The sequence below is a fragment of the Orcinus orca genome, chromosome 5 (assembly GCF_937001465.1).
Source record: "Orcinus orca chromosome 5, mOrcOrc1.1, whole genome shotgun sequence".
NCBI lineage: Eukaryota > Metazoa > Chordata > Mammalia > Artiodactyla > Delphinidae > Orcinus > Orcinus orca.
In genome coordinates, this window is record NC_064563.1 from 34,276,892 (window position 1) to 34,347,641 (window position 70,750).

At 51.5% G+C, this 70,750-nt stretch overlaps 1 protein-coding gene across 3 annotated transcripts; it reads left to right on the top strand.

The window, feature by feature from the left end:
• The first annotated feature begins 25,357 nt into the window (after positions 1 to 25,357).
• On the top strand, positions 25,358 to 42,944 carry AMOTL2 (angiomotin like 2). Of its 3 annotated transcripts, none has more exons than XM_004278929.3 (10): positions 25,358 to 25,610; positions 28,163 to 28,957; positions 31,690 to 31,987; positions 33,027 to 33,171; positions 33,517 to 33,609; positions 37,292 to 37,587; positions 38,375 to 38,682; positions 39,462 to 39,679; positions 40,246 to 40,425; positions 41,178 to 42,944. In XM_004278929.3, exons 2-10 carry the CDS (start codon positions 28,224 to 28,226, stop codon positions 41,234 to 41,236), a joined length of 2,331 nt encoding a protein of 776 aa, XP_004278977.1. In that variant the 5' UTR covers positions 25,358 to 25,610; positions 28,163 to 28,223; the 3' UTR covers positions 41,237 to 42,944. The 3 variants fall into 3 exon arrangements, with proteins under 3 accessions (XP_004278977.1, XP_033259956.1, XP_049565925.1); XM_033404065.2 differs by having other exon boundaries at positions 40,249 to 40,425; XM_049709968.1 differs by lacking the exon at positions 25,358 to 25,610 and having other exon boundaries at positions 38,381 to 38,682; positions 40,249 to 40,425.
• The last annotated feature ends 27,806 nt before the right edge of the window (positions 42,945 to 70,750 follow it).

Consider the following 70,750-nt stretch of genomic DNA (forward strand, 5'->3'; position numbering starts at 1 on the left):
CTTCCAGCCTCCTCAAGTCCACCAACCCTTTCAAATCTCTAGAACTTTGCTGTTGCTGCTTTCTTGGCCTGGAATATATACACTTCCCTTGGAGGCTCCAGCTCATCCTTGAAGCCTCAGTTCAAATGGGGTCCTCAGAGAGGCCTTCCCAGGCTGTCTTATCCAAGAGGCTTCCTCCAAGCCCTGCAGCTTTCCACTCTATTTCCTGTGTACCACTCATCACTAACTGTAATCACCCTTGTTTGTTTATTTGTTTTTTATTGCCTGTTTCCCATGAGGGCTGGAGCTGTCTGCCTTGTTCTCTGTGACAACACCACTGCCTAGAACATGCCAAATGCTCTTAAATATCTGCTACAACAATGCCTTGTGGTCAGGAGAGGAGGACAGAGAGTAGGAAAGATTTCATGCCCAGAGGGAGGAGTTAATTTCACTGGGGACCAAATGGGTTTTATGAGCAATGAAGGAATTCTTTGGACCTTGTCAAGGATGATAATAATTGTAATGAAAATAATATATACTGGGACTTCCCTGGCGGTCCAGTGGTTGAGACTCCACGCTTCCACTGCAGGGGGCACGGATTTGATCCCTGGTTGGGGAACTAGGATCCCGCATGCCACTCAGCGCGGCAGAATGATAACAAAAATAATAATATACCTTTTATTAAGCACTTAACATGGGCCAGGCGCTAAGCACCTTATACACATTACCTCATCTAATCCCACAACAACTTCATTATTATCTCCATTTTCAGGTAAGAAAACTAAGCGTAAAAGGCACTGTCCATTGCCTACCTAATATCCATTCTCCTAATATCCTAATATCTTCTCTGACACTAGAACTCCAGCTTTTTGTAGGGTGAGAATGTGTCCAGCCCTAGTGATGAATCACACAAATTCTATTCCCTGCAGAATCAGACTCCCTTGCAGCTAAGGGTGGCCATGTAAGCCTATTCTCAGCAATGTAAAATAAGCAGGAGTCTAGTGGGGGAGGAAGTATTCTGAGAAAATTTCTACTTTTCCCACATCCTTCTTCCTGCCTTAAAGTGAAGTGTGGTCTGGAGCCCTGGCAGCCAGCTTATGACCACGAGGAAATAGCTCAAGGGTGAAAGCTTTCAGATTAAGCATGGCAGATCAGAAAGAGGGAAGCCCTCTGGTTTTCCATCACATTGTTTACCATCTGAACCAAGGCAAGCAACCTCCTACCTCCAGTCTTTTTGTTACTTGAGTGAAATAAACCCCTATTTGTTTAAACCATCATTAGCCAAATTCACTGTTACTTGCAATTGAGCACATTCCTAACTAATAGGCTAGAGCTCAGAACTTTGGAGAGGATCAAACTTAGAGAGGAAGCATTCCGTCAAGAGTTTGACTGTGGAAGTTAACAGATTAATGGCTGGAGCTTAAGCTCAGATTTTGTCTTGGTGATTCAAACTAAACAGATCCTGAATACATTGTTTCTGAGGCCACTTAAAAGAGAGAAGGATAAAAATAAAAAGTCACATTCACGGCAGTATGCATATATAGTGAAATTTCCAAAAATGACAGAAGGAATTCTACAAGGAAGGTTAGGAGTAAAAGATGCAAGGTTTTGTCATATTACAAGGTATAAAAGAACTGACATCTCTTAGTTCTATTATGCTCCAGGAACTGTGTCAGAAGTTTTACAGTATTAGCCCATATGGACCTCCCAACTGCTTTGCAAGGCAGGAATTATCATCTCCACATGACAGAGGAGGAAACTGAAGCCCCGGGAGGAAGTAAAGTTAAAACATCTAAGAGCTGTAGATACAAACAACCCAAGTCAGAAATTTGACATGCATTTTAAAGAATATAAATTCACAAGCTGATCCTAAAATCCATATGGAAATACAAACAACCTAGAATACCTAAAACCACCTGAAAAAGAGATTAAAAGTTGGAGGACTATTGGCAGATGTATGCCTAATTTTTTTTTTTTTTTTTTTTTTTTTTTTTTGCGGTACGCAGACCTCACCCATTTCAGAGCACAGGCTCCGGGCGCACAGGCCCAGCGGCCATGGCTCACGGGCCCAGCCGCTCCACAGCATGTGGTATCTTCCCAGACCGGGGCACGAACCCATGTCCCCTGCATCGGCAGGCGGACTCTCAACCACTGTGCCACCAGGGAAGCCCTATGCTTAATTTTTAAAGAAGCTGCCAAACTGTTTCCCAAAGTGGTTGTATATTTAACTTTCTTATCCACAGTGAAAACACCTGATTTCAGAAATTATTACAAAGCTGTAGTAACAAAAACAACATAGTATTTGTGCAAAGATAAACAAATAAACCAATGGTACAGAATAAAGAATCCAGAATCCAGAAATAAACCTATGCATAAATGAACAACCTATTTTTGACAAAGGACAAAATAACGCAGTGGAGAAAGGACAGCCTTTTCAACAAATAATGCTGGAACAATTGGATTTATACATAGGCAAAATGAAGACTCAGAAGAGGAGAAGAAGGGGGAGCTGGGGAAGGAAAGTCACTCCTTGCACCATTAATAAAAATTAACTCAAAATGGATCATAGACCTTAATAAAGAGCTAAAACTACACAACTCTTAGAGGAAAGCTAGGAGTAAATATACGAGTAAATCTTCTTGACTTTGTGTTGGTCATTGGTTTCTTAGATATAACACCAAAGCACAACCCATAAAAAAATAAGTGGATAAATTGGACTTTATCAAAATTAAAAACTTCTGCTCTTCAAAAGACACTGTTAAGAGCAGGAAAAGACAAGCCACAGACTGGAAGAAAACACTGGCCAAGCATATGTCTGATAAAGCACTTGTATCCAGAATAGGGAATTCCCTGGTGGTCCAGTTTTTAGGACTCTGCGCTTTCACTGCCGAGAATCCGGGTTCAATCCCTGGTCGGGAAACTAAGATCCCATAAGCCAAAAAAATAAATGAATACATAAATAAAAACGAATACAGAATATATAAAGAATCCTCAAACTCAATAATAAACAAAGAACCCAACTTAAAAGGGGGAGAAGGCAATATATTTGAACAGACACTTCACAAGAAGAAATACAGTTGGCAAATAAACACATGAAAAGATGCTCAACTTCAATAGCCATGAAGGAAATTCAAATGAAAACCACAATGAGATATCACTACATGCCTATTAAATGGCTACAATTAGAAAGACCTGCCATACCAACCTTGGTGAGTCTGTAGAGGAAATTACACTCTCATACACTGTGGGTGAGAAAGTTAAATAGTACAACCACTTTGGAAACCAGTGTGGCAGCTTCTTTAAAAATTAGGCATATACCTGCCAGATTAACCCGCCACTCCTCTCCTAGGTGACTACCCAAGAGGAAAGGGAATATATGTTTATACAAACACTTGGACACAAATGTTCATAACAGCTTTATTTATTTATTTTTATTTTTTTGCGGGATGCAGGCCTCTCACTGCTGTGGCCTCTCCTGCTGCAGAGCACAGGCTCCAGATGCATAGGCTCAGCGGCCATGGTTCACAGGCCCAGCCGCTCCGCGGCATGTGGGATCTTCCCAGACCGGGGCACGAACCCTCGTCCCCTGCATCGGCAGGTGGACTCTCAACCACTGTGCCACCAGGGAAGCCCATAACAGCTTTATTTATAATACCCAAGAGCTGGGGGGAAAACAAAAGTCCATCAAAAGATGAAAAGATAAACAAATCATGGTATATCCCATACAATGGAATACAACCTAAAATAAAAGAAAATGAACCTTTGAGACACACAACAGCTGGATGAATCTCAAAGGAATGATGCTGAGTGAAAGAAACCAGACAAGAAAGGGTCTCAGATCAGTGGTTGCCAGGGAGGAGCGGGTGCTGTAAAGTGCACAAGGAAACCTTGGGGGCGATAGATATGTTCACTCCCTTGATGGTGGTGATGATTTCGTGGTTCATATATTCAGTCAAAATTTAACACATTGTTCAGTGTAGTTTATCATATGCCAATGAGATCTCAATGAAACTGTTCTTTTTTTTTTAAATTTATTTATTTATTTATTTATATTTTTGGCTGTGTTGGGCCTTCGTTGCTGGGCGCGGGCTTTCTCTAGTTGTGGCGAGCGGGGGCCACTCTTCATTGCGGTGCGCGGGCCTCTCACTGTCGTGGCCTCTCTTGTTGCGGAGCACAGGCTCCAGACACGCAGGCTCAGTAGTTGTGGCTCACGGGCCCAGTTGATCCGTGGCATGTGGGATCTTCCCAGACCAGGGCTCGAACCCGTGTCCCCTGCATTGGCAGGCAGATTCTCAACCACTGTGCCACCAGGGAAGCCCCAAAACTGTTCTTTAGAAGCAGTCAAGAGTGAGCACAGGGTCAGCAGAGAAGCCCTCACCGGATCTCTAGGACTCCCGCGAGCTCACCCCACCCCCACTGCTGCCCCCAGATGGCCAAAGTCTGTTGGCAGGAGCTATGTGTGCGAAAACGATGGCTAGAATAGCTGGAATTCTTCATATAAATTCCAGGAAATCCAGGGCCTTCTGGGCACCATATGAAAACATAAGAGGGAAAAAATGGCTCATTTTCTGAGAAAAACGAAGCATATTTTATGGGGTCATGGAGCCTCTGAAATACCTCCACCAACCATTTCTCCTGATGCTTGTTGGTGCTGGGGTTGGATGTGGGGAAGAGAAAACCCCAGCTCTGCCTGTCCTTTCCAGCCAGGGTCTCACGCAGAGGTGGTCCTGGCACCCGTCGAGGCTGACAGGAGGGGACCGAGGAGAGGGGACTCCTACGGGCATCCGGGGAGGTAGGGCAGGCTGGTGCAGGCCTCCAGGCCAGCAGATGTCCCAAACTCAGAGGCATGGGAAATTAGGCTGTTGGGAACAGTCAAAGCATGGGGACCCCAGTGTGACCCTGGGGGAGACTGTGTCACCTGTGGCTTTCCCGGGTGCCCAGACCAAGGTGGGGGCTGATCCCAGCAAGGGCAAGCTCTTCTCTGCGGGTGGAGATGCACACATATGCCCACGCAGCTGCCCCGGCTGTGGGCAAGGAGCAGACTCCACCACCCCTGTCCTCCAGACCAGATCAAGCTATAATAGCCAAGCTTTCACTTTGTAACAAGTTCTCTTCCATTCAACAGATATTAATTGAGTGTCTACAACGTGCCAGGTGCTCTGGTCTCTGGTAATCCCAGCCCTCATGGAGCTTACATTCCAGTGGGGAAAACAGACCAAAGACAAATAAATAAACACACAATGTGTCAGATGGCTGTAAGTGCAGTGAAGAAAAATAAAGCAGAGACAGGAGAGGAGGCAAGGATAGAAGAAGGGGTGGTGGGTGGAGCTGGGAGGGAAGAGGTGGAGTCACCTGGCATGACCTGCCCTTTTCTCACCTGTGATGGGTTTTCCCCCTGATCTTAGAGCAGACCACAAGGAATCAGGATGAACTTTGTTGTTCCCTCGGCAGCTGTATCCAAGGCCCGCTTGTATTCTCAGCAGCTTCTCCTGGACAGGAGGAGGGCATCATGGCAGCTCCCCTCTCCCCACTGCCCCATCACAGCCATTCCTGGGGCTGCCCGTCCCTGGGCCCAGTGATGAGCTAATTACCCCCAAAACTGAGTACTTTCCTCATCTCTCTGCCAAGACTCCTCCCGCTAATCCCACCTCCTAAACTCAGAAAAGTCATGGCCCGCGGTCTCTCATTATTTTCTGAGTCGTTACCATGTACCTTCCATTTATTCAGGCCTGTTTCTCTGCCCATGATCATGACACACCAATTCCTATTTCTGTGCCTTTTCTCCCATGCTGCTCCTCACCTGGAATGCCCTCCTCCTATTCACACATTTTTCATACTCAAAGGTAAAGCTGTAACCCACATATTTCTAGAACCCCTCCCTGCCCACATCAGCCCTATGAAGCCCCTCTTCTTGAGCTCTAAGAGCACACAGCATCTGAGCCTCATAAACGAGGCAATAAGATCTCTGCGTTCCACTGTTACCCCTGCTGTTAGTCTGGTCCCATCCTGGGTGCTCCTCTCTGAGATTCAAGATCGAGCTGAGCACACAAAAGGTACACCACGGATATAGCTGATTTCTCCCTAAAAACAAGGCTTTGTTTTCTCCAAATTTTCCCCTCTCCATCTGAGAAATGGAAATGGTTTGGAAAATTTCAACATGGGAGTGTTCAGACTTATTTGAGTTATGCAAGTGGGAAAAAATGTGCTTTTCCCAAAATTAACAAATTCCCCCAGCCTTTCCTCTGAAAGCAATTCACAAACCTCTGAGCCCAGTGTGTAAGCGCGCCAGTTTCTTTTCTTCATCTCTCTAAAGAATGAATTGCCCTCCTGTTTGTATGTTGTGTGCACACATGTATTTGTGAGTAAATGAGGAGGATGGAATCAGAGTAGAAATTAACTGATCTTGAAAATGTAGCAAATGACAAGTGGAGACTGGCAAGCCCTTTGATGCACAGGTCCCTGGCTTTCCAGTGTGCTCAAGAGACAAGTTCTTAACACCAGTATGCTCCCACCCATCTCTATGCTCCCTCTGCATGTATCCAAATTCATTCATTCATCCATTCAACAAACACTAATTGAAAATCAAATGTGGTTGGCAGTTTCTAAAATGGCTCCCAATGATCCCATTTCCTGGTAACTATATTCTTGTGTAATCCCCTCCCCTTGAGTGTGCACTGGACCTAGCGACTTGCTTCTAATGAACAGAATGCAGCAAAAGTGATGGGACATCACATCCAACATTAGTTTACAAAAGACAGTAACTTCCACCTTGCTTGCACTGTCTGTGGTTCTCCTTGTTTACTTGTTCTGGTGAGGTCAGCTGCCCCATTGTGAGATGTCCTATGAGGGTGGACTCTGGCCAACAGCGAGAAATGGAGGCCCTCAGTCTAACAGCCTGCAAGACACTGAATCCTGCCAGCAACCCTGTGAGCTGGAAGCAGATCCTCCCCACTCAGTTCTTCAGATGAGATTGCAGCCACGGACGACGTGTTGATGGCAGCCTAGTGAGAGATGCTGAGCCAGAGGATCCAGTAAAGTTGCATCCAGGTTCCTGGCCACAGTAGTTATAAGACAGTAAACGTTGTCGTTTTAAGCCACTAAATTTGCGGGTAATTTGTTACGAAGCAATGCATGATTCATACACCAACAATGTGTCAAGCATTGTTCTTGGTCCTGGGACATAGCAGAGGACAAAACATACACACAACCCTGCCCTCATGTAGCTGACAGCCTAGTGAGGGGAGGCAGATGATAAACAAAGCCTGGTGAAGGGGAATGGGAAATTGCCAGGGTTTCGGGTAAGCAGTAACTGGGGTTGACAGTTGTTGTAGGGTATTTGGAAAGGCCTCCCTGAGAAGGTAGCATCTGAGCAGAGACCAGCAGTGAAAGCGTGGGCCATGGGCTATCTAAGGGGAAAGTGTTCCTTACAGAAGGAATGGTCTAGAATACATTTTTGTTTTGCTTGGCAAAATAACATTTAGAGAAGGAAAGGCTTTTGGCTTCTCTTTTTAGCCTGTAGGAAAAATAACCAAACCCAGGCAGCCCACCAGAAATGCATTCCAACTTTCCTCCTGCTCCAGAGAGAGCTCTGGGTCCAGACAGAGGTAAGCTGTGTTTCTGTTTTGTTTGCTTCCTGTGTCTTCAATATAGGCAGTTACTCACCTTGGCAGGTGGGGCTTCTGTGATTTTAAGAGAGGGAAGGACGCCTCCTAATGCCTCTCCATCCCGCCCTCTGCCCTGGACTGGCTTTCGTACTTGACACAGAGTATAGGATGTAGGAATTGGGTGGCTGGGACCCCAGGCCAGAGGGATACCATCTGGAGAAGACTTGAAGGGTCCCATTCACTTTGAAATCCCTGGGGCGAGCTACCAATTCACATTGGGCCAGACCCCCTGAGGGTCTAAGACATCCATCCAGAGCCACTCCAGCTGCTGAGAGCTGGCTGGAGACAGGGGCACTGACGACCACTCACTTCCATCCATCCGCACAGCCCTTAGGCTTATCTGAGGAATTCAAGGGAAGAGCAGTTTACAAAATGTTTTTTACTTGCCCTGTGAAGGAAGTAAGCCAGATAAAGTTATCCTATTGTGTGTGAAAGTGGACGTCTAGGTGCACTCAGTGATTCTCCTTCCCACCCCACCTGCCCAGAGTGAGGCTGGACACCAGAGCTGCTCAGTGGAGATGGTGATTTGTGAGAGGAGGTGCCAAGAGCAGCTCTCCTGCCAAAATCTGACCCGAGCCAGATCTGATCCCTTGGCCCAAGTCAGAATCAAATGCCTGCCTCTGACTTCTGTCAGACACTGGCTTTGCTTGATGCCTCTCACATCCTAGAAAGAAGGGGTGGACTTTCTCTCCAGCCTGTGGTATCCAGGACAGCCTGGCTCTACAAGGGCCCCACCTTGGCAGCCAAGAGTGCTCTGCTTCTCCAGACAGGAGGCAAGGACAAAATAAAGACATTTCCAACCAATAAAAATGGGAAGATTTTGTCACCAGCAAACCCACATTAAGGGAACACTTAGAAAGCAAAAGGAAGATGACCCCGAGTAAAAGCATGGAGATGAAGGAAGGAATAGAGAGCAATGAAAAGTGCAAATATATGGTAAAACTAAATGAATATTGATAATATATAAGAAAATAATAATAATGCCTTGTGAGGTTTAAAATATATATGGAATTAAAATACATGACAACAAGAGCACAAAAGATGGGAGGGGAGTAATGGAGTTAATTAAAGTGTTCTAATATCTTTGCATTGTCCTGAAAATGGTAAAAATATTAATTTATATTAAACTTTAATAAGTCAAAGGTACATATTATAATCTCCAGAGTGACCACTAAAAAATAATACAAGAATATGTAACTAATAAGTTAAATGGATGGAATAATAAAAAGTGTTTAGAAAGTAAAAAAGGAGGAAAAAGAAAACAAAAAACAAGTGAAACAAATAAAACACTAATAGTGAGATGATGGATTTAAACTCAAAGATATTAGTAACTTTATTAAATATATTCAATAAATGGGCTAAATGCTCCAATTAAGATCAAAGATTATCAGATTATTTCAAAGGAAGGCTGACTTAGGGAGCATGCACCCCTTTGCCTTGCTCCCCTTAGCCTTAACCCTCTTAATTATTGGGAGACTGACTTGATTGCTGGAGCCTCAGTGGCCATCTTACAACCACGAGGCTGAGTCTAGAAGCTGTGGGCAGAGGATGGATGAGCAGAAAGAAAAAAGGAGGCTGGGACACTAAAGATGCTGTGGAGCTACCATACCAGCCCTAGACAACACACCTCCAGCTTCATGCTTTATGAAAGAAAAACAAATCCCTAACTTTTTAAAGTTTAAACCACTCTGTGTGTGGTGTCCAATGCTTGTGGCTAAGCACAGTTCCTGATACACAAGGTTGAGGATATTACATCTGCAAAACCCTTTGAGTGTCAGATACTAACCTTAAACCAATTAAAACCACTGGGTTGTGTACCATGCAAAACCTCTAATGAGCACAATGTAACTTAGACCATTTGGAAGAATCAGACTGCAGGGGAGTTTAATGGATTGGGGCCAGCCACAGGAATGCCCCATAAGTGCCTATCTCTCATACCCAGAGGGATGTTGCTATGGGGTATAAGCAACTTAAATGAGTTAGGAGGGGAAAGTGATTTCTTGTAGGCAGCCAACAATCATAAAACAACATGGATCTTCCCATGGCAAAAACAAATGTCCATGAGTTCATTGCATCCATTTACCAAATAATTATAGAGCATCTTCTATGTGCCAAACATTGTTCTAGCCAGCAGGGATGCAGCAACGAACAAAACAGACAAAACTCCATGGCTTCTTGCAGTTTACATTCTAGTGTGGGAGAGAAGCAATAAGCAAATACATAAGTGAGATCAATTGCATATAGAATGGTAATAAGTTGATGGAGAGAAACAGTGGAGGAAAGAGAACAGGGAATGGGGTAGGTTGCAATTTTTTTTTAATTAATTTATTTTATTATTTACTTATTTTTGGCTGCGTTGGGTCTTCGTTGCTGCACGTGGGCTTTTTCTAGTTGTGGCAAGCAGGGGCTACTCTTCGTTGTGGTACACGTGCTTCTCATTGCGGTGGCTTCTCTTGTTGCAGAGATGGGGTCTAAGTGCGCAGGCTTCAGTAGTTGTGGCACATGGGCTCAGTAGTTGTGGCTCGCGGGCTCAGCAGTTGTGGCTCGCAGGCTCTAGAGCACCGGCTCAGTAGTTGTAACTACTGAGTAGTTGTAACGCACGGGCTTAGTTGTTCTGCAGCACGTGGGATCTTCCCAGATCCAGGGCTCGAACCCATGTCCCCTGCATTGGCAGGCGGATTCTTAACCACTGTGCCACCAGGGAAGTCCAGGTTGCAACTTAAATAATGATTATTCAGTATGATTAGGGAAGGTCATACTGAGAGGTGATGTTTGATAAAAGATCTGAATGGAGAAAGTAGGAGACAAAAGACATGGGCAAAATGTTTCAACCCACTCATGACAAAGCCAGAGGAAAGATTCCAGAAACATACAACTTGTCTTCCTGGATGGCTTTGGCTGAGGGCGCTGCTTGCTTCGGAACTGCCCTTAAGTCTTAGGGAGGGGCAATCGAGCATGTGGGAGGTCCCACTGCAAAGTAGTGTAAGGTGAGGATTTACAGAACTGCTCTGTGGTGAGGGTAATTATTACATGCATTCTGGATGCCATTAGAAAGATCATTCCATTTAATGCTCAGAACAGCCCTATGTATGAGATGGGTTCTGTTGTGATGCTCGTTTTACACAAGACGAGAAGGAGGTTCATCTTTTGGCTAAAGGTGGCAAAGCTAGTAAATGGGGAGGGAAGCTTCCCTCGTTGATGCCCTCAGCACCTCAGAAACCCACCCATCCAATTTCCAGGGCCGACCTCAGGCCGACATCGGGGGAAGGGCAGGGGCTACAGAGAATGCAGAAGAAGTAAAGAGAAGGGAACACTAGGAAGTCTTGGCCCCCCTTGGAAGCCTGAGCTGAGCGTTTCCCTCCTCCTCTGACTGGAGCATTGAGATGGGTTCTGTGGTTCCAGGGGCCCGGTGGCAGCGCAGGTGCAGGGGACAAAGGGCCAGGTCTTAGCATTAAGGGCTTTGCAGCTGCAGAGACCAGGGGCTCTGCCTTCACCTAGGCCCCATCCCACCCCTCGACCCCATTGCCCCATCCAGCTGCTCCCCTGGACCTTCCTTGCTAGGCCCTTGCTCCTCATGGAAATGAGGCTGAGGGGCAGACACTTTTATAGGCCCCGACCCAAAGGGAGGGGTCTGGAATGTGCAGGGGACATTAGCTCTCCTGGGGAACCCCAGCTGGAGCCTGCTCAGTCCCTCTAATCTGCTCGTTGTAAACAGGACATCTCAGCCACCAGGAGCCGGACGCCAGTGTGTGCCAGGACATGAAGACGTCTGAGCAGCGGGATGCTCCTCAGCGCTCCACTCCCCTGAATGGAGATAGAGTTCCCAAGTGAGTACGCATGAGAGGAGACCCAAAGTTCTCTCTCTTTTCTCTCCCTCCCGTTTATCAAGTGGTTGGTCCTCACCACAGCCCAGTGAGGGAAACTCCATTTCATAGACGAGGGGGCTGAGACAGAAATGAGATGGTCACACGCTCAAGATTCTGCTGATGCAAAGCCCTGGTTCTTTTCTCGATTGAACCCGGGCCCTCGGCAGTGAAAGCATGGAGTCCTAACCACTGGACCGCCAGGGAATTCCCAGCCCTGGCTCTTAGCCACTGTCATATGGTCTTTCTCTCCCCTCCCCTCTCCCCAATTTTCCCTTTCTGATCTTTTAGTCTGCCCTCTGTCTTCTTCCTTTCTTCTTTTCCTCTTTCCCTTTCTTCTTTGTATGCATTGATCCAATAAATATTTATAATTTAACTATTTTGTGCCAGGCACCGTGCTTGGCACTGAGAATAAAGCAGTGAAGAAAGACAATCCTTCCTCATCAGGTTTACTTGTCACTGGGGGAAGACTGACAATGAGGAAACAATCTAACGCACAAAATATTAGGTGGTAATGGAATCGCTGTTCCATTGTAAAGAGAACAAGAAGCAAGGTGTGCTGGAAAGCATGGCAGGTAGGGGTGTTTTCAGTTGGGTGGTCAGGGACAGCCTCTCTGAGGAGGTGATATTTGAGATCAGACATGAAGGAAGAGAAGGGACCAGCCATGGGCAGAGGCGGAGCAGAAGTGTTCCAGGTGGTGGGAGCTGCAGGCTCAAAGACCCCAGCGTGAGGGATAAAAGGCCAGTGCGGCTGGAGCACTGTGAGCTCCAGGGAGACGGGGCAGCAGAGCCGAGAGGGGCCACGCAGAAAAGACTCTGATGTCATTCCGAATGCCTGACCAAGTTTTTCAGGAAAGGAGCTACTGTGATCTAAGTCGTGTTTCTAAAAGATCACCCCAGCTGTGGTGGGGAGAATAGTTTGAAGGGGGCAGTCGTGGAAGCAGGGAAATGAGTGAGGACACGATTGCAGAGCCAGGAGAGAGGGGGCAGTGGTGTGGACTAGGGTAAAATTAGTAGCGCTGGAGAGAAATGGGCATTTACTAGGCACCTCCTAAGTGCCAGGTGCCAAGACATGAGTAAGACCCGTGTCCCTGCCTTTGTAAGGTGTCCAGTGAGAAGATGGTCATGGGAACAAGCTCACTGGCTGCTCTTCTGAGTGTGGAGAGAGAGGTCTGTACATGTACAGGGGACCAGGTAGGAGGGGCCAACTCCACCTCAATGGGGATAGGAGGCTATGGAGAGAGCTCAGGGGGCTCTTCCAAACCTGCACCTACTGCAGATGCAGATGACAATGCCTGCAGCTGAGCTCAAGGCTGCGCCAGAGGACCACACTCATGACACCAGTGGTGCCTGTAGAAGGAAAGCAATGGCACAAAGTGTTCAGACATGTCAGCGTAAAAGCTGGCAGTGAAACTGTTTAGAAACTTAAAGAATGGAATCCCTCCCAGTAGGCAGTTGACTTTTTCAAGAAGTCGGTAGACTTCCTCCCAGTAATCACCAAGCTGAGTCCTTAAGGATACATTGGGTCTCCCAGGCAAAGAAAGGAGATACTCAGGGTATCCCCAGGAGATGCATGTTCAAAGGAGAGACCAAGAGGAGAGGGTCTGAGGACTTGGGTCGCCGACTTGCTACCCATGCGAGTGAGCCACCTTGGGAGTCGATTCTCCAGCCTCAGTCAATATCTCAGAGGACTTCAGCCCCACCAGTGTCTTGGCTGCAACCTCACGAGAGACCCTGTGCAGCCAAACCACTCTCCCGCAGATAAGATTTCATTAAACTCTCACAAAAAAAAAAAACAACTTGAGGTGAATATTATCCCCAGACGGTGTCCAGCACATAGTAGACTTGTGTATTACTGTGGACTAGGCAGCAATAATAAATAAACCCCAAGTTGCGGCAATTTAAAAAACAAGAAATTTATTCTTTTCTCACAAAAATCCCAGGGCAGGTTGTGTGTAATCTGAAAATCCAATGAATATAACATTGGTTACTGTATTAGTCAGGGTTCTCCAGAAAAACAGAACCTATAAGATGTGTGTGTGGAGGGAGAGAGTGAGAGAGAGAGAGAGAGAGCGAGAGAGATTGACTGATTGTAAGGAATTGGCTCACACAATTGTGGAGGTTGACAAGTCCAAAATCTGTAGGGGAGGCAGGTTGGAAATTCCAGTAAGATTTGATGTTGCCCCTTGAGTCTGAAGGCAGTCTGGAAGCAGAATTCCTTCCTTTTCTGGGGTTCTCAATCTTTTCTCTTAAGGTCTTCAGCTGATTGGATGAGGCCCACCCACATTATGGAGGGCAGTCTGCTTTACTCCAAGTCTACTGATTTCAATGTTAATCACATCTTCAAAACACCCTCACAGCAACATCTAGACTGGTGTCTGACCAGACAGCTGGGCACAACAGCCTAGGCAAGTGAACACATAAAATTAACCACCACAGCTACCTTTCTCTTAAAAAAAAGCTACTTAGATTAAGTTGCCTTTTATATCAGTGAATTCAATTCAATATGAATTCTTTTTCTATGCATAGAAAACAAACATTTCGGGCTTCCCTGGTGGCGCAGTGGTTGAGAGTCCGCCTGCCGATGCAGGGGACATGGGTTCGTGCCCCAGTCCGGGAAAACCCCACATGCCGCGGAGCAGCTGGGCCTGTGAGCCATGGCCGCTGAGCCTGCGCGTCCCGAGCCTGTGCTCCACAACGGGAGAGGCCACAACAGTAAGAGGCCCGCGTACCGCATAAAAAAAAAAAAAAAATTTCTGGGGGGAAAATGTGTTGCCATTTGCTTTGCTGAGGAGGCAACATTGATAAAATACACCAAGCATTTTATTGTGCATTATTTATTTATTCTGCTTGTGTGTTACTGGTCCATTGCCTCCTTATAGACACCTCATACCCCATACTCATGCCCCACTCACCTCCAGACACACACTCACCCTATGCATCAGATGTCTGCATCATTGGCATGGGACACAGGCCAAACAGTCCTCTGTGTAACCTACATTGGCATGCTGCAAACTGGTGCACATTCCCGGGGTGTCTATGGACTTGCCAAGGACTATGAGGGCACCAGTGTTTTAACAGAACCGGTTTCCTGATCTTCAGTTTACTTGTACAACCTCTTAAAACTGGTCTACCTGGGAGTCCTGTGATAGAGGTGTCCTGCTGGACTCCTTCCCATCCCCACTCTCAGCCTCACCCTCTCCACAGGGCGAAGCAGTCTCGCTCACGTGCATTGCCCCACCCAGGGCCAGAATCCCAAACAAGAGGACATTTAACACACACCCCATCCATATCATTGAGAAATAGATTTCCAACAAAATGTTACTTTGTTTAATAATTATTTTTCAAAATGTGTAATATGTTTTGTTTTGATCAATTGTACACTAATAATAATTGCAATAATAACTCAATTCAGGATAGAAATGTTTAATTCCTAGAGCCTTACAATCACAGACAATTTTTAAATGTTTCAAATTATTTTTGGAAGTTTTTTAATTGAAGTATAGTTGGTTTCCAATGTTTCAGGTGTACAGCAAAGTGATTCAGTTATTCATATATACATATTCTTTATCAGATTCTTTTCCATTATAGGCTATTACAAGATATTGAATATAGTTCACTGTGTTATACAGTAGGTTCTTGTTGTTTATTTTATATATAGTAGTGTGTGTCTGTTAATCCCAAATTCCTACTTTACCCCTTCAATAAAAATATAATTTTTTAAAAAGTTTAATTTATATTTTTATTGAAGAGAGGAACAAGGAGGGATCATTAAAAGACTTTCTAGCATAAAAATATACTAGAAGAGAAAAATTTCTGTGGAAAAGAGAATAGAAATACGATTTCAAGAAGAAAAGAACTAACTAGAATTTCTGATTTTTTAAAAAAAGATCTTTCATGTAATTTTATTTCCCTAAAGCATATTGGTGAGTATCAAATTGTGATAATATTTAGAGCCCATATGATACATTTAAAAGAACAATTGAGCAGTCTTATTTTTAAATATCATTTTTACTGAAAATCACATCAGTTGGAACTATTTAAACTTCTGCTATAAATTTAAATGTTAACTTAAAAGCATGCTAGAGAGCAAAAAATGTTCAAAAGTGCTAGGTGTATGTGAGAAAATATTTCAAGGCCACTGGCCTAGAGTATCCCTACACATACCAGATGGAGCCCACCCAGCCTCTCCTAGGCCCACAATCATGTAGCCTGGCACCAGGTCATCTGTCAAGTTTACTAGCAGTGGCCATGGGTATCTCTACAGTGGTTGTCACCTCATCTTCATGCTTGGAAGAGCAAGTTTCCCCTGGAAACAATAGCCCACTTTGTCCCAGGCAGTGCCAGGGAGACTTCTTATCTTACTATGAATTAATTCTCATAACAAATTTATGGTTAAATACCATTTTTATTCTTATTTTACACATGAGGAAACCAAGGCTTAGAGAAGTTAAGTCACTTGCCCAAGGTTACGCAGAGAGTTTGTGGTCCATCTCCAGCTCAAATGGAAAGGCAAGCCACAGGCAAAACATTTGAACAGACACTTCATAAAAGAAGACGTATGAGTGCCAAATAAGCATATGAAAAGATGCTCATCATCACTATTCATCAGAGAGTTGCAAACTAAAATCATGATGAGACACCATCATGGACCCACTAGAATGGGTAAAATTTTAAAGGCTGATAATACCAAGTGTAGACAGATGTGGAGCAACTGGATGTCTCATACATTCGTGGTGGGTATGTAAAATGGTTCAGCACTTTGGAAAACAGTGTGGTGGTATCTTATCAAGATACACACACTTTCCACATACCCAGCAATTTCATTCCTGGCTGGTCACCCAAGGGAAATAAAAATGTGTGTCCACACAAAGACTTGTATGTGAATATTCATAGCAGCTTTATTTATAATAACCCAAAACTGGAAACTACCCAAATGTCCACCAACTGATGAAAGGACAAACAAACTGTGGTACATCCCTACTCTGGAATATTGCTCATTGATAAAAAAAGGAACAGAATATTAATACAGGCAACAAGTTGAAAGAATCTAAAAAGAATAATGTTAAGTGAAAGAAATTAAGCTACATGCCAAAGACTGCTGCTGTATGATTAATGATTCTATTTATATAAAATTCTATGGGAATTCCCTGGCGGTCCAGTGGTTAAGACTCCGTGCTTTCACTGACTAAGGTGCGGCTTCAATCCCTGGTCAGGGAACTAAGATCCCGCAAGCCACGCAAGGCAGCTAAAAAAAATTTTTTTAATTAAAAATAAAATAAAATTCTAGAAAAGGCAAAACTGTAGTGACAGAAAGCAGACCCGCAGTTATTGGGGCTTGGGGATCAAGGGAGGAAACTGCCTGCAAAGCAGTGCAAGGAAACTCTTTAAAAAGATAGAAAAAATCTAAATCTTTATTGTGATTGTGGTTATACCACCATACACAATTATCAAACTCTATCAAACTGTACGTTAAAAAGGTTGAATTTTGTTATATATTATATATATTCTTATATATGTTATATTACATTTTATCTTACTAAGATATAAGATCTTGTCCAGAAATAATGATAACTGATCTGCCTGACCCACGACCCTGCCTCTCCCTCTTTCTACCATCTCCTCCCCACGGCTGATGTCCTTTTATTTCTGCTGACCTCAGAGGAAGCACTCTCCCTGTACCTCTCCAAGATCACTTCTTTGTCCTAGGGCCAGATTCTGTGTCTCTTCCAGCACCAGCCATTTGGATTTGGGCTGCTTTGGGGAGGAGTTTGCCAAAAGGGTCTGAAAAAGCAGGCCAGAAAGCCAAGACCCACTGGGCTTTCAGGAGAGTTTAGCCAAGGACTGGCCTAAATATGGGCTACATTCTTCACTGTCTCCAACTCTGCGGCCACCTTAGTTTCCACCAGGATGATACACTGGACACTCCCAATTGTCTACTGCCTGATACCTTTTCAGACAGTGTAATTTCTTTCAGCCTGTCCTCACCCATGTGGGTGCCTTAAACAAAGATATGGTTTCTTTCCTGCAGATGTTTTTCAGACTCCACACAGGTTGATGCCATCGTGGATCTCTAAGGAAGGAATACTGTTTATGGAGTCTCCCTGGCACACCTGACTGCTCGTGGAGCACCCCACAGGGCCAGTACCCACACAACACACCCTGAGAGCCTCTTGCATGAACTAAGCCAGATGTTGTGATGTTTCCCAAGTGACTCTCCATCCCCTACCCATTCGAACAACAGAACATTTCCAACAGGGCTGAAAAGCCAGAGACTCGGCCCTCAGGAGGCAGCAAAGCTGGGCCTGGGAGAGGCGGTGTTCTCCCCACCACCCTCTCCTGTGAATGCACCAAGAGGAGAGGGGTCAGACGGGAAGCAAGGACAGCTCCAGGCCAGCCTTCGCCCAGAGACCCAAGTTCGGAAGACGAAGCGGTGTCTGAAGGAGAATCATCCACTTCCTGGAGCTGCAGCTCCGAAACCCCGAGCCTCAAGTCTTCCTGTCCGATGTCCTAGCTGCAGCCGTACAGGGCCTGAGCGGCAGAACCCCGGAGCGTGCGTCACGCAGACAGCTCGCGTCACGGAAGCACCCCCAGCCCGGCTTATCCTGGGCGGAGGTACGGGGACCCAGCCCACCACAGCAGGGAAAGCAAGCCCCGAAGTTGTAGAACTAGCTCAACAACCCTGAGCTTGCCAGCTTCCTGCCCCAAGTGCCCACACCAGTCCCGACATGGCGTGGAATGAGCCACCTCGGTGAGAAAAACCAGGAGGAGACCCAGTCCAGCCGAACTGGGAGGAAGCAGAGACCAGCACCTTCACCCTGGCTCCGCCCCAGGCCCCGCCTCCCAGACAGGACAGACTTGAAAGGGAAAAGCCTAACCCCTCAGCGAAAGAAGGCTGGGGAGGAGAGAGCAGGAGAGGAATGTCAACAAAATTCTGGAAAAGGGAAAGCAGATAGATGAGGTTTTAGCTTTCCCCGCACTGCTGAGTGTTCCGGGAGGGAAAGAAGCAAGGTCAGTGGAGCCTCAGACAGTCTTAGCAAACGGAGCCTCCAGCGTCTAGAGACTGAAGGCTGTGGTCGGAGCCCTGGGGTCTGGCGCAGCTCACTTCCCCAACCCCCTTCTGCTCCCTTTTCTTGTTCGGCTCTCCAAACACAGGGAGCCAGGCTTCCAGCCTCCAGCAGGAAATTCAGAGGATCCGTCACTGGGAAACTGGATCAAGGGAATCGACCTACATATTATGATATTTTGGGGTCCTCCACATCAGGGCCAAAACCGTATCCCATCCTTTATCTGTGAGACCCACCAAGAAACTGGCTCTGCATCCACATGGGGCTTCCCTCAGCTGTTAACCACCTCCCTCTTAAATAGGACCAGACAGCCAAGAATCAAAGTCATTTGAGGGAAGCCTTAACTACGAAAAACACAGACCAAAGCAAACAAACAGAAAAAAATGAACTCCAAGGAAACAGAGATAATGTGGAGATGGCAGTAAGAAAAACAATTTTCATTATAATCACCACTTCCAGAGGGATAAGAGAAGATCGTTAATTCATGTAACAAGAGGATGATGTTATAAAAGAGAACACTGGGTAAGGAACATCTCTAGAAAATTAGAAATGACAGCAAAATATGGAAGGGTTGAAATATAAAGGGGTGGAAATTTCCCAGAAAAATGAAGATAACAGGAAAAAACATTTAAAACTTAGAGAAGAATTTTGGGAGTTCTAACATCCAAACAACTGGTGTTCCAAAAAAGAGAACAGTTAAACTGGAGGAAAGTAACAACAAAATCATAAGAGAAAATTTCCCAGTGCTTAGGGACCTGAAGTGCCAGAATGATGGACCCATCAAGGGCCCAGAGCAAAGAAATATCCCTGGGAAATTTCAGGACAACGGACATGCTGAGAAAATGCTAAAAGCTTCCAGAGAGAAAATGGTTTCTATCCAGAGATCACTACTCAGAATCACATCATTTTCCTCGATGGCAACACTGGAAGCAAGAAGAAAATGAAACAACACTGTCAAAATACAGAGGGAAAATTATTTCTAACCTAGGATTTTATACCCAGCCAACCATCAATAGTGTATGAGGGTAGAGTAGAGACACTTTGAGACATAAAATGGTTAAAAACATTTGCCTCCCACAGTTCTATTCTTAGGAAGATGAAGACAAGGGATCCAGAAAACAAGGAACCAAACAGAAGTGAGGGGAGGACCCACGGTGAAGATGAAGGGAGATCTCAGGATGAAAGCTGTTTGGTGGGACTAGAGAGCAGCCCACCCAACTCTCCAGGAGGGATGACGCCAAGGCCAAAATGGACCTGATTGAACGCCAGTGGGTCTACCCTCACTGAGTAGAATTTTAGGGTTCTGTCTATCCCTTTGGGCACAAATCAATGCTAAATATATAGCATGCCAAGAAAATGAAAAAATGAGGCAAATATTTAACTCCAAGAAAAACAAAAGTTGTACAAGAAAGGAAGTGTACTCATGGCACAGTAGGTGATTCAGCTTTTAGCAATATTTACACAGTCACAATAACATAAACACTGAATAGTAATTTAACCAAACTGTCATGTTTCCATGTGGAGGATGGAGAAGTGTGTATGTGTTTAAGTGTCTGTGTGTGTATGCGGTGAGTAAGAAGTAGTAGGAAGTAGATAGGCAGTACCTAAAACAGAGACACCATGGAATAAAAGAAGATTTTTTAGAAATTTAGGTGTAAATAACAGAACATCTAAAAGACTTGAAAGTGGTTGTCTCTTTGGAATGAAATTTGGTGGGGAGAAGAGTACCACAGGGTGCTGCTTTTTACATTGTACTACTATTTGACTTTTTTAAATGTTTTTCTTTTCTATGGAGGTATACTTGACTTATAATAAACAATGCTGATTAAAAGTACACAATTTGATAAATTTGGGCATATGCACACCATACTCCCCCAAAGTTTCCTTGTGTCCCTTTGTAGTCCCTCCCACCCAGGATCATTCCTGGACAGGGACGTATGGGTGACTGGAGGTCAGGAACCACCTGTGAATGGCTCAACACCTCCCCCTTCGGTCTGTGTTTCTAGTGCGGGTTCTCCAGATGCCAGGCTGGGGAAGACCTCACAGGCCATCTTGGCCTTTAGCGCCCAACCTGAGGACCACCTCCTAGTGGAAGCCTGCCTGACTCCCTCCCTGTGCCTCCAGAACTTTATGTTCTGCAGTGTACTGGCCTTTTCTCTCCCGTGCCCAGTGATCCATGACCTCCACAAAGATGGAGACCCCCTTCAATTCAGAGGGCCTGGCTTAGAGCAGATGCTCAGGAAATATTTGTTGAATGAATACATGAAATAGAAGACAGAAGAGATGAACGGAAGGGTGAATGGGTGAGTAAATGAAAGGTATTTTCCCAATGATGTCAATGATGTAAGACTGTTTGTATTAAAGATGGTATCTCCTTAAAGAAAAAGGGAAAGCCCAGGAGAGGTTGAAATGCGAGGAAAGCTCTGAAACACAACTGGAGCCATTAGTCCATTCTTGGAGGGACCTGGGAAATACGTGTCCCTGGAATGAAACCTTGTCCCGAACATCCCTGCTGGCCGGCTCTGGGACCCCAGGTCCACCTTGGGAGCCCTGGGTAGAGCTGTCCCCAGCAGCCAGGGATGAGTCTCACTAGGGGGCACTCTTCCATTACACGGGCCCTGCCCAAGCAGACACAGAAACCTGCCCCAGGCTCTTTTCTTCAAGGAACCCTGCAGACCCTGGGGCCTCCTCACATTCCCTGCGGCCTCTGGCCAAGAGCAGAGGTTCTTTCCAGCAGCAGTGAGCATACACCAAATCGGTACCCACTCAGTACAAAGTAGCTCTGCAGAAAAGACCGGTGTCTGGGGTTACGTTGATATTTCAAAACGATCTTCCCTCCTTTACTGCCTCAAATATGCCAGTTCTGAGATCTCCATCCCCATCACCTTCCCCAGCCTGAGGGCTGCTCAGATAAGAATAAATTGAAAAGTGGACTCCTGCAGTTTCCCCGTTTATTCACAATATACACCGGACACACCTGTCTGCAGGGCTGGGCCAGTGGAAATTCTGGGCAGTTATAGACCCCAGAGCAGGGAGGGGAAATGGGAGCAGTGTTCAGAGATCCTGCCCCAGGGGGACTTCACTGCCCACAGGAATCATCTCAGCCTTGGGCCTGCAGAAGCATCAGAAGCCAAGGGGCACGGATGGAGGCCAGGGGTTTGAGGGGTGTGTGCAGTTTGGAAAGTTAGGACTCCTTCATTTTTTAGGAAAACATCCTCTTACCTCAACCATTGTGGGGCCTAATTTCCAAAATGCTCCAACTCTGGAGGAATTAATCCCCCGAAAGACATAGACCCTGTGAAACAGCCAGTGCCTGATGGAGATTCGGGCCTGATGCCTGGAATAGAAGGAGAGGTGGTGGTGGAAGGAGAGACTTAGGGGGAAACCTGGGGTGGGGGAGGGCCGAGAAGGGGGCAGAAAGTGGGCCACGGGGACTTGCAAAAGGACAAAGAGAAGAAGGCCCCCAGCTTGACTCTTGGAAGTGGAGATGGGAACTTCCATCCCAACGTCCAGGCTCTTTCTGTGAATTTGCTCCCTGCTCCAGATTCTGGTGGGCAGCCTGTGTCCCATAACCTGTCAAAGGAAGTGTCCAGGGGAAGCTGGAAGGGAGGATTTCACAACTAGCAGAGTCTTCCTTTGATGCTGCCCCCTGGGCCCTGGAGCCCCTCCTTCGCCTATCAACCATTTGGGAAGTAAGGGGACCATTCCCTTCCCAGCTCCATGGGGGACCTGGGCTGCTAGAGTCTAGCTTAGAACTCGCCTTTATTTTTCCTGTTGGGTGCAGTGGGGAACAGTGGCAGGGTCAGACTGAGGCCACGTCACAGGCACAGACCCAGACCGGAGCCCAGGCCCAGGCTAAGCAGGGATGAGGGTGTGGGTGCCTGGATCCCTTGCTAAGCCACGTACAGGCCTATGAGGCAGCCACACCCCTGGGAGCTGCACCCTCCTGAGCAAAGGCATCAAGCCTGGCTTACTCTGAGAACTGGGTCACCACTGCATCTTTCCTGGGCAGGATTCCAGGTCCAGCCAGCCTCTCACCTGGGAAGAATCATTACCTGCAGGGAGAGGGGGCTAAGGGAGAGGGAGGCAGTGTGGACAGAGACGGACAAAGCTGGGAAGTAGAAAGCACTGGCTTACTAGGCGAGCCTCTCTTCCCCTGCTGTGTGTGTGTGTGTGTGTGTGTGTGTGTGTGTGTGTGTGTGTGTGTGTGTGTGTTAGCCGGCTGGCCAGCCCAGTGCCCACCTGTGCACACCTGCCTCTGGCACATCTGAGCTGTGATGACCCTCTTACCCAACCACCCTGCAGAGCCAGGCGGGTTCCACTGAGGCCCCTGGCCCTGCCCTGCCCTGCCTGCCTGGGAGGCCCTGCCCTCCATCCTTGCAGAGAGAAGGGAAAAAGAAGAAAAACGTGTGTAAATTTCCCATCCAGGTTTCAGGATCTCTCTCCCGCTTCTGTCTCGGGAACACAGAGGTACACAATCAGGGGGTCCCTTTTAGGGCTGCAGCAGGCCTGCCCAATCCAAGATGTACCTCCTGACTCCAGCCATCTTGAGCCGGCCCCTTTCTGCAACCATCTCAAGGATGTTTGCCCAGCATTTTGTCCAGTGTCACCACAAATGCCCCTGAAACACAGAGCTGTACCATGCGACCTTTTCCCTGATTTTGCAACCGGAGTGCACATGCCCACACCCACTCTCACACTTCCACCAAGTGTTCCCAAGAAGAATGCTGTCCACAGGGTAAGAGGCCACCTGGGTACCTCTCCTCTGTTTCTTTTTATTTCTAAAATTCCTACCTATTGTATCTAGTCGGGACAGCGGCATCTTGGCCATAGCTCCTCTTGGTGAGGTGGTCCTTGGATGACCAAATATCCCCTAACTTGACACAAATGACTTATTTTCTCATTTGTCTTAGCCAATCACTTCAGGAATACCTTGAAGATACTGCAGGTTCAATTCCAGACCACCACAATAAAGTGAATATTGCAATAAAGCAAGTCACACAAATTTTTTGGTTTCCCAGGGCATATAAAAATTATGTTTCCAGTATACTGCAGTCTATTAAGCGTGCAATAGCATTATGTCTAAAATAACAATGTACGCACCTTAATTAAAAAATACTCTATTGCTCATCATCTGAGCCTTCAGCAAGTCATAATCTTTGTGAAATAGTAACATCAAAAATCACACATTTCCATAACAAATATAATAAAAATGAAAAAAAATTGAAATATTGCTAGAATTACCAAAACGTGACACAGAGACAGAAAGTGCTCAAATGCGGCTGGAAAAATGGTGTTGATTGATAGACTTGCTCAATGAAAGGTTACCACAAACCTTCAATCTGTGAAAAATGCAGTATCTGTGAAGTGCAGTAAAGCATAGCACACTGAAACGAGGTACTCCTGTGTTTGAAACACAATATTTGGCTTCCAAGTAAATCACACACACATACACACATTTTGGGGGAGGGTTTTATTAAAAATTAACCATGTCCCTGGCTAGTAAACAGCTCTTTGAACTTACCAAGTTTTCTTGTCCCAGTCCCTTCCAGTGAATCTCGCAATTGCAAACTCCACCGTGAGGGGAGGTGGAGAGGACCCAGTCAGGGCTGGAAGTCAGCCCTCATTCTCAGGATGGACAGGGGCCTGGGCCTCACACATGGAGGTGTTGAGAGGCCCAGTGTGGTGAGGGCCCAGGAGGATCTGTCAGAGCAGGCTTTCAGAAAGGGGGGTTTCCACCAGCACAGATGGACCAGCCTAGTGCAAAGGCTGGGGAGGAAGGGTCCCAGGGGCAGAGGCCAGAATTCCATCCAGAGGGGGAACAGCAGAAGCAGCAGAAGTGGACACAAGGGAGGGCTCCTGGCTGGCAGGGTTGTGGATGGAAATGAAGAAACCAGAACAGAGAGAGGGCAGATGAAGAGAGGAGGGCTCCCAGGGCCTTCCCTGTCCACCTAGGGAACCTGGATTCTGGTGGCTGCCGAAAAGTTCTGGGAATGAGAAACTGCAGCCCGCTGGCTACCTGGCTTCATCACTCTCTGTGTGACCCCTCATTTATAAAACACGCGTGATAACAGAAATCCCTGGGAGGATAACTGGAAGGGCTGGATGGGACGACCAGGCCCAGGAAGCACGGTGCGCGCTTTCCGTAAAGGGCTGCTCCTTACTAACTTCTTTGGGAAGAACTGGACAAAGCCCCTGGCGGCGGGTGATTCAGCTAGTTAAGTGGATCAAATTAACCAGGTTTTTCAACCCAGATTCACCCTTCCTGTAGAGACAGATCCGAAAAGAGCTGGCGAAGGTGTTTGTAAACAAGAAAAGTGCAATTCGAAGGTTGCCGCCGGCGACAACCAGCGAGGCTTAGGGCTGGAAGCAAGAGTCATCTCTTCCCTGGGGGCAAGGTTCAGCCGCGCAGATAGGGACATCTTTGCAGTCCTCCCTCCCCGTACACACACACACACACACACACACACACACACACACACACACACGCGCCCCCTCACCCCCAACCACGTCCCGAAGCAACACCCAGAGTCCCTCGGGGGCATGCGATGTATAGCCCTCTGTGTCGTCCGGCCAATGGAGCTGGAGGAGAGAGGAAGGCAGGGACGTGGTTGCAGGAGGTCAGGGGCCAAGTTGGACTCAGTCCCCAGAAGCTCCGAAGGCAGAGCAGGGGGTGCAGGCCGGGAAGGGTCGCCGCGAGTCCAGGAGGCCGCGGCCTCCGGGTCCTCAGCGCCGCCTCCCCGGAGGAAGGCGGGGGCGGGGAGGAGGGGGTGGGAGGAGGCGGAGGGCGGAGGAGGGCGGCGCGCTGCGAGGTTATTTGTGGTTCGCTTTGATCCCGAGGGGGAACCTGAAACTCTCACATTCCTGGCATAGCAGCCGCCTCCGGCGCTGGCCGACCCTGGGGCTGCGTGCTGGGGCCCAAGCGGCCAGAGCGTCGGCGCTACGGCCGAGAGCACACCTCAGCCGCCGCGCTGAGCCGAGCCGGGCCGGGCCGGGTCGTCGGGTCTGACAGCGCCGAGCACCCGCGGGCCGCTGCGGTAAGGAAGGCCTCTCGGCGCTTTGGGGAGCGCGCGGGGCCGCAGAGACTCGCCCCAGCCGAAGCCCGAGCCCCGCCGCAGCCTGGGCTTTTCCGGGAGCGGGAGCGGGAGCGGAGCGGACCCAGCGTCCTCCAAGGCACAGCGCGCCTTTCCCGGCAGCCACGAAGCAGGGCAAGGACCGCTCCGCCCGGGGGTGTCTCTCGAAGGCGCGCGGGTCTGCTGGGGCTGGAGGAGGGGGGCAGCCTCTGGGGAGAACGTCGTGGGTGTTTGGGGTCGCGGGTCGGGAAGAGGGGATGCCAGGGGATGCGGATCTGGGCGGAAGGCGCCGCTTGGAGCTCAGTTTGCAGCGCCCTGGGGGCTGATTTGGTTAGGTAGGGGTTACAGGTGTCTTTGCCCCCCAACTAGCCCAAGAATTCCTCTTTGTCTTCCTTGGAAAATCCTCTCTTGAGCCACGGTCTGGCTCTCACTTAGAAAGAATGCAGCTTGCCGTCCAGCCCGCTGACGTCAGCGCTGGAGCATTTGGAAAACAAAGAGGGCTCGGGAGGGAGGGAGGGAGGCGGCTCCACGACGCTTAAAGACCTCTCCGGACCACTGGCTACCGTCGTCCACCCAGCTCCCGGCGCAGCGGCGGCCACCGGGTGCTCGTAGTCAGCCAGGAGTCCGGGTAGGGCGGGATGAGGTGCGGTCTGACTAGAGACCCTCGCTTTGGTTCCTTAGGCGCGCGTGAGCCCAGGCAAAGGCCGGAGTTGCGTGCTTGCTTAGAAGAGGGTGTTTCAGAGACCTGGGCGCGCTAGTACAGCAGGGGTGCACGGCCCGGGTCGCTGGCGCAGATTTTAGTAACGGCTCAGCTGAAAGGATGTGCATCCAAGGGTCTTGACCGGGACAAACGCGGGATGAGAGGCGCGGGAGGTGTTCCCTGCACCCAGGCACACTGTAGGTGGGGAGAGGGCCTGGAATCTGTCCGGAAAGCTGCATTCTCCGGTCCTCCTCGGCTGCAGTCAGCCCAGACAGTGATTAACTTAGGAATGCCCCGTGGATGAAACGCTAGGGAGAATTGATTCCGGTTTGTTTTGCCTCGGGTAGCTCTAGAGTCTTGCATCTCCCGTCCTTGTGTGTTTGGGGCGGGGGGAATGAGGGGGTGCCAGAAGGATGAATACAGAGTACCCTCCAGACGCATCTCCCTCTCCCCGGTTTTAGGCAGCTGGGAGGAGGGAGTGGAATGGCTGCTCTGCCAGTTGGCCAAGCCCTAACTTGAGCAGGGCACTGGGGCTAGTTTTGGGGCAGAGGAGGGGCTGCGTTCCTCCTACTGTCCTCCTCCCGTGCACACAGGACCTCCGGAGGTGTGGGTTTTGTTTGGTCTTCCCTGAATCCCAGTTTGGAGGTCTGTGGTAGAGGAGGCTGTGGAAAGGAAGCTGGGTGAGGTGGGCAGCCTGCCAGGCCATGAGCCACTGGGAGCCCAGGCTCAGAAGGGAACACCTTCCGCAGGAGATATTATCTCCCTGCAGTTTAGGCTCAGAGCCCCCAGCCCCAGGTTCCTGCAGCCAAGAGCCTCCCCGCTCGCTCCCTTCCTTCTTCAGTCGGCTCAAGTGGTGTTACCGATGTCAAGATGCTGATGGCCCATCATCCCCTGCGTGCCTAGAGGGCCATCAGGGCACATCAAAGGAGCAAGTGTGTGTGTAGCTGGGGGTGGTAATCATAAAATCGAAGACATCGTGCCACCCTTTCTTTTTACCTGGAGCACGTGTGCACTTACTGTCAGCGCACAGACTATGTGACTGGCCCACAAACCTTGATGGGTGGCACCTTTTTGCCTCATCTCACAAAACCATTGTCCTATTATAGTCTCTCTTTCATCCCTTATTCACCAATCCAGATGCATTTTTTCCTTCTTCCTGTTCACCTTGCAGAGTGACTGCCAAGGTCATCCCATGACAGGGAAGGCTCAGCAGAGTAAAGGGTGGTGAGTTAGCTATGCCAAGGCCGGCGCTCAGGCATGCTTCATCCTAGACGGTCCTGGGGGCTGTTTGCCTAGGGCTTCTACCAGGCTGGAATCATTCTTTATCACCTGCCAATAAACTGGGGCCCTGTCCACCCCTGGACTGGAATGCTCAGTGGTTAGAGCTGAATTAGGCCTGCGCTAGAGTCGCTCATCAGGCTCTTTGATGGGAAGCTGACTGCAGGAGGCCAAGGTTCCTGGTGTCTAGGTTACTGGTGTTTTTCTCTAGGCACAGTAAGTCTCCATGAATATGATTATAATGGCAGTCCTTTGCCAGGGATTTACAGTACACCAGGAGCTCAACAGCCATTGCCTGTTTTAATTCTCAACTCCGTGAGGCTAGCATTATTCCTTCATATTTCCGATGGAGAAACTGAGGCTCAGAAGTTAAGTGACTTGCCTTAATCAGTAGATGGCAGCATTGGCAGTTGAACCCAGGCTTGTGTGCCCCTCCATAGCCTTGCTCTTTACCATCATGCCTTTGACCAGACAGTAATGGAAAGTCCCCCCCTTTCCCATGTGCTCCCACTGAGTGGTCTTCTTTCTCTCCTCCCAGGTGCTCTGGGGCCAGGTGCCGCTGGCCTTTGTCCAGGCGGTTGTGTGCAAGCCCAGGAAGCATGAGGACACTGGAAGACTCCTCGGGTACGGTCCTGCACCGCCTCATCCAGGAGCAGCTGCGCTATGGCAACCTGACCGAGACCCGCACGCTGCTGGCCATCCAGCAGCAGGCCCTACGGGGTGGGGCTGGGGCTGGGGGCACAGGGAGCCCCCAGGCCCCCCTGGAGATCGTGGCCCCCGAGGACAGTCAGGTGCTGCAGCAGGCCACAAGGCAGGAGCCCCAGGGCCAGGAGCACCAGGGCACCGAGACCCACCTGGCAGAGAACAGCCTCTACCGGCTGTGCCCACAGCCTGGCAAGGGCGAGGAGCTGCCCACCTATGAGGAGGCCAAAGCCCACTCGCAGTACTATGCGGCCCAGCAGGCGGGGCCCCAGCCACATATGGGGGACCGGGATCCCCGCGGGGCCCAGGGTGGCATTCGGAGGCAGGATGAGGCCCTGCGTGAGCTGAGGCACGGGCACGTGCGCTCCCTGAGCGAGCGGCTCCTGCAGCTGTCCCTGGAGAGGAACGGGGCCCGTACCCCCAGCCACATGAGCGCCTCCCACAGCTTCCCCCAGCTGGCCCGCAACCAGCAGGGACCCCTGCCCAGGGGCGCCCCTGCAGAGGGCCCGGAGCCCCGCGGACCTCCACCTCAGTACCCACACATCGTGCTAGCTCATGAGACCACCTCCGCTGTCACCGACCCGCGGTACCGCACCCGTGGCAGCCCGCACTTCCAGCATGCGGAAGTAAGGTAACTGCCCACCTCGGTCTTCAAGCTCTTGGCTTCCAGCGTAGTTCTCCCAGGGTGAAGAGCCTCCAGAATCCTGGCGAGCTCCAGAGGAAGGCCGATGATACCCTCTCCCTCCCAAGATGGGAGCTAATGCTGGAAGGAAAGAGGGATTTAGCCAGGGTCACATGAGAACTTAGCGGCATCCCTTGCTTTAATTTGGAGGTGGACACCATTGTCTAATTGTCTGTAGCAGTTGAGTAACTAGGGTTTTCAGAGGCTATGAATTACAGCAGGGGGTTAAAGGTTGGGTTTCAGAAAGAACTTGCAAAGACAAGCGTTGGGAATCATTGCCAAACTGTTTCCAAGTTCAGTGGGAAGAAGGTGGAACCTCCTTCTCTGGAGGTTTCTAAGAACAAGTGGACATGTTTGCTTTCTGTGATTACTGGGAGGCATTCCTAACTGTAGGCAGGAAGAAAGGACCAGATGGCCTCCTTAGGGACATCTCCCCGCTCCTACACCAGGGCGGGAGCTGCCCTGTCCCTACCATTCATTTCCTTTCATGTTTTTCTGTGTGGTCCATGTGGGTGGAGCCTGGAGTGGGAGAGGATTCTTGGTCCAGGTGAGCCCCTTTCTGTGGAGGCTCCGGAGAGGCTGCTGGGGGGAGGGCTTAGTGTTTGATTCTCAGTGTGAAGGGAAGCCTTTAGAGGATGCGATTTGGCTTACCTTTTTAAAACGATTCCTCTGCTGCATGTAGAGAATGGATTCTAGAGGCTAGAATGGAAGCAGGGATGCCCGGGAGGGGCAGGAAGCCCAGATAGTTTGCAGAAATAGGGTTCCTAGAAATGAGGCTATCGCTTGGCTCCGCACCTTCTCCTGAGAAGCTGACACATGCCCTTTTCACACGCCCTGCATCTCCCCCGCACAGGGGTCCAGGAAGCCCCACCAGAGGAGCCTGAAGGTTTGCAGACTCCCTCTTCCTCTGATGGCCCAAGGTGCAAGTCTGGTTCTCTTCGTGCCTGCTGAGTCCTCATTTAGTCACCCACTTTCCCACTGTGTGCCCTTTCCCGGGAAAGATGGCTTTCTTAGCTCTCGAGAAATGAGTGACGTGATAGCTTGGAATGAAGGGACCAGAAGATGGAGCCTGTGGGTTTTCGCCACCCTCCACCTCCCAGGCCCCCCTACCTTATCTCCTTTCTCAGGGCTCTGTCCTGGGAGAGTTTCGGAAGCTGAGTCGTGGTTTCTTCTCTTGGACCAGCCTTATTGAGCCCTGTCAGGAAAAGATAATATCGTGGAAAGGAAGTAGACTGTTTGCAGGAGAACAAAAAAAGAGGGAGGGGGAGGGGCGAACAAGGGGAAGGGAGAGCAAGTGTGAAGGAAAGGAGGCTGTATTCTTTCTTGGAGACAAGTCATCCCCAAAGAATGCCATTTGTGTCTGCCTGGCCCAGGGCAGGGGGAGCAAGTTCAAGAAGCAACCCCAAGATGCCACATTTAGCAGCACAGGGAGAGTTTGCACATTCCAATGGGGACTCTCGGCTCTCACTGGAAGCTCTACCTTGGGCAGTAAGAGAAATACATCTGCCCGCCTCTCCTTTGGCTGATCCGCTGAGGCTTGCTTTCTGGGAACTGGGGGCAGGGACTGTTCTTGTAGCCTAGGGTCATAAGAGGGGCAGGGGAGCCCGGAGTCTGGAGGGGGAAGGATGAAGGGGAGGGATGAGGGGAAGGGCAGGCATAGGTCTGAGGTGATGGACTCATGTGGGGCTTCCGGGACTTGGGAAAGTTCCTGGTGAAACTGAGGCCATCAGCTCTTTTACAGTTAGAGCCACAAGGCCCCAGAAAGGCTCTGTGACCCCACAGGCCTCTTGCTCTCTGCTCCTTCCCTTGACATGGGGCCCTGAGGCTGACGTTATACCAGTAGGACATTGTCCCTAAACTCAGGCTATTGTCATAGTCCTGAGGCAACCACTACGCCCCAGAAAATCCAGTGTTTGGGTCACATTTACTCTTTGAGCAGAGAGTAAGCTGCGGTCTCCACTAGGAGAGACGGAGGATGGGCCGTCATTGTGGGAACGCCCACTGCAGGCCCAGCACTCTGCCAGGCACATGTAGCCCTCACAAACCCCCTTGAGGCTGAGAACCTTACTTTCATGATTGAGCGGAGTCCTGCCGCACCATGGGCTTAAACACTGGAGCCGGAGTTTGAATGCCTATTTTGTCAGACTCTGGAGCCCAGACTCTACCCCTGACATCTGTCTCGCCGCTCTAACCTTAGCCGCAGTCTTCTAAAAATGTTTCTTCAAGGGGTGACGGGACCCAAAATAGGAGGGAGAAGAAGTGCGTGTGAGCGCAGGGCCTGACACCAGGGGCCGGAACAGACACCAAGTGGCCCAGGGGCCTGGAAGTTTGTGTGTTCAGTCATGATGGATGTGACCTCCACACTCAGAAAGAGCCTTCTATTGATGAGAAGGGTCAGGAGTGCACTTTTCAAGATCTCTTCTTTAAGCTCAGGTTGCTAGGACTGCTCAGGCTGATCCCCAGGGCCTCGGCCACAGTGAGGCTGGGCATGAAATAAGCATGCTCATGTTAATCCCCTCCAGCCCTGCTCCCCTGGCCCTTGAAGGTCTTGGGGACGCCATGTGGAAAGGTCTTCCCCACCAGTCGCTGCCTCACGCTGTGGGGAGGCTGTCTGCCCAAGAGGGCTGGCGCGACTCGGGGTGGTTTCTCGGTCTCTGAGCACCTACTCTTCTGTTCCCCAGGATCCTGCAGGCCCAGGTGCCCCCTGTGTTCCTCCAGCAGCGGCAGCAGTACCAGTACCTGCAGCAGCCCCAGGAGCACCCCCCGCCCCCATCCCCGGCTCCCCTCAGCCAGGGCCCGCTAGGCTCCCTCAGCCTACCAGGGTTGGAGGCCCCAGCAAGTACCCAGGCCTCCTCGGGCAGTGCCCACCTGGCCCAAATGGAGACTGTGCTGAGGGAGAATGCCAGGCTGCAGAGGGACAACGAGAGGCTGAAGAGGGAGCTGGAGAGCTCGGCGGAGAAGACCGGCCGCATCGAGAAGGTAGGCCCTGCTGGGGCCTCGGAGAGGCAGGGGGAAGAAGGGACCCCGACGGGGCTGGCCTGGCTGGGCTTCTCAGCCATCCCTCAGTCCCCGCCCCCATCCCTCGTGCACCCTCCCTGGCTGACTCCAGACAGCTGGGGAGCAGCCGGCACAGCAGGCCTGGAGCATGAGCTGTTGCTGCCCAATGGTGATTAGAAAGAGCCCATTCACGGCTCCCTCACACTCGCACCCTTCCCCTGCACACACCCCCTCCCGTGGACACCTCCCACAGAGAGCCCTTTGTATCCCCCACACAACAGCAAGTCTGTTCCAGGCCAGCCCTGGCCACAGAGGAAGCCCCTCCTCTTGGAAAAAACGAGCGACTTATTGGAATCACAGGCCAGCGAGGAGCACGTGCGGAACCTGCCAGCCGCCAAGTGGGAGGGGCAGCCAGGGCCAGGCTGGCCCTCTGGGGTGGATGGCAGTGGCTGGAGAGGCAAATCCTCCAAGCAGAGGCGGCTCAGGCTGGGGTCTGGTGCTCCCTTCTTAGTGAAGGGTTACCAGCTGTGCGCTCAGCCTTAGCAGGTGGCCTCAGGCCTCCCGAGGCCATCCTGTGGTGTCCAAGATAAGTCCACCCTCCGGACCGTGGTTGGAGTCTGAGTGCCCACTCCTGGGCCCTTTGTGCTCAGATTTCTCAGTAGAAGCCAGACAAAAGGAAGATGCTTCTTTCTGGACAGTGGGCCCCAGAAAGCTGCGCTTAGTCACGCTGCAGGCAGCCACTTCCAGAGATCCTGGCCTTGGGTTTGCTCAGGACCTTGGGACAGTTGAAGGGACCCTCGCTTGCCTGTTCCAGCAGTCTGGTCCACCTCTAGAGGCTACAGGCTGCAGCCCATCCCACCAGAACTAGGTGGATTTTTTTGCTGTGGCTTTTGATCCTCTCCTCTCTCACCCTTTCTGATGGAGAATAGCAGATCAGCCGGGGTCTGTGGAGGGGACCTTGATGCCACTCCCTCCCTGGGAGCTATCCCCTTCCTTCAGCTCTGCTGTCTGCCTCTTGCAGCTGGAGAGCGAAATCCAGCGGCTCTCTGAGGCCCACGAGAGCCTGACGAGGGCCTCTTCCAAGCGGGAGGCCCTGGAGAAGACTATGCGGAACAAGATGGACAGTGAGATGAGGCGGCTGCAGGACTTCAACCGGGATCTGAGAGGTGAGGACGGCTTACCCAGGTGGAGGGGTGGGGAGTGCCTGCGGACAGCTTGATCCCACTGTTCTAGGGAATAATTCAGAATCTGTCCTCTGCAATAATAGTATAAATCGACTCAAAGGAGACTAGGCTGAGACTCCTTGGGGAGTCTTGTCTCTGTTCTAGACCTTAGGGCTCCTCATGGACCTCCCACCCATGTGGCCCAGGATGACCTGGAGCTTCCCTATGAGCCCACCCCCAACTTGGAGAATGCAGCCCGACAGATAGGACCGAGGGGACACCCCAGCAGGCGGCTTCACCTGTATTCAAACATTTTTCCTTAAAACCTCTTTTCTTTATTTGAAACAGAGAGATTGGAATCTGCAAACCGGCGCCTGGCAAGCAAGACACAGGAAGCGCAGGCAGGCAGTCAGGACATGGTGGCCAAGTTGCTGGCTCAAAGTGAGTAGGGGTCCCACTCAGGAGCCTGGCCAGAGGTGTGGCCAGGACAGCCCCTCAGCACAGGGAGGATCGGCCTCCTCTATCAAAGCAATGCTTGGAGCTTGGGTTTACTGAATGTCTACTACGCACCCAGCAGTGGACTAGACCTGGGGGAGGGGTAGTTTCTGAAGATGAAAAAGATCTGGTTCTCTGTGTATTGGGGAAATCAGTGGATCCAGAGGGATAGCTGGGGAGCTGTGGTTTGCTGAGCTGTGGTGCTGACCATCGGTTCGGTGTCCTTCAGAAGCATGGGGGAGGCCAGAGAGCCTTGGAGACAGGTGGGATGAGAGAGAAGGAAGAGTCTGAGTCTCCCAGGGGGTGCCCAGGGGGAATGCGGGAAGCTGGGGAGCATGGTGAGGCTGGGCCATAACAGGTGGAGGCACCAGCCAAAAATGGGGCGTAACCAACAGGGCAGCCCAAAGAAGGGGCTCAGGAGGATCCCCTAAAGAGGGTGGTCAGAGGCTTCTTGAAGAACAGATGAGTTCATTGTTGACTCATCCATTCAGTCACTCATTTGTTCACCAGCACAGCTGTGCTGAGCCCCTGGCCGGCGTGGAGCACAGCAGGAACAGGTCAGGAAGGTGCCAGGGCAGGGAGGTCAAGAGAGGCAGTGAGCTTGAGGAAGGAGCAGGGTCTTCCCACCCCGGATTTCAGGCAACAAGGGTGGCCTGGCCCCGGAGGCAAGATGAGGAGAGGTCCCCAGCAGCCTGAGAGAAGGGCTCTATGGGGTAGCAGGGTGGGGAGCAGGCCACAGGTGAAGAAGCAGCAGGATAGCTCAAGTGGAGGTTCAAGCAGGGAGTTTGGGGGAAGAGGGAGGACAAAGGGAGCCCCGAGCTCAGCAGTAGGAAGAAGCTGCAGCAGTCAGAAGAGACAGAGAGGCAGTTATTTATTAAAATCCTCCTGTATGCTCTTACTACGTACTGTAGTGGTGTTAGGGTGTTTGCAAAGGAGTGGAGTGGGGGCGGCTGGTGGCCGGGCGAGGGTGGCTTCGAGGAAGGAGGAACCCATTCAGAAAGCCTGCTGTGCTGAAGCTGGATACTTAGGGGGTGTCCAGAAGTGGAGGGGCAGCTTGAGGGCTGAGCTGTGCTGGCAGCACCTCCTTCCTCAAGGAGGGCTCGGCCCTGGACAGGGCCGACAGGAGCCCAGCACTGAAGGGCTGGGGGGTGGGGGTGGGCAGGGGGCAGGCGGGGCTGTACTGGCGGGAGGCGATGACTTAGGGTCTCTGGGAGGTGGGGAGGGGACGGCCCCGGGGGTCCCGTTTGGAGTCTGGGGAGGGCGGGTTTCTGGAAGGGGGTAGAATGGGGCGCCCTGTAGTAGAGGGCCGACTTTGGGGGCCGGGCTCTGCCAAAGAAAGGAAGTCACCGGCGGGTTTCTGGGAGCGGGCAGGGGAGGGGCGAAGGGGGAGGCCGGCCTGGAGGCGTTTCCGCTCCCCGGGGAGCGAGCGCCAGGCTGTTCTTGGCTCCGGGCTGGAGCCATTAATCTGGCAGCGGCGGGTGACCTGGATGCCAGGCATTCCTGAGCCCGGGCTGTTCCGCTGCGCCCCGCCCCGCCGCCGCCGCCGCCGCCGCCGCCGCTCCCTCCCGCGCCCCGCCCGCCCGCACTGCGGGAGGAGGGAGGACACTGGGACAAAGGGACTGGGACGTGCCGGTGGGGCCTCGCTTTCCCAGGGGGAAAGGCCTTCTGCTCCCTCCACTGCTCGCTCGCCCTTGGCCCCTCGCCCTGTCTCCCTGATTCGCGGCCACCCCGCCTGGGAGCGCCCCCGCCCCCTGCCCGCCAGATAGGCCCAGGGTTTTATCCTGGTGGCTGGGGATGGCCAAGGGCTCAGGCTTCCCAGCCCCTGCCGGGGCCTTAGAGGTGTGGGAGGTGGCAGGAAGCTTCTGGAAGCCAAAGGCTGGGTCCTGGGGATCCTCCCCAAGGGCTGACGGAAGCCATGCAGCCCTTCCTTGCTCCCAATAGCCATGGGGAAACCAGAATTCTCAGGGAAGATGCCTCTGGTTGATCTCATCTTTTTTCTGGAGTCAGTCAACACTAGTAGGGAAGTGTGGCCCCTATCGCCAGTGCCATCTGCTTTTCCTACTAGGCAAGCTATACAGACCTCCAGCTCAGGTCAGACCCTGTCCTCCCTGGGGATCTGGCCTTGAGTCCTGAGGCCTGGTTCTCCCAGCCCTGTCCCCCTTGGGCAGTTTCTTCCCACTGAGCCTCAGATTCTGAGGCTGTAAGATGGGGGAATCATAGACTGGGATGAGATGCAGGCCTCCTGCAAACTCTGTAAGCTGTTGGGCTCTGTGAAGCCTCCCAGGATGGGGTCACTACCTCCAGGTCCAAAGTCCCAGTCAGCACTCCCGCCTGCCCCCTCCACTCCATCAGGGGTCAGGCCAGCTTGGGATGAAAGGCTCAATTTCAGTGTTACTGAGCTCTGCCATCTTCTCCCTCCACCCCAAAGAATGAGGCCAGCCTGGACCCAGCCTTCTGAAATCCAGCGTGAACCAGAGCTGACCTGGGTCAGTCGCCTGTGTCCTCCCTCTCTGCCCCAGGGCCCTGAGTAAATGAATCCTCCCTTCTGCCTGCCAGGTCCCAAGCCTTCACTCGTCTGTTCCAGAGCTTGTACTTCCTATGTGATAGGTATAAAGATTAAAGATGGCTCAAAGATTAGAATTAATTAAAATTAAATAAAATGAAGAATTCGGCTCTTCCCTCACACTAGCCACGCTTCCAGTGCTCACTAGCCCCGCATGCCTAGTGGCTACCGCACTGGCTGGCACGGTGTAGGACCAGCCCGTTACGACAGGAAACTCCACCGTGCTATGATAGTGCTGCCCTAGAGAGTGCCTTTGAGTCCACCAGGCAGGCCCCAGAGCCTCTGCCCTCCAGCAAGGCGGGCAGCCCACACACTCTGCGGGTAGGGGCGCCTGGGTCCACAGAGTGAGCCCTGGAGCCCACTTCGGCAGCCCTCTAGGTGTGAGGGCCTCACACCACAGCCAAGCAGCCTGATCCGTCAGAGGCAGGCTGACTTGGGTCCCCATCCTGGCAGCACCATTCACCTCCTATGTTTCCTCCCCTTTAAGTTGAGGGGTCACAAATCCTGCCTCAAGGGACTGTTACTGGAGGCTTTGGTGGAATAAGATGTATAAGTGCCTGGCTCCTGGGGCAGCACACGGTGGTCCCTTCCCCTCTCCTTGATTCTTCCACTTGAATGATGACCACACGACAGTCCACCTGAGCCTCCGTTTTCTCATCTGCAAATGGGCGTCACAGTTCCTACCGGTCCAGTCTCTAGTGTCACCGTGAGGCTCGAGGGGAACTGTGAATGTGTTTTGGAAATGGTGACACCTGGCACAAGTGGGCAGTGTTTGGGGCTCTCTCCTGGCAAGACCGTGTCCCAGCAGAGGAGCAGTGTAGCCCAGTGACTACTGCAAGGGCCCCGGCCTGGCGCGCTCATTTACTCATGACTTAACCTGAGCCTCAGTTTCCTGGCCCATGCAATGGGGTTACTAAGGGTACCTAACTCGTAGGTTGTGGGGAGATTAAGATGCAGTCATGCTGCTGCAGTGGTCAGCCCAGAGCCCAGTACGTGGGGGGTGCTCCGTGGGGCCAGCGAGGTGGCTGCCGTCACTGACCAGGCCCCCCCTCTCTGTCCCTGCAGGCTACGAGCAGCAGCAGGAGCAGGAGAAGCTGGAGCGGGAGGTGGCACTGCTGCGCGGAGCCATCGAGGACCAGCGGCGGCGGGCCGAGCTGCTGGAGCAGGCTCTGAGCAATGCCCAGGGCCGGGCGGCACGAGCCGAGGAGGAGCTGCGGAAGAAGCAGGCCTACGTGGAGAAGGTGGAGCGGCTGCAGCAGGCCCTGGGGCAGCTGCAGGCTGCCTGCGAGAAGCGTGAGCAGCTGGAGCTACGGCTGCGGACGCGCCTGGAGCAGGAACTCAAGGCCCTGCGTGCGCAGCAGGTGAGCTGGGAAGACCCGCGGAGGTGGCAGAACTGGAGCAGCATCAGAGGAGGCCAGCTCTGAAGCCCCCGGGAGCCCCTGCTGAGATCCAGGCAGAGCCCCCTTGGAAAGCCAGGGTGATCTGTGCCGGCCTTGCTGAAGGCCCCTCCCAGCCACCAGTCTTAGCAGAGGCTTTGCCACGGGGCCATGTGCCGACCTTGGGGACTCAAGACTTGGGCCTCTGTCCTCAGCAGCAGCACAGGTTGGCACACTTGGTCTCTAGAGAAAGTCACTCAGGAGCATTGATGGAGGAGACTAGCCACCTCTTGTGTGTCTCCTCAGGATCCTGGGAGAAGATAGTCGCCCAGATGCTGAGTCTTTATCCTCACTTCGGACTATGTGAATAGCTCTTGTGTTTACAGACCAGATAGGGTTCTGTCTCCACTCCCAACCTTACCCTTCCCACAGAGATAGGGTGACCAGACCTCCTGGATTGCCCAGTTCTGTCCTAGTTTACACCAGTTGTCCCAGTGTCATTGAGTTGCACCCCTTTCCCGGATTGGAAGGTAATTTATGTGGTCGCTATTGCAAAGGCAGACCTGATCTTCTCACACCCTTGGCCACAGGATTTGGGGCGGGGGTGCGGGGACCCACTCCTCCCCTTTGTCTCTGGGTGGAAGCGGGCTGCAAAGAGTACGGGGAGGCTGACCAAGCCCAAGGCTCGGTGAGAGTCCTCCTGTGGAGGCGAAGACCTGTGGCCGATGCACCCCAGCTGCCGCCCCTGACCACGGTGCTCCTCTCTCTGCAGAGGCAGGCAGGCAGCCCCGGTGGTGGCAGTAGCAGCGGTGGGTCCCCGGAGCTCAGTGCCCTGCGGCTGTCGGAGCAGCTACGAGAGAAGGAGGAGCAGGTCCTGGCACTGGAGGCCGACATGACCAAGTGGGAGCAGAAGTATTTGGAGGAACGTGCCATGAGGCAGTTTGCCATGGATGCGGCCGCCACGGCTGCCGCCCAGCGTGACACCACTCTCATCCGGCACTCCCCCCAGCCCTCGCCCAGCAGCAGCTTCAACGAGGGCCTGCTCACCGGCGGCCACAGGCATCAGGAGATGGAAAGCAGGTTGGGCATTACAGGCCGGGCACCTGGGTGGGGGTAGGGGGGTGGCGATGTCAAGTCCCTGCCCATCCTTAATCCGTGATAAACACCCCTTGCCCCACCTGGCCTAACAATCCCTCCTACTTCTGAGCTGACCCCCGTGCTTTTGGCATAGCTGGCATCATACACGTATTCTTTCCCAGAGGTACCAACCAAGTCCTTGGTCTGCCCAGGAGACCCCACTGTTGGATGCCATCCAAGGCTCTGGGACTCTATCCCCTCCCCCTCCCCCATGTAAATCAGAGAGTAAGACTTTCCTACTGAGTCCACACCATGTACCACCCCCAGAAGGAATGTGGCCGAGGCCCCTGGCCTGGGGGTAGCTAGTATTTTCTCTCCAAAAACAATCTCAGAGGCCCCACAAGATTTCCATTTAACCTATACCTGGCTCAAAAGCACAAGCACGTTGACTGAGCCCATTTGGTCAACAGCCCTGGGGGTGGTCCTCCAGGACGGGGGTTGTACCATTGCTGTCATTGGATGAACCCAGGACCTGCCCCTTGATGACCTGCCTTTGCTGGTGTGAGAAGGGCCCAGCACTTCTCGCATGGGCAATTTTCAGAGCATCCAGTTCCAGAGCTGTGATGGCATTTCTGAAGGCCCCCTCCTGCCCCTGCTGCAAGGCCAGGAGAGCCCAGCCTGGTTGTAGGAAAGGCTTTCCCTCCAACGTCTACAAGGCGGGAAGGATGGGGGCTGTTGGATCTGTAGGTCTGAAGATGCAAGCATGACCTCTCACCCCTCAGGTTAAAGGTGCTCCACGCCCAGATCCTGGAGAAGGATGCGGTGATCAAGGTCCTTCAGCAGCGCTCCAGGAAGGATCCTGGCAAGGCCACCCAGGGCTCCCTGAGGCCCGCCAAGTCGGTGCCATCTGTCTTCGTGGCTGCAGCAGCAGGGGCCCAGGGCTGGCAAGGGCTCTCCTCCAGCGAGCGGCAGGTGGATGCCCCTGCCCGGCTGGCTGCAGGTGAGAGGAGGCGGGTAAGCGGCAGAGGCAGAGGCTAGGGTGTCCTCAGGCCTTTCCTCTCAGAACTGAGGCTCAGAGGAGCCAGGGCATCCCAGCCCCTTACCCAGGGAAGCTGGCTTATACTCTGGCTCCAGTGATCCTGCAGCCCACAGCTGTCCCCCTGGTGTGAAGAGGCAGGCTGTAGCCCCCATCTCTGGAAATTCCACCACCCTGGCCCCAGCCACTTACCATCTAAGTAAAAATAGAGCTCCCTGTACAGATGTACCTTCTGGGCCAGCCCTTCCACTCCCCCTTCTAAGCAGATGCCACAGAAATCTGAGAGTCCCTACTGGTTTTAAGATTTAATCTACACCCCTTTAAGAAAGGCTCTTCTACTCGAAGTTTTTGGAACCCAATCCAACCTGATAGTTATTCCCATTTGGAAACAGGAGCGTTTAGTGGTAATCGAAGTTCTTGCAAATCAAGAGCAATTCGCATCCCTAATAGGTACAGTTAAGTAGGGGTGTTCTTCCTGGGGGTTCTACCTTATGGACAAGGCAATAACTGTGAACCTCCTGCCTTTCCAGCAGACAGGGCCCCGGCGGAGGAGCCAGTGGCCGAGGCTCCCCTAGCTGCCCATGCCAAACATGGGAGCAGGGATGGGAGCACCCAGACTGACAGCCCCCCAGACAGCGCCGCCGCCTGCCTGGGCCTGGAGCCCGACGGCCTTCTGGGGTGCAGCAGTGGCCAGAGGACAGCCTTGCTGGGTAAGTCCCCTTCCCCCCCCACCCCCCGACTTCTCTGCGGGGCTGAGGGCATGTTGGGGTGTGAATTGGGGCCCCTGACCCTTTATTCCCAGGCCCGGCCCCACTCACTGCCCACACTCCACAGGGAGCCCTGCACAGGGACGGGTGAGCAGGGTGTGAGGCACACCACAGTACATATGAGAGCTGGTTGGATGCATGAATAGGGGAACTGAAAACCCTGATTACAGACAGATCCACCTGGGAGGCTCTTTATCTTCTCTTTGGAAGTCTTCTTTTATTGCCAGTCTAAATATCTAAGATAATGGAGCTTGGTGAGTTACCCTTCCACTCAAGTTAGGAGACTTTGTTTAAAAAGAATCCGGGAAGGAGAAATTTGAGAAGATGCCATTACTGTGTTTGCTCCCTTTCACATTAGCCTTTGCATATTTGCCTGGCCTCACCATCTCAGAAAACCACAGGCATGAAAAGAATGCGGCAGCCTCCCTCCCTTGGGGCTCTCCACCCTCCCTCCGAGCCCTCCGACCAGTTCCAACTGTGTAAACAACTGTGTCTTCCACTCTGGAGGCTGGTGGTCTGGACCGAGAGCCCAGAGGGAGCAGAGCTTTGTGCTTAGGTTGGCGAGGTTATGGCGACCTGGGCAGCTGAGTTGGGGAAAGTTGGTGAGGATAGATCCTATCTTTCAAACGTGGTAGGATTTAAAAGAGCAGTGTGGTAATGCTCGTTGGCATGTGCCTGTGTTCTTATCTCTCCAGATTCTGTTGCTACATCCAGAGTCCAGGACTTGTCGGACATGGTGGAGATACTGATCTGAAGGAGGTGGTGCCTTGGGGACTCCGAACCACTCCCTGCTCTCCTCTGCCCTCTGCCACGTGGCCATTCCAGCAGCCCCTCCAGAGGCTGCTTCACCCTCCCCCAGCCCAGCACTCATTCACATTGACCATCTGGTCCCAGGAGCTGAGGAAGGATGATGCAGAGGAGAGGGGAGCTGTGAGCCAGCCCCCAGAAGACTCTGCTCCTTAGCCCCACATTCCTCCTGGGCCCACGTGGAATGAGGACTGGACCTTAACCTGCTTGCAGCCCAAGGCTTGCTGCCAGGGTAGCAACCGAAAGCTCAGAAGAGAGTAGCCCCTTCTGCACCCCCAGTAGACACTCGGGCAGAGGGGGACAGGATATGTTGATTTGGGGGCTGATTGCCAAGGATGGCTGCCCGTGGACGCCAGGTGGGCTGGTTTACTAGTCAGGCCCGGCTCAGTGTGGTCCCTCCAACCTCCTCAGCCCCTCACCGCCTCCTTGGGCTCACCCACACTTGCATCTTGCGGGGCCCGTTGAGGCCACAGCCTCACCCCTTCACTTGGAAAGGACTGGGATGCGCTGTGCGGTTTGTATATAATTCCCTTCCTTGTGGAACAGAAGACTGAAGCGGGCTGCTTCAGATTTGTCCCCTCGTCCTGTGCTCCCATCTCTGCTGTCACGGTTCCGCCCAGTTAGCTCCCCTTCTCAAGCCCTTGGCCCGTGATCCAGTTGATCCACGGGATATTGGCTGTCTTTATCCCCACCTTGAGCCCTTTTTGAAATGCCCACGTGACCCTCCCCCACCACCACCATCACCAGCCTCTTGAAATGGCTCCACAGCTCCTGTCCCTGGGACATCCTGTCAGTTTGGTTATGAGCCCTGAGCCAGGTGAAGTGAGCCACCACACAAGTCTGCTGTGGTGGGGTTCCCAGCACCAGTTCTCCCAAAGGAAACTGGAGACATGGCCTTGTTCTCATCAGGGTCTCTGTCCACCCACCCTGGAGGGATTGGGAGACGTGACTCAGATAGTCCTCTGAATGGAGCCCCCGTTACAGCATGGCGCCGTGAGGCTGGCTCCTCGAGCCACCCGTGCCCAGCGCCCTGAAGCAGGGCCGGCGCTTGAGAACTGGAGTGAAGCATCCAATGGCAGCCTGCCAGTGGCCGTGACTTTGACTTCTGGTCTTAAAGAGTCCCCCAGCTCAGCCCCAGGAGCGATTGGTGGGTTTTAGCAGTTTGTCTTGACTGTTTTTAGTTCTCCTTGAATCTTTGTTTTTTTTTTTTTTTTCCTTTACCGTTTTTAGGTTTTATATGTGTTATTTTATTCCCATGGTTCCTCAAGTTTCCTTTTTAAACATTTGCATTTGCTGGACAATTGCATATTTTTTTAAATCTCCCTACCCCTCTTGAAAGCTGAAAAATGCATTTGGTTCATATGCATTGTTTACAAAGAAAAAAAGAAAAAAGAGAAAAAAAGGCAAAAAAATATTGTGGAAGAAAAAAAACAACTTAATATATTTTGGATTAATATTTGGTATTTCTTTTAAAGTATTTTTTTGTGCTGTGAACATTTTCTGCCAAAGACCATGATGTGTGTCTGTATGTTTAAGTTATCGTAAATATTTAAAATGTAAACATGGCTGTTTTGTTATGCCACCCTGTACCAGGATTGCTGCTGCATTCCACTGGGTATAACAGTATTTTAATAAAAAAAAAAATTTAATTAAAAGCGATGTCTTTGCACAGGTGAGAGACTACACTGAGAGGGAAAGGAAAGGGGGTAGGAACTTTGGGGGGGGCCACCCGTGTCATAGTCCCCAACCACTCTCAGCACTGAGCTGGACCCCTACTCGTCCACCCCATGCTCCTGTACGCCTTGGTTCTTAAACACTGGCCAGGGCATGTCCATAAACCACCAGCTCAGCGTGACTGCCATTTCTCATACAAGAGAAGTGAAGGCTGGTTTCCATTTTCTGATTGTGGGAACCTTTGGGCAAGGCTGGTCCCTCCTTATCTGCAAGGCTAGGAGGCTATACAGTGTAATTTCTTCTAGGATCCACAAGTCCTGGGAATTTGTGAGGCTGCACGAAGGACAAGGTTGGAATGAGGATGTGGTTGGCTTTCCCCCAGAGAACATTTCTCTCAGTCTGGGAGAGTCTGGCAGAGGGGCAGCCTCCCCAGGTAACTTTGTCCTAACTGACTTCGTTTGCCCACACGCTGTGGTTACTCCACAGTAGGAAGGGGTGTCCAAAGGTGGCTTTACCCTTCCCTCCCCCTGCCCAGCATGGAGTTCCTGTCTGGGACCATCCAAGAGACAGGGAGCCGTGCTGCTTGGAGCCCTGCAGAGGGTCTTCATGTGTGCGGCAGGATCTTGGGCTCTGCCTCCCTCCCTGGCTGTGGCCTCAGCACCCCTGCCCAAGTTCCAGGAAAGCATATCACTCCAAACCACAAAAGAGAAAACATCTCAATCTCAGGGGTCCTTGTATCAGAAACAAAGCCCCTGCTGCCATGAGCCAGTCAGCACACTGAGGTGCCCCGTCAGGAACAACCAGCCTCATCAGGCTGTCAGTCAGGAGCCAACCACCAGGCAGAGGGCGGCCAGACAGGCCCGTGATGGGAATGGTCACCTCCACGGCAGTGAGCCAAGTATTTTCAGGGCTGGTGTAGGGACTCAGCAGCCATGTTGATGAGTATCCGAGCAGGATCGTAGAGATCAGCTTCCTGAGCCGGCCGACCTGCCCACAAGAGATGGAGCCAGACAGGTGGAGGAATTGGGAACATGCAAGGACCTTCTAGCTACTTTGCGATAGCGATGGGCCCCAGATTCCCCGGCCAGCACAATGCACCCCATGGCCACGCCTCCACCCCAGCCCCTCCAGGCCACCTCCCACCACGTGGGCAGCATCGATGCCCATCTTTCCAGGCCCCGGACTGTGACTTGCTATGTGGACTGTGGCTAGGTTGCCCTCCTCAGATGCAGGCCTGGTCCTCGGAGGTGGCCCGAACAGTGGAGCTGCTGCTCCCATCTTCTTCCCTCGGCCACACCAGCCCACAGAGACATTCGCTAAGATGTGGTGTCCAGCCAAAATGACAGCGCCTGTGGCAGGGCGCTCCAAAGAAGAGCCTGGCCACGAGGCTCCTGTTCACCTCCACCTGCCCCCAAAAGAGCCCTGGAGGACAGCTCAGACCCGGTGCTGTAAGGCCTGACGAGGGCACCATCCCACCCCCAGGACCTGGGCCGGAGGCTTGCAAAGCATCTGTGCCTTTGGCAGGAGCCAGTCCATGAAGAGTCACTTTAATATTTCCTTGGCACAGGCCAGGGGGTAGAAGAAACCAGTGTGCACAGCACACACACATGCATGTGCATTTGTGTATGTGTATGTGCACATGTGTGCCTGAGTGTGCCCCACAGAGAAAGACTGGAGGGGCACCGATATCTTCCGGCTGGTGTCCTTGCCGGGTCACCACAGTGTCTAGCAACAGGGTCATGAGTGAGTATGAGGGGCCATGTCCTCTCAGAAAAGGGGTTGAGTAGGCTTCTCAGTGCCATTTGACGTGCAGTCTAACTAACAAAGCTCTGGGCTGGGGGCGTGCTGGGGGCTGGCCCTGGGGAGGGGAGTGTCTGCCCATGTACCCGGGCACCCGCGGTGAGGGGGCCTGGGCCACGAGAGGGCCAGTCCCTGGGTCCCACAGGTGGCTCTGCCGGGTGCTTGGAGGCCCAGTTCCTCTGTGAGGGACAGCTCTGCTCTGCCTGTCCTGCCCGCACCCAGTGCCTCCGCTAACAGGGCTGGGAGTGCGGCTCAGGAGGGGGCCCCACTGCCCCAGAGGGCGGGAAGGCAACCAGTGGGCGCTGTCCCAGCCCTTTCCTCTCTCTCACCTCCAGGTTAATGGTTAACTCTTCCCCTGGCCCCAGCAGAGCAGGTACCAGGCTCAGAGGGTTTGGTGAAAAATGCCAAGATGCAGGCAGCAAACTGGGGCCCAGTAGCCCAGGAGTGGCTGAAGCCCCTCCACGGGCCCTGGGAACCTGAGCTGGACAGGAACCTTGTTTGCAGTGCCACCATCTTGTCTCCTAGCTCAGTGAGGACCCGGCCAGGACATAGTAGTCCCTGAACACTGGTCCCTGTGTGTGACCGATGCCTCAAGAAGCAGCCCAGAAGCCCCGGCACCAAGCAATGCCTTCATGGGCCCGCCACGTCTAGGTCCAAGCCGGGACCCAGCAACCCAGCTCCACAGCAACCCAGATCTCAGCCTTCTTTTTTTTTTTTTTTTTAATTGAGATGTAATTCACATACCATAAAATCCACCCTTTTAAAGTGTACAATTCAGGGTATTTTATATCACAGCATCCATTTTAAGCCAGCGGTCAACCATGGGTTGGCACCAACCGCCCCGCCAGTAGGCCATATGGACATAATTAGAAGTGCTATTCGATCTGGTGCATTCACACTTGTCGGCTCCTTCTTCTCAAGATGAAGCTTTGATCTTCCTATAGCTGACGGTCTCCTTCTACTGGGCCTGCCCGACAGTTCCAGCACACCCACCCTGGGCCACAAAGAGGACACTGCCTGCTCTGAGCTGGAGCCCTCCGCCATCTGACCCTCAGGCTGCTGGGGCAGAAGTCCTGGTCTGAGATTCAGGCAAGAGGCCCACAAGCGCTGAGCCACCAGGCACCCACTGTCTGCTCAAGATTTTACAGAGTCAAGGGGTGGGTTCAGTGTTGTGGGACCTGAAGTTTATATCATTTGAGGGGTCCCCCTTGAAGAAGAAGAATGCAAAATGGCAATTACAAAAGGAGGTCTAGAGTTTTGGAAGGGGCTTGTTCAAAGGAGCGCCTCAAGGCATAAGCTTCATTAACCTCTCAGTCAGTCTGCATCTGGGCTTCTGGCATCGAGTGTCCAAACGAACGGTGCCCTGGGAGGCACCATGATTCAGTTTGGGCTCATCCTTGTTTCTCTCCGATGAGATTTGGAGCTGGGGATCAAGGAAGCTGCAGTTACTCCAACCCAAGACACAAGGAGTGGCTACTTCTGGGTACCCACCTGGGGTACCCAGCTCTTTCCCCTGGGGCAGAGGTGCCTACAACCAGGAGGCCTGGAGTCTGGTGGAGAGATGTCGCCACAGAGCCCGGACAATAGGCCTTGCAGAGGACCAGACCCGTGGCTGGCCCATGTCCGCCCCCTGCTCTCACCCACCGAGCAGAGCTCCAGCCCCCTAGCCAGAGTTTGGTGGGGCCATGGGGTTGGGGTGGGTGCGGGGACACACAGACCTCTGACAGTCAGCTCCCCAGGTACCCTGGAGAGCCATGCCAACTTGATGGTGGCAGGGCCTGTCTGTCCGCTTTTGATTCTGAGCTAGCCAAATGTCACAAGCTGTCCTCAGATAAATGCCTCTTGAGAGTCCAAAGACTCCTACCTGCGGCCACATTCCAGGTGTGGTTGAGCAACAATGTGGACAGTTCCCTGCACCGCTTTGCCTCTTCTTGCATCAATTTGGCCTTCTTTTCCAGCTCCAGGAGGCCCTGCCCCATTTCTCCTCTACAGCTTTTGCTTGCTCAACACAATGTGCTGTGGAAATCCTCACAGCGAGTTGCATCAGCGGCAAAAATACCAAAATCACAACCACGGAGTGATTAACTGAGGAAGCCACAGCTGAGGTTCACCCTGAAATCTACAGCAACCCTCTTTAATTTAAAATAAAGGGACTTCCCTTGGGACTTCCCTGGTGGCGCACTGGTTAAGAATCCACCTGCCAATGCAGTGGTCACAGGTTCAATCCCTGGTCCAGGAAGATCCCACATGCCACGGAGCAACTAAGCCTGTGAGCCACAACTACTGAGCCTGCGCTTTAGAGCCTGTGCTCCTCAACAAGAGAAGCCACCGCAATGAGAAGTCCGTTCACGGCAACGAAGAGTAGCCACGGCTCACCGCAACTAGAGAAAGCCAGCGTGCAGCAACGAATACCCAACACAGCCAAGAGAGAAAGAGAGAGAGAAAGAAAAGAAGGAGGTGATCATATAAATAAATAAATAAATGAAAAATAAAGAAAAACAGCCCTCCTTCCCAGAAGCTCTTCTCTAAGGCTTGGGTTCTCTGACTCAGCAAGACTGACTTCTCTTTACTCCATCCTATTTCTCTGTAAGTGACTGGGCTATCTCTTCATTCATTCATTCATTCATTCATTCGTGTTACAGATGTTTATTGAGTGCCCGCCATGTTCCCAGCACTGGGGCAGGCACTGAGGGTACAGTGATGAATAAGGCAAATTGTGTGTCCAAACACCTTTACGTGCCCACCATCTCTTTTACTGTTATACCCCATCCTGAGCCAAGCGCAGGGGTGGTCAAAAGTGTTGACTAGGGCTTCCCTGGTGACGCAGTGGTTGAGAGTCCGCCTGCCAATGCAGGGGACATGGGTTCGTGCCCCGGTCCGGGAAGATCCCACATGCCACAGAGCGGCTGGGTCCGTGAGCCATGGCCGCTAAGCCTGCGCGTCCAGAGCCTGTGCTCCGCAGCGGGAGAGGCCACAACAGTAAGAGGCCTGCGTACCGCAAAAAAAAAAACAAAAAACAAAAAAAGAATATATAATTTCAATCACGCAGAGGTTCCTCCTGTCCCCATGCTGGGGTCACAAGTGGCCCTGAACACTTCCTGGACAGTAGCTTCTTAGGATGTTTTGGCCAGAGGGCCGATGCCCCTCTCCTTAGCCAAACCCCCACCATTCTGGAGCTAAGGGAGGACGAAAGAGGTTCTACGGGTGGAGTCTTGGGGTCAGAGAAGGAGAGGTTGAGCCCAAGGGCTTGGGCAGAGGTGGAGGGGAGTAGCTGAGCAGGTGGCCGTGGGTGTGTGAGCCCAGAACCGGCCCTGCAGGATGGCTGGCCCGTGAGGCAGGCCCAGGCACTGCAGGCCACGTGGGCCCCGGCCAGCCCCAGCCATGGGAATAGCTGGTAGAACCAAACTCCCTCCGCCTCCAAGACAGCCGCTCCCACCTGCCCCTGCCAGCCCCAGGCTCCCTCTGGGTAGGGGCAACGTGGAATTCTTTGTATCAGGATGACAGTTCCCAGCCATGCCCTATGATACTTGAGTCCCAAGAACAACTCACAAGGCTTCAGACCGGAGCCCTGTGCCCACAGCCAGACCAGGCAGGAAGGGGCTCAGGGAGCATTTGCTGCCCTCCTACCCCATGTCGATCTGATGAAGCTTCACCCTCTCAGACCATCTCTGCCAGTTTGTGTATTCAACAAATATCAATTAAGCCCCCACTATGTGCCAGACTATTCTAGTCCTAGGAGAACATGGGGAACAAAGCAGACAAGATCCCTGCTCTGTGGAGCTTGCATTCAAGCAGCAGTGGGATGGTGGGGAGAAAAACAGGAAACTGAATTAATTTTATAAGTGTATTAGAACAATGATTCTTAAACCCTCTGTGGCAAAAAGCCAGTTTATTTTTTCCCAGTCTGCATTTGGATTTCAGGGCAATGTAGATTGCCATAGATGCTGAAGTATCTATAGGTACTGTAGTACAGAAGTTTCTAAATGCTTACTCTCCATTTCTACACTCATGTCCTCTCCTGCTGCTGGTCCACATTGTGTGAGAAGATGAAAAGAGCTTTGGGAAAAACACGAGTGTAAGAGACATGAGGAGTTGAAAGTAAGGCAGCGGGGCTAAGGGGAGAGTTGCAGTTTTAAAGGGGTGGTTATTGAGAAGGTGACATTTGAGCAAAGATTTGAAGGAGGTAACAGAGAAAGTCACACATGTGTATGAAGATTGGACTTTGGTTGAAGCCTTCTTGAGGGAAAGGGGCAGGGCAGCAGGAAGTGAGGGAGCATTGTAAGGGGGGAAGAAATAGGGATTCCCCCAGGATGACCTTTCTGAATCCTACAGGGTCTGCAGCTCACTGGGGTGGCTCTTCCCCCAGGGTAAGCCTGGGGTGATCCACACCCCCTCAGAGCATCCATCTCAAGCTAAGGCAGGGCCTCCCTGCTCAGTGCATCCACCTCCAGCTTTGCACAGAAGAGGTGCTTCCAGCTCAGGAGGTGATTTGAGCCCCATTCCTGTGCACATAGGTGCAGGGCCATGACTGCAGGGAAGGTTCCATCTGACGTTTTTCTGCATCCAAGCCCAGATATGTGGCACAGTGGACAGGCGAGAGTCTCTCCTCTTCTTGAACACACTTTCACATCCAGTTACATACACACACTTCCACACCAAACACACACCCAGACTTGAAATATACTTGCGGGCTTGGCCACGTGCACACCTGCCCACCAACATCTATGGTAAACCTTCAGGTACACTAAAGTGGTATGCACACTTATACACACACAAAAAAACCACACACACACAGCTTTGTGGGCCTACATCCATTCCCATGCACACACCACATACAAACCCCCAGAGATGCACACATGCTCCTTACACATGGACTCACTCTTCCCAAGAGAGTTTCTACTAAGATAAAACATCTGGTATCTACATCAAGTAGCAGACAGAGAGATGGGACAAAGTTCACTCATGTGTTCAGGTGGCCCCGCCAACACAGCCACACAGGAGTAAGCAGCAGGCTTGTCCCCTCACCACCAGGCCTTCGGGAGGTCAATGCTGGGGTGGGATCAGTCTGGGGCAGGAATGTGTCAGAGCTCCCGGGAGCTGACTCAAGGCCAGGAGCAGACAACCTTTTGCATTCCCAACAAGTAGGTCACCATGATGAGAAATGCTTGCCTACATGCTGGGACCCAAGGTCGACTGGAACAGAACAAGGGAAAACCCAGCTGTCATTAGTTGTCTTTTATTCTAGCCCTTTGGTTAGGTCTTTGCAGCACTGGGGAGCTTGTGTCAGGGGCCTGAGCCTTTGCTGTGTGCAGTAATTTATTATTATTTATTAGTTTTTTTTAGCATATTCCTTAGGATTTTCTATATACAAGATTATGTCATCTATAAATAGAGAGAGTCTTACTTTTTCCTTTCCAATATGGATGCCTTATATTTAATTTTCTTGCCTAATTGCTCTGGCTACAACTTCTAGTACAATAGTGCATAGAAGTGGTGAGAGCATAGAGTGGAGAGATATCCTTGTCTTGATCTTAGGGGGAAAGCATTTAGTTTTTATCATTAAGTATGATACTAGCTGTGAGGTTTTGGAGATGCCCTTTAGCAAGTTCAGAAGTTCCCTTTTATTCCCGGTTTCTTGTGTGCTTTCATCACGAAAGAGTGTAAGATTTTATCAAATGCGTTTTCTGCAACTATCGAAATGATCATGTGATTATTGTTATTAAATCTATTAATATGGAGAATGACATTGATTTCTAGATGCTAAACTAAGCTTGCATCCCTAGGGTAAATCCCACTTGGTCATGGTATATAATCTTTTCTATATGGATTCATTTTGCTAGTATTTCACTGAGGATTTTCCCCACAGGAATATAAGCCCAGGAAGGCTGGGGCCACATCACTGCAGTATTCCCAGTCCCTCCAGCAGTGCCAGGTACAGTGAGTACTCACTGAGCCCCAAGAAATGAATGAAAAAAAATGAATCTATAAAGCATAGGATCTCAAGAGCCTCCAAAGAGGCCATGTTAGAAATAGTGTCTATTTCATTATCACAAATGTCTGAGTATGCATGATGCTTGTAAAGCACAGTCAGGGAAGACTATGAAAAATCCAGAACTAGAATGAAGCCCTTCCCAGGGGAGGAGGCACTGGGCAGCTTGTTCCACCAGTCAAGGGTATTTCACCTGATGGCCCAGACTCAGGAGGCAGAAGCTTCTGGAGACTTGGAACCCTCCCTCCACAGGTAGCCCACCCTCACCCCCAAGCTGGGGAAACATGACAAGGCCCCAGGGTGGTGACATATGTTCTAGGGCCCCTGAGAGCAGACACAAGACAGATGAGTGGGTGTGTGGTGGACAGCGGGGTCTTGTCCACTGTGATCTGGGCGGAGATTTCTGGATGCTGTGGCCGCCAAACCTGTCACCACTCACAGGTCTGGCCTTAATACAACTTCTGAATAGGTCTTTAATCTCATCCTGAACACAGGGCTGTTAATCTGAACCGCTGGAAGCTGGCATGAGGGTTAAGTGAGAAAATGTATGAAGAGCCCTTAGCATGATGTCTAGCATAGATTAGGTGTTCAGTAAATGGGGACATTATTATTTCTATGGTCATTTTTTAAACTTTTAAAATTATTCTGGAAGGAAGTCCACTGACAGCCAGACTCTCTTATAGCTTTATTCTATTCATAACTTTAAAAATCCCCCAGTAGGTGCCACTTGGACCAATCTAAGACCCAGAGAACATGAGGTATCCCCCACCTCACCCAGACACAGATGAAGACTTCTTCAGGACAAGCCAGCAAGGAAGTTTTCTCCTGTCTCCCCAGGTAGGAGCTTTAGGGGAAAGGAAAGCTGCCTTTCCTTTTGCCTCTCCCCCACACCATGTGTCAGCCTGGCTTTTGACTCACACAGTGAGGACTGCCCAGTCACAATGCCAAGGCACAAGGGGGCACAATTGGAAGAAACCTGATCATGGCCAGAGAGCTGGGGTGACGGGCCCTGCCTGCCAGCTCTAAGAATGGACCCCAGGTTCTTCCCTCCCCGTGTGCTGGGAATTCCTCTCTGGATTCTGGCATCAGGCCTGAGCTCCTTATCTCCTCCATACCAGCCTTATCAGAGCAATTCAGTGAATCTACCAAGAATGTATTTGCTGCCCTTTCAGCAACCAGAGCTCTTGCAGAGCTGGCCTTGGGCCCTTCTCCTCCAGGAAGCAGAGCAGCAGAATGAGCCAGGCCAGAGCTCCGGCCTGAAATGCCCCTAAGACCAGGACCAGCAGTGCCCCTCTGCCTGGGTGAGATCTAAGCACCTTCAATGGGACCACATCCCAGATCACCTCACAGACTCTACTAAGGTGTGAACTCCAGGGTGGTCTCGGTCAACTCTGGCTTGAGGGAAAGTAGAGGGAGAATGGAGGCATCAGGCGCAGAGGGGTGGAGGAGAGCAGGCCTGGAAAAGCCACGAGGTCTGGTGATGGAGAGGCCAGAGGTGATTATTCAGAGCAAACCTTCACAGCTAAAGAAGGTGCCAAGGTTGTCGGTACAAGGATGTTTATCATAGCGTTGTTTACAACAGTGAACAATTGATAATAAGTTCAAGGTCCAGCCATAGGAAAGAGATAAATAAATTATGATTCAGCCATGCCCAGGTAAAACCTGACAGCTGGAGGTGGGAGGGAAGGGAGAGGAACAGGATGGAGAGGCGGAACACGGGATTTTTAGGACAATGAACCGCTCTGTATGATGCTATTACGGTAAATACAGGTCATCATACATTTGTCAAAACCCATAGAATGTAATAACAAGAGCGAACCCTAATGTAAACTTGGGACTTAGGGTGATTATGATGTGTCAGTGTATGTTCATCAGTTATAACAAATGTACCACTGTGGGGTGGGGTGTTGATAATGAGGAAGCTGTGTGGGGAGGTGGGGGCCAGGTGGCATATGGGACATCTCTGTACCTTCGCCTCAATCTTACTGTGAACCAAAAATTGCTCTAAAATAATAAAGTCTTAAAAAAAAAAAAAACCCAAGACCCTGACAGCTCGCAGATTTCATTTGGCTTTTAAGGAGAATGGGATTATTTGCTGAAATTAAAAAGATAGAAAATTTTTATGGAAAAAAAAATCCAGATGTCCATTTTCTCTTGAACTCCAGAAATTCCAGCAATTCTAGGCCCTTATTTCCACCTGGCAAGGCTTTGGCTGGAGTAAGAAGCAGCTGCTCCTCTCAACTGAGGAAGCCCCTCCAGATGACCAAGGTTTCTACCTGGCCAAAGTCGATCACGCAGTTTCATGCAGTCTCCATCGGCTTTAGGTGTAGATCTCTTGTTCATGCTATTCCCTGTGCCTGGAACATTCTCCCCTCTGTCCCCAACCCTTTGCCCTGCTAAGTTGTTTTGATCCTGCAGGAATTTCTCAAATGTCACCTCCCCAGGCAAGACTTCCCCGACTACCCCTACTGAGTAAGTCACTCTGTTTTCTGTTCTCATTGCATCCTTATAAAACTCTTCACTGCTGTCACAGAAGAAGTATTTGTGACAACTCTCCCTTACAGAAGAATTCTACTTACTAAATATAGAAGGAATGAGGAAATACAAAACTACCATTAGAACTCCAGATCTCTGCAGGCAAGGTCCACCCCTGGATGTTAATCTTAGTGGCAAAAATTAAAGAAGAAAAATGATATTTGCAAAGTTTCAAAATACTCTCCCCAAACGAAATTTTTATTAATGACAAAAGGAAAAATGGCAACACTGGAGTGTAGAAACCTGGCAGATTTTAACTTAACGAAGTGACCAAGAGGTTAACATCGATAGTGATAAGACATATTGTGATCATGTACCTCCTGATACCATGCGCTGAGAAGGGCACACCACCCCTGTGGCATCCTTTCCGATCACATAACCTCAGTCTAGTCATGAGAAAACATTGGACAAACCCAAATTAAGGGACCTTCTAAAAAGTAACTGACCAGTACTGTTAAGTCTCAAGGTCATGAAGGACTAAAGAACTGTCACAGATTGGAGGCGATTAAGGAAAAATAACAACTAAACATAACATGAGACACTGGTTTAAATCCTAGAACAGAAAAAAAAATTCTTGTGTGTGTGTGTGTGTGTATATATATATATATATATATATATATATATATATATATATATAAGAAAATCTGTACTAGATAGTACTGCACCGATGTTAATTTCTTGGTCTTCAGAACTATAATATTAGTTGTGGAAGGGGAAGCTGAGCTAAGTGATGGGTATATGAGAACTCTGCATCATTTTTTGCAAGTCTTCTGTAATTCTAAAATGGTCACAAAATAGAAAATCAAAAAAGTATTTGCATATTGATGGTTGTGTCCCCTGCTAGGCTATAAACTTCACAAGGACAGGGACTGTGAATGCAGTCATTCTCATCATTGCACTGTTTCATGCATCTGACACACAAGGGGTATTCAATAAACATGTGCTGAGTAAACAGACTCGTGGTTACTGACACAGAAAAAGTCCATGGCATATTACTGAGTGAAAAACATAGGACACAAAACAACACATATAGTATGTTAATACTTGTATAAACGAGACTAAGGATTTACAAACCAATGCTGACTGTGGCTGTCTCTAGAAGATAAAGTTATGGGTAATTTTTCTTCTTTTTAATTTGTTATATTTTCTAAGCATATTTAAAGGCTCACAAAACTACTTTTATGTGCAGAAAAAAGTGTGCGCGCACACACACACACACACCCTGCATCTTCATTTCAAAGAAAGCCATGAGCATGCCTGGCAGACCTGGAGCCAGGCCTCAAGGGCTAAGCAGGACATGCGTGTGCGTGGGCAGTGGTGACCCAGCTACCTGGTGACTGCAGCCAGTGCAGGGAAGAGGTGCCATGAGGATGGCTTCTGTGCTTCTGTGCTTCTCAGTTTCTCCATGCAGCCAGCCAGCACTCCCTGAGCAAACGTGTTGAACTAGTGCGTTCATGTCCTAGGGCCGCCGTAACAGATCACCACAAACTGGGGTGGCTTAAAACAACAGAAACGTATTCTTTCCCTGCTCTGGAGGCTGAGAGTCTGAAATCAAGGTGTCAGCAGGGCCATGCTCCTCCCAAAGGCACTAGGCGAGAATTCTTTTTTGCCTCTTTCTGGCTTCTGGTGGCTCCCAGCGATCCTGGGCTTTCCTCGGTTTATAGCCGCATCACACCCCCAATCTCTGCCTCCATAGTCACATGGCCTTCTTCCCTGTGTTCCCTCTGCGTCTCTGTATCCAAATATCTCTCTCCTTTCCCTTATAAAGACAACAACATTGGATTTAGGGTCCCCTCTAGTACAGTATGACCTCGTCTTAACTTGGTTACATCAGCAAAGACCCTATTTCCAAATTACACAGGTACTGGGGATTAGGACCTGAACATGTTTTGGGGGGACACACAGTTCAACCCTCTACAACTACAAACTTCCCTGTACCCATTACCTATTACTGTGTAACACACCACTTCAAAATTTAGCTGTTTACCACCATATTATTTGCTCACAATTCTATGAGTCAGCAGTTTGGCCTGGGCTCCGCTGCGAGATTCTTCTACTAGTCTCACCTGGATCACTAGTGTGACTACAGTCTTCTAGTGGCTTTACTGGGCCTGGAAGGTCCAAGATGGCCTTATTAATATGTCCGGTTCTTGGTGCTGGTGGCAGTCAGTCTTGTGAGTCTCATCTGTGATGGTACTGTTCTTCTCCATGTGTCTCATGCTCCAGCAGGCTAGCCCAAGCGTGTTCACACACAGGCTGGCAGATTCTAAGAGTACAAGAGCAAAAGCTAGTCCTCTTGAGGAAGAGGCTGCTGCATCATAGTAGTCAAAGCAGATCACAGGCAAACCCAAATTCAAGGGGTAGGGAGACAGACGCCACCTCTTCATGGAAAACGCAGCAGAGCCACACTGCAAAGGGCCATACACACAGGAATGAGAGGGGTTGTTGAAACTATCTTTGCAAACAATCTACCATAGGTCCCAAGTTCTGGGAGGATAAGATGAGCAGATGCAGGTCTTGCCCTTAAGAAGCAAGTGCAGCAGCTGATCATGATGCACTGGCGATTGAGCTATGTGTTTAGATAAAGGCATGAGAGAAAGCACCATTCTTTGGTGTATGTAGAGGAAGATAGTATGAGGTTTAAACTCAGTAATCCTCTTGCTCTCTGATTCCCAGGTGAAGGGCCCTCTCATCTTTGGTTCTGGATAATGACCCATGTCTTGGGCCCTTATGGCTCTAGTCACAAGCTCAGATAATCATTGCTGGGGATCATAGTCTAACCCTAAAGCAAGGATGGCATGATCTCAAATCTCCAAAGAAGCAGCTATATCCTCATGCACAATGCTGACTGAGGCAAGAGATTTTCAAACCAGGGAGTTGGTACAGAAATGGGTGGAATCCTGGATGTATTTATTCACTGTGTAAAGTATGGGGTCACAGGTCTTTTGTAAGAACCAACAAGAATTATTTGCAAACTGTACCATCATCTGTAAAGATGTGTTTGGCTCCTGGTTCATTCATTTATTCATTCATTCTCTCATGCCATGTTTAACTTTGTTTTGTCTGTCCAGAACAGAACCCTCCTCCTAGGATCTGCTCTTCACCCTTCTCCAACCACGCGCTTCGAATGGGAACTTCCATCTTCATCCAGGGTCACCCTTAGCTGGTGTTAGATGCACCAGGTGAGGCCCAGGGGCTGGCAGGACCACTCACATGGTGTTCCACTTACAGCCTTCAACCTGAACCTTGGGACACGCACCTGGAGGTGGTCAGCAGGGGAGAATGGAGCTCAGCCTCCTCCAGTGCTCTCATGTCTGGGCCCTGTTACCAAGACGATGAGAGCCAGCACCTCTGTACAGCCTGGCTGCCCCCTCAGCAGCAGGCACTGGCCAGCAGACCATCATGGTGGGCTGGTTTTGCTCTAGGTACCATGCCCTCTGCTCCCACAAAAACCTGGATCAGATTGCCCTGACAGCAAACACATCTGACAAGTGAAGCCTTTGGTTCAGATGGGAAGGAGGCAGAGGGACCTTTATGGAGGCCCCTCAGCTGGATAGGACTAGAGGGGTAGCTTCCTCCTAGGGATCAGAGCCTTTCCTTCCCCAAGTAGTCCCTAAGTGCAATTCTGCACACCCTCACTCCAGGGGCAGCCAAGAACTCAGCCCATGTGAAGCACATGATGGGGTCACAAGAGCAGGTGGTCAGCTCAAAGCAATGGGACTGTCTGGACACGTACCCCCAAAGCTGTGATCAGAGATCAGCGAGCATCACCGAAGCCATTGGGAGGAGATGGTCTGAGCAGGTGAAGGGCAGAAGTCAAACGGCCAGAGCCTGGAGAAGCTCAAATACATCTTCCTGGACTCTCTCCCGGTCATAACCCCGTTTGCCCACCAAGCTCCCAAGGACCTTGGTCGGCTCCTGCAGTAATGGCTCTATCTGATTCTGTAAACTGTCTGCCCAGCAGGCTGTGAGAGCCCTGATGACAGGGCCCGTTGTCCACACTGCAGACCCGGCTCCAGCCTAGGCCTGGCGTGGGGTGGAGGCCGGCAGTGGGAGCTGTCAGTGGATAAGCGACCTCTTGAGCAGCTCCCATGAGGACCTTAGGGAGGGCTAGCAATGGGTGTCAGGGCCAGGACAGCCCCAGTGACTGGAGGGCAGGTCTCAGACAAGAGCAGCAGAGAATGCAGCAAGCTGAGACCAGCAAAACTTGATCTAAGACAAGCTCTGCGAGGGGAGAGGGACAAGGGACTCAGGCTGCCCCACCAGCAGCATCCTATCAGAGGAGGCTGAGAGCAGGGAGGACAGAGATGCAGGGAGGTGATGGTGTGGGGAGAGTAAGGTGTTGTGGGGAGAATCTCCAGGTGAGGGGCTCAGGGCAGAGAATAGGGACCCAGGGGTCTGGGTCCCCATAGAGGAGTCCTAATGTGAACAACATGAAAGATGTCAGACCTTGCCAGTATATTATGAGCAAGACCCCACAGCTAGGCTCAGGGAGCCCCCGAGAGCAGGAGTGGCCGGGAAGGTTGGGTAGGAGACTCCTGGTAGAGCCAGGTGGCCCCTGCACTCAGGGAGGTGAATGGGTGCAGGCGTCCACAGGCTGAGAAGGGGACTGCTGGGGAGAGGCTCCCGGAGGATCCTCAGCATCTTGGTCAGGAGTGTGACATCCGGGCCCACCTGGCAGTGCACAGAGCTGGCAGCCGGGAGGGGAGGTGGGGCTGCAGAGAGGAAGCAGCTGGGGGTCAGAGTCACCCCTGGTGGAGCAGCAAGGACAGGAGGAGGGGGATGGAGCTGGGTGCTGGTACCCAGCATTCAGGACAGGGGGAAACAGAAGTGAGTCACAAGTGGAGAAGAGTGACAGGTGAGGCTTTTCTAGGGTGTGGAGACCACATCACTGGAAGCAAGGGTTGCATGTTACCCTGATTACCTGGAGGGCACAGGGAGGGATGGGAGGCAGGGAGTGGCAAGGTCAGTTTGCATTTCAGGAGCTGGAGACTCACCCTGTGGGCCCCGCCATCCCTATCCCAAGGCCCACAGTGCTATGCATCCTGCTACTTCTTTGGCAGCTCCGGCCTTAAGTTCAAAATAGTGACCTACAGGAGGGCTGGGGGAGGCAGCCAGGGGCCCCAGCAGGCAAGTTGCCCATGGGAGATTCCCTGCTGGGCAGTGACCATGGGAACCTTCAGGCCCAGCATCCCCGGCATGGGAGGAAGCGTGGCCCTTGGGCCTTGGGCCTCACCCAAAACGGAGTCCCTTAGCAGCTCGCTGGCTCCCCGAGGCACTGGGCCCAGCCTGCACGCCTCCCATCCCGCCCCGCGCTCCCTGCACTCGTGGCCCGTTAGGCTGCTCTGGCCAGGCTAGAAGGTCCTAGGGCCCCGTCTCAGGTCCTTCACTCACCTGTCCCGTGTCAGGGTTGCTGTCCGCCTCCCACCTCAGGCTTAAGGAGGGGATGACCTGGGCCTTGGCTCGTCACGAGCTACCCGGGGCTCGCAGATCCCACAGCATGTCAGGCAGTCTGGGCTGGGCTGGGCTTCTGAGCGCCATCCTCCCCCATCATCTGCCCGGGATGCCCAGGTCCCTAAGACCCACCTCTGCTGAGGGCCACACAACCGCCCCTCTGCACAGCCCCAGCTGGCAGAAACCAAGAACATGCTCAGGGCGAGGGTGGGAGCTTCCCAACCCCCACTACCCCCCACCAGCTCCCCACGCCTCGCACAGGCACCTCCCACCCAGCACTCACTTGCTCCCAATGACAGGGTCCAGCCACAGTCTGCAGCACTTCCTCCATGCTCCTGGGGGGGGTTTCACCATGTGTGGCTGATGTGGGGACAGGTGAGTCATCACTTTCAGCAGCAGAAGGCTGACACAGTCTCTGGCTCCCACAGGAGGAGGGAGGACGATGCCAGGACAGGCCCAGAGTGGGTGAGAGGGAATCACAGCATTTTTGACCCCTCCTCTACTGTCATGCTGGCCACGGATGGTGCAGCAGTCCTGCCTCAGAGGAGCTCAGGCCGGCTGGAGGCAGCTGATAAGAGAAACTCACAACGTGTGGAGCAAGCGTTCGTGAAGTTCGTGAAGTGGAAGCAGAGATTCTACAGGAGCCCAGGGCAGAGACCTGAGGGAAGCCAGGAAAACTCAGAGAGGAAGAGCATCTCACCTGAGGCCTGTAGGTTGACCTGTCAGATAAGGAAGAGGCTTGAGGACGGAAGGCGGGTGGCCGGGGTGAGGGCAGGGAGATCAGTGGGCAGGGGCGACTGGCAGCCATTCTATACGGCTAGAGAGTGGAGGGCCAAGGGGTACGAGATGGCCTGGAGAGAGGGTGACCAGGACAGCACGGACCCCAGGAAATGCCTGCTGCCCGGAAGGGGGCCTCTTTCGCTGGATGGCCACAGGGTGGGTCGGAAGTGGGTGTCCTGGGTGTGATCACGAGGATCATGTCCTCCAGAGGACTCACTCCTGCTTCTGCCCCATGAGCCCTGGACCATAACTGCAAGGCTGGACCCACAGGAGCCCCGGTATGTCCTCTTGGGACCACCAGCCAAACACGTACTCACTCTCATTGACCACACGGGGAACTTATTCTGCAAATAGGCATCTGAGGTTCAGAACATCCAGCGAACTTGCCTGAAGTCAGGTGGCACATCAGGCACAGAGGAGGTCCAAGCCTGTCCAACGCAGGAGCTCTGGGCAATGATAATGGGTGTCATACTTTGTGTCACACACATACACAACAGATCTCCTGGTCATGTAAACTTGGGAAGTGCTGGCTTAAATAACTCAAAGAGGCACTTTCCTGCAGGACTTTTCAGGGTCTTTAATGTGCTAATGGGTGATTCACCGGAGAGATTTCTGAAGGCATTTGGCATGGAATCCCTTCGTCCCTGACAGAGCTGCTGTCTCCAAGGAGCCACTCTGGGGCCTGCTGGTCTGGATGGTAGAGTCAGGGACTGGGCTCTGGAAGCCTGCCTGCCTTATGCTTTGTGTGTGCTCACTTTGGTGCTGTCCTTGTGTTTGCGGGTACACGAGCTTGGGCAGAGGAGAATGGGGAAGGTGGGCTCCCTGGGCCCAGCCTTCACAACAGCCCTCTCCACTCTGTGCCCATTGCCTGTCTGTGGTTGAAGGAGGGACACCCCTAGACAAAAGAGCCATTCCCGGTCACCAAGGGCACAGGCATGTTTGGGAAGGGTTTCTGGGAACTGGTGGCACTTTATGGTGAGGGATGAGAAGATCGAAAGCGTCAAGGAAGAAGCCGCGGTTATGGGAAGAAGTGGGACTGAGGCTGGGAGAGGCTGGGAGAGGGAGCTGGTACCTGTGGTGGGGCTTTGAAGGCTGTCCATGAGGGGTTTCGACTTGGATCTGGGGCTATCAGACCACAGAAGGTGCTTGAGACAGGGATGACTTGATCAATCCACACAATTCCAGCCTGGAGTCATACCCAGCAGAAGGGATGCTTTCCTTCCTCCCCGTGGGCTCCCAGGACCTGTCCCCACCCCGTCCCCACCATGTGACCTCAGTCACCGCCTGTGACCTCCGGTCTCACCCCTGCTGGAGTGTGCGTGCTCTGACCCAGCCATGCCACCTCTGACCTGGGCCCCCTTCCTGCAGCCTCCTTGGCCTGGTGTCTCCATCTCCATAGGCCCCCTCTGGCTCTGAGATGGCCTCACGTTGCCCTGGTGGAAAACCGTGCGCCGGGCTTTCCCAAGCTTCCCGCCCTCACTGCACACCCCTTAGTGGCGCCATCCTCACCCGCCACTTCCCTGCATCATCAGGCACTGCCCTCAGCACATTTAAAGAAGGGTAACATCTCTGGGGCACCAAGAAATATCTGGGCATGGAGAAAATGCTGGCGGGTGGCCCCCTGCTCCAGAGAACACAGGAGGGCACTCTCTCCTTGGCCTAGCCTGCTCTTCATCCCAGCTTTCCTGGAGTGCATCTCTGGCTCTCTGGGAAATGGGCACATCAACCAGGCCAAAGACTAACCCTCATGGTCACCCTGACCAGAATGCCGGGCACTCATAATAGGCAGATGCCAAAAGCCGCCTGGGGAGAGAGAGGGGGGACAGAAGAAAGGGTCTTGAGAGTCTCAGACTGCACTGACCTGCTGCCCCCCGCCCCATCCCTGGGATGGTTAAGGGTCCATATGGCTGGGCTAAGGCTGATGTCCCCTCTGCCCTCTGTGCCAGGGTGCTGCCTGACACATCCTTTCTTTGATGGGTTAGTTCTTGGATGTGGTTCTCCTTCTGCCTTGCAGAAGTGGCTTTTCTGATCTCTGCTGGGGTTCTGGGAATGGGGTCACTGGCGTCAGCTCCTTTTACACAAATACGTGCACACATACACAAAAACAAACATATGCAATGCTGACACCTGGGAGCACTGTCCTTGGAATTCTCTCTCCCTTGGCTTCCATGGAAGGTCAGAAGGCTTAGCACCTCTTGAACCCGCTGATCCATTCCCTGCTGGCATGTAAGGTATTTTTACAATTGTTCTAAAATCCCATTATCTCATCCTCTGAACAGGTTCTGTGACTGGTCCTGGCTGAATACGTGACAGGCCACCGGCCACCAACTGGTCCCCTGCTGCCCTCACTCCTGGGGCAGCGGAGTGACCGAGACCTCTGGGTCTTCAACATACTCTCCCCTCCTGAGGCCTGGATTATGGGAAGAACACAATGAAAAGATAGAAAGGAATATTCTTGACCACAGGGGATAACTGTAAACACCAAACGATGTTTCTAAGAAACACAAAAGTGAAATTATACAGTTGACAAGCCGGGAGGAGCTCAGAGATAATTTTGATCATTCTTTCTAGCCAGCACTTACCATATTAGTAATTTTATATTTATCTGTGTTATTATTTGCTTAATTCATTCAACAAATATTTACTGAGCACCCACGCTATGCCAGGGACTATTCCTGATCTGTGATAAAGCAAAGATGTTGCCCTCTGGGTGCTTACATTCCGTTGGAGGAGAGGGAGAGAAAGACAACAGTAACAGTATTCATAATTAATAAGCAAATGACACAAAACAGTAGAAAGTGATACACGCTAGGGAAAACAGAAGCTGAAGAGCAGGGCAAGTGGTGCTCGGGGTGGGGGCAGGTGGTAGCCTTCGAGAGAGTTAGCAGAGGAGACCCCGGGGAGGAGCTTGGCAATGGAAGGGGCAGCTAGAGCAAAGGTCTGAGCAGGGGCTAGGGCGGTGGGAGAGGTACCAGGGAAGAGACCGCATGGGGCCCGGTGAGGACTTTGGCTTTTGTGAGAATGAAGTGCAGAGGAGGGGGGTGGCGTGATGGGACCTCACACCTGTGAGAGCCCGGGGAGGCCAGGGTCAGCCTGCAGCCCCATGCCTAGCATTCAATAAATACTAAATACTGGTGGAACGAATGAATGAATGAATGAACCCAAGATGGAGATCATGCCTCCACCATCCCAGAGAGACAGGACTGTGGAGATAGCTCTGAACAAAAATGTTTCCAATCTGGTCATTGTGTCTGAACCAGAGATTCCCGTCCATATCACTTGGGGAGTTTTTCAAATTCCTCAGGCCCAGTCCCAGACCCCTCCCCACAAGTCTTGATTCCTAGATTGGGTGGGGCCCAGCACATGTATGTGATTCTCAAGCAAACCCACCCCCAAGGGAGAAACTGCGGTCTAGACCTTCCCAGATGCCTCCAGCTCCTCAGGACCTGACAGCAGTTCCAGCCCCAGGGCACATATTGAATGAAGGAATAAATGTTTGTTGACTGAATTCATGCACGTACATGTGCATGAAGATAGCTAATTAATTGTTCTCAGTGTATTTCTGCAGAGCTCTGAGCGCGGGGCCTCTCCTCCGAGGAGAGGGCTGCTGAGGAATGAGGCTGGACTAGACAGCCCGGTGTCTGCAAGAGCAGGGGCGCCCAGCCGGCAGTGGGGGCTTGGAGGGAGGTGGCCGTTCACTTCCCCTTCCACACAGGAGGGGCCACCCACATTCCAGGGACGGGGACCACATTCTTCCTGCAGGAAATGCTGGGGCTGTGAGGACGGTCCTGTCCGCCCCTTTCCCTTCATGCTTCTTCCCTCTTGGCCAGCTGCCTCCCTGGGGGCCTGGGGCCCCAGCTCAGGGCGTCTGGGTCTCACAGATTCCCAGCCTCTTGCTTGCAGGTGTTGGCTGCCAGAGATTTTTTCATGTAAACAGTAGGGAGCCCCTTATTCTCTTGACATACTTGGAATAAGTACGGCCATTTTTTCTCTTCCCAGAATTCAAAAAAGGCCAGAAATTCCACAAGGCATCTGACTCAACTCTATTTTCTCCTTCCTCTTGCTTTTCCACCCTGAGCCTTGTGCCCTTTATAGAGCAGCCCCAGGAGCCTGTGCGCTCCAGCCTGGGGCTGTGGCCACACCTGGTGGCCAGAAGGAGTCCTGTGAACCAACTGGGTCCAGAGGCCCGCCTGGTGCACGCCACCAAGGGGCAGCTCTGAGCGCAGGAGAGCAGAGAGCAGTGGGCCGAGGGCCCAGCACAAAAGTCAGGCGGCCTGGCTTCGGTCCTGCCCCTCCACCTATCAGCTTTGCAGTAAATGCGTTCCATCTCTCAGCCTCATGTCTCACGTGGGTGCGTCAGTAGTTTCTTTCTCTTAAGGAGGCTGTGTGGGTTCAGGGAGATAATACACGGAGAGCACTTCACAAACAGTAGCTATAATTATTGTATGTTTTCTAGTATTTGAGTGCCTGTCATATAACAGCTACCGTACAAAGTCCCAGTACAGTAACTTTGAACTAAACGTTCAGGGCCCACAGAGACCACCTTACCGAGGGGACAGTCAAGGAAACAGCACCTTTGGGCTCCATGTGATAAAATGGTGCTCAAGGCAGAGGGGGAGGGGTTTCCCCGGTGGTGCAGCAGTTAAGAGTCTGCCTGCCAACGCAGGGGACACGGGTTCGAGCCTGGGAAGATCCCACATGCCACGGAGCAGCTAAGCCCGTGCGCCACAACTACTGAAGCCTGTGTGCCTAGAGCCCGTGCTCCGCAACAAGAAAAGCCACTGCAATGAGAAGCCTGCGCACCGCAATGAAGAGTAGCCCCCGCTCGTCGCAACTAGAGAAAGCCAGCACACAGCAACGAAGACCCAACACAGCCAAAGATAAATAAATAAATTTACATATAAAAAGAAAAGGTAGAGGGGGAGGTGGGCTAACCCTTTGCAAAGAGATCAAGACAGTTTCACAGAGGAAGGAGACCCTTGCAAAGGCTTTGAAGGTTGAATAGGAGTCCTTAAGACAGACGAGGGGGAAAGGACATCACAGGTAGAGGTGTCAGCATTTCCCAAGACTCAGAGGCACCGTGAGCAAGCTGGGTTTGGAAGTCCACCGTATAGGAATCTAAAGTGGGAAAAGGACAAGGGTGACAGGGAATCTAGCGAGACGGGCAGAGGCCCATCCTAGAAGATCTTGGAGGCCTTGCCAAGGAGAAGTCCAGATGTCTTCTCTCCCTAAGGGCACTTCCTTGTAGTGAAGGTTTCTTTTTAGGAAGACCTCTGGCCGTAGTGGGAGGGGGGCAGGACAGACACTGGAAGAGACGAGGCTGGGTCAGAGTTAGAGGATGGATGCAAGAGGTCGGGCAGGGCTTCCCTGGTGCCGCAGTGGTTGAGAATCCACCTGTCAATGCAGGGGACACGGGTTCGAGCCCTGGTCTGGGAAGATCCCACATACCACAGTGCAGCTAAGCATGTGCGCCACAACTGCTGAGCCTGTGCTCTAGAGCCCGCGAGCCACAACTACTGAAGCCTGCGCGCCTGGAGTCCGTGCTCACCAACAAGAGAAGCCACCGCAATGAGAAGCCTGCGCACCGCAGCAAGGAGTAGCCCCCGCTCACTGCAACTGGAGAAGAGCCCTCGCACAGCAGCGAAGACCCAACACAGCCAAAAATAAACAAATTAATTAATAAATTTTAAAAAAAAGAAGTCAGGGCAGTGGCCCCCAAGCTTCAGTCATCCGCCTGCTCCTTCCTGGTGTTTGACATATCCAGGCACAACCCCAATCATTATTTACATAATGTTTCCCTTTATGTTAGTTCAGTTTTAGGTCTGTTGTACCGTTATAGCTACTGCTTCACTTTTTCCGAACATCTATGTAAATCCTACACTCTTGAAATGAAACGTGTATGTCCACTTGCCACTGGAAATCACTTCTCTGCCCTCCTGCCTTGGGAATCATGGATCCTGCTAGAGCCCACCAGCAGGGAGGGGAGAAGGTTCTGCTCTGTGGTGTCAGCCGGGCTGCATCCCAAACCCCTGCTTCAACCTTTATGGCATTTGTGACTTTGCTTGGGGGCTGGAGATGGGCACCACGGTTGCAGCTCTGAAAACAAAGACAAAACAGACCTCCCCAAATAATGCCATTTGCAGCAACATGGATGGACCTAGAGACTATCATACTAAGTGAAGGAAGTCAGAAAGAGAAAGGCAAATATCATATAATATCATTTATATGTGGAATCTAAAAAAATGATACCAATGAACTTATTTACAAAATATAAACAGACTCACAGACTTCGAAAACACACTTACGGTTACCAAAGGGGAAAAGAGGTGGGGGAGGGATAAATTAGGAGTTTGGGATTAACATATACATACTACTATATATAAAATAGATAATCAACAAGGACATACTGTATAGCACAGGGAACTCTACTCAATATTCTGTGATAAACTATCTATGGGAAAAGAATCTGAAAAAGAATAGATATGTGTATATGTATAACTGAATCACTTTGCTGTATACCTGAAACTAACACAACACTGTAAATCAACTATAATATAAAATAACAATTAAATTTAAAACAAAACAGGGGGCTTCCCTGTTTTGTTTTGTTCCCCTGCTTCCCGATGCAGGGGACACGGGTTCGTGCCCCGGTCTGGGAAGATCCCACGTGCCGCGGAGCAGCTGGGCCCGTGAGCCATGGCCGCTGAGGCTGCGCATCCGGAGCCTGTGCTCCGCAACGGGAGAGGTCACAACAGTGAGAGGCCCGCATATCGCAAAAACAAAAACAAAAAAAACAAAACAAACAAACAAACAAAAAAAAAAACAAAACAGGCCTCCCCAGCCCCTGGCGGCCCAGACTCTTGTCATTAGTGGCCCTCCTCCCCTGAGCATGTGGGCTCCAAACAGGCAAATGCGCTTCCCTGAGACAGACAGAGTTAGGCAGACCTAAGGACACCTCGGTGGTGGAATCCTCTGTGGGTAACTGCATGGTGCTGTGTTAGTGAAAAATATGCAGGGGGAGGGAGAGAAGGAGGAGGAGGAGGAAAGAAGGTAAGAAGAGAGGAGACGCATCAACTGATTTATCTTCCCAGGAATCTTGTAAGGTAGGAATTATTGTGCACCTTTTACGGATGAGGAACCAATCTCAGAGACATTAACCAATCTCAGAGACGTTAAGCTACCTGCCAATGTTGCTTCTAATGAGAAATAACTGTATAACTAAGCAAATAATCCAGATCCGTCTGACATTAAAGCCACTGCTTTCTTTTAAAAGAATGATGTTCTGGGACTTCCCTGGTGGCACAGTGGTTAAGAATCTGAATCCGCCTGCCGGGGCAGGAGACACAGGTTTGAGACCCTGGTCCAGGATGATCCCACATGCCATGGAGCAACTAAGTCCATGCGCCACAACTACTGTGCCTGTGCTCTACAGCCCACGAGCCACAACTACTGAGCCTGCGTGCCACAACCACTGAAGCCCACGTGCCTAGAGCCCGTGCTCCGCAACAAGAGAAGCCACGGCAATGAGAAGCCTGCACACCACAATGAAGAGTAGCCCCCGCTCGCCGCAACTAGGAAAGCCCGCACACAGCAACGAAGACCCAACACAGCCAAAAATAAATACATAAATAAATAAATTTTTTAAAAAAAGAAGGATGTCCATAATCACACCACTGTAGCAACTGTTATTTTTTTAAATCCCTTTGTAGTCTTTTCTGCATGAATCTTTTCTTTTATTCACCTAGCATTGTATCACGAACATTTGTAATGTTGCTAAATAGTCTTCACAGTAATGATTTTTATGTGATTTTCCACACTGTGGACATACCATGTTTCACTGAGCCGTCACTGAGCATGGTGGTGGTTTCAACATCTCGGGATTATCAATCCCCACTTCCACCCTCCCCAAGGCAGGCTCCCCTGGGATGAGTCAGGGCTCCCACCTGCCCTACGTCTGGAAGGTTATATTTAGGTCATGGGGACCCCATCATACCTGCAGTGACGCAGCAAGGTATTCTGGGGCCTCAGAAGGTGAGAGCGACTCACAAAGTTGTGTCCTCTTCCCCCTCTCACAAGCTCGCCGTGGTCTTGGCCCTGCCCCTGCCCCTGTCCCCGCCTCATCAGGCCACAAAATCGGAGGTGTTGTGGACTGGACAGGCCAAAGGCTGCTCTAAGTGGTTTCTTACTGCCGGAGAAGGCAGCCCAGACATCTCAGGGGCCAAAAGGCACCCAGAAGACCCCAGAACTGGGATAGAAGGCAGACCCCTGCAAAGGACCTGGGTCATTACTTGGTCCCCATTCCCCTGAGAGGCCCCTTTCAGAGAGTCCTCTGTTCTCTGCCCTCTTGGGGAACACACATATCCCAAGCCTCAGCAACTCCAAGATGGCCTCTGGAAGCAGAAACACTCCCAGCAGGTGAGCAGGTGTGCACGCCGCCTAAGGTGACCGGCCAAAGATCACATTTTCAGGATGCTTCTTTGTTTTATCTGTTTGCAAGGCAGATATTTGGGGAGGTTGGGCTCAGAATTCCTTCTCGGTTGCCAGTCCCATGGGAAATGGTTCACATTCTTCGCATAGTTGCAGGGCTGTGAGGCAAAGGAGCTGACTGCACACGAGTGCCAGGAGGCCGCTCCCGCCAGACCCGAGGAAGATGAGCCACCACCTCGGCATCCTCTCTGCTTGGACCGGTTCCGGTGTGGGAGCACTGGATGTTCTTTCCAAGAAGGCAGGGTGGTGGGAAGTCTCTAGAGGGGGGTTTTGGAGAGACAGTCATCGCATCATTTATGCAGGCCCAGGACTGAGAAGATTTTCAGAGGTCGAGTTCTCTGTGCCCCTGCCTGGCGCACACGCCCAGTGCCAGCAGCACTGACCTTTGGAGATGCTCACAAAGTGTTCAAGAGACCAGCTTTCTTGAGCGCGTGGGACTTCAATTTCTTCTGGGGGTGTTGCTGTTTGCATTGTTTCCTTTTAATAAAGAACATGGATCCTTTAAAAACAAAATCCATAAAGTTATTTTAAAATAAATAACTAAATAAAAGGGCCACCAAGCTAGGGCATTTCATCTCTTGCCTGGATTGTAAACCCCAGGGTGTAGCAATCTTTCTTGTCGGAAAATCATGCTGTTACCCCTCTGCCCTTTCACTGGAGTTGCTCGGACACCTGCCTTCGCTTCTGCACGGGGGTGGGGCCGTGGCCTCCTTGGGTCAAACCTGCGACTGGTGGCCCGTCCTCACCCAGCATGGGCATGTCAGCGTGCAGCCAAGAACCACACACCTACAGAGTTCTCTGAAACGAGGAGCACCGTTCCTGAGACCACTGAACGGAGAGGGCTTCAAATGGCAATCTGGACTTTACTCAGGCGCCGCTCAGTGCCAGGAAATGCAGGGAGAGAAATCCCCTCTGGCACCGCCTCTGTGGTCTGTGCCAGGCCCCTGCCCAGCCTGCGCGTGTAGATGTGTGCTCAGGGAACCCGCCCGTGGCGCTGTCCTGGGAGCTGCCCCCGCCCCCCACCCCCTCCGACGGCCACAGCTTCAGAGCTTCAGGAAAGCACCAGAGGAGAGGAACTGACGGCAGAAGGAAAGCCAAGCAGCTCGCAGCCTGCTTGATGACTGCGTGACTGCTTAATGTGAAACTGTGAAATCCTCCTGGGAACCTCGTGCCAGGTGTGCGAGTGGGATTTAAGAGAGGCCCGGACCCCTCCCTGGGGTGGCTGCTGTCCAGGAGGTTGGAATGAGAGGCATGCCTCAGAAGTGCCAGAGCTGACAGGCTGACAGCCTCACGTTGCCTGAACTTCCAATACGGCCGAGGCTCTCAGCCCTGGCTGCACACCGCACATCACCAGGAGAGCTTTCTAAAACTCCCCGCAGCCGGGCTGCACCCCAGACCAACTCAATCATGCTCCTTGGAGGCGAGACCCAGGTATTAGCATTTTTTCAAGCTTCCAGGTAATTAAAATATTAGCCATGGTTGACAAGCAGTGCTTTAAAAAGATATCTGGGGTACCCTGGTGGTGCAGTGGTTAAAAGTCCACTTGCCGATGCAGGGGACACGGGTTCGAGCCTTGGTCCAGGAAGATCCTACATGCTGCGGAGCAACTAAGCCCGTGCGCCACAACTACTGAGCCTGTGCTCTAGGGCCCGCGTGCCACAACTACTGAGCCTGTGTGCTACAACTACTGAAGCCTGCGTGCCTAGAGCCAGCGCTCCGTAATAAGACAAGACACTGCAATGAGAAGCCCACGCACTGCAACGAAGAGTAGCCCCTGCTCGCCGCAACTAGAGAAAGCCTGCGCACAGCAACGAAGACCCAATGCAGCTGAAAATAAATAAATTTGTTTTTAAAAAAATGAAAGAAAGAACAAAGATATCTGATGCATCCCAGGCTCATCAAACAAAGTAGGGCTCCTCCTAAGTGATTCACAGAGCCGCATTCTCCCTCGAGGCCCTCCTCCCTAAGAGTGAGAGGAGAGTCTCAGCTCCTGCCATTCTTCAAACGCCGTCTCAATCCCCACCTCCTGTGGGAAGCGCTCCCCGGCTGGCTCGGCTGCTGTGAGCACCTTCCTCTGAGGTTCCCGGTCACTTAGGACCTGTGTCACTTACCACGCATAGCCATTGATGGACTGATATTTGCCTTGTCTACAAACGGGGCTATCCGTTCCCATGGAGGCACTCACTCTGTTGCATATTATGCTTCCTTGTAACACACCGACCTACCACCCACGACCATGCATCACCCATATTACATGCTCAGTAAGTGTAAGTAAGGCTGACTTACATTCTACTGCATTTCAACATTTCAGGCAATCTTGGTAAGAGAGTTGAAAGAATGTCTGACACAAATTAGTGGTTTTAATGTTGATCAGTCATTGTGGTCACGGAGGAAATGGGGGTGGCCAGCAGGGGGTGAAAATGGCTGCAGGAAGAAAGGCTAAGAACTGCCTGTTAGACTCTCTTCCAGGAATGGATGTGTAACCCATATAACCCAGCTCCCATTTGGTCCAGGCTCTGCACTGGGCATCTGCTAAGACGTGGCAGTTCCACGGGGTAGTGGGTGGGGGAGAGATGTTTTCTGATTAAGAGCACTTTGAATATTTACTGCAGTCTCTTAAGGTAACTTGAACATGGCAAACTGAACCCACACTTCCCTATCTCCTCTCTACCTCTCTCTCTGTAAATCACATCTGAGGAGCTGATATATCAGCTAGACCTTAAAGGGTAGAGAGAGAAAGAG

Coding starts and splice junctions, on each gene's coding strand:
- AMOTL2 (XM_004278929.3), top strand. CDS start 28,224: ATGAGGACACTGGAAGACTCCTCGGGTACGGTCCTGCACCGCCTCATC. Junction 33,172..33,516: donor CTTCAACCGGGATCTGAGAG/GTGAGGACGGCT, acceptor TATTTGAAACAG/AGAGATTGGAATCTGCAAAC. Junction 39,680..40,245: donor CCCTGCCCGGCTGGCTGCAG/GTGAGAGGAGGC, acceptor CTGCCTTTCCAG/CAGACAGGGCCCCGGCGGAG.